Consider the following 72,089-nt stretch of genomic DNA (forward strand, 5'->3'; position numbering starts at 1 on the left):
CAATGATCAGTAAGTTATAAATACAGTCTTATCTTATCTTGTATATTCTTTCTTCTGTCTTCTTCTCTCTTCTTTCCCCAAACTCTTCTTCCCAAAATCTAATATTAATGTTCTAGTAACTGGCAACAAAGTTCATGAGTAAAGTGGCCATAAAGTTCATAGGCACTGTTCATTAATATAATGTCCAAATTAATCCTGGTACTTCCAGTGGTCTAGCCTTCTCAGGTCTTCTTATCTTCTAAAAAATCTTGAAAGGTCACTATAAACACCATCGGCAGAGTCATAAATCCAATAAGGTCTATAACTGTCTCTGTTAGTGTCTCTGTCTCTGTCTCAGCTTCTGTTATTTATAGTAACACTAGGACCCAGGAGCTTCAGCAGAGCGCAGCCGCAGATAAACTGCTCAGAACTGCAACTCTGCTCTTTAGATTGATCCAAGATATCCCGGAAATAATGAAATTACAAAGCAAAACAAAACCCCTTCAACAAGATAAAAGTAAACCAAGAACAGACGTCAGGAAAAATTAAAAGAAATGAAGAGGGGGGGGGGGGATCAGCCGCTTAAATTCCAGACGCCCAGACGCTTTCACAGCTCCTACGCTCCGCTTGCAAAAGGAAAAAAGGGCTTCAAATCACGTCCGCCATTACTAGAAGGCTCCGCTCCGAACCACGCCAGTTTCTAACCCCCCCGAAGCAGTTCGACAGCTGCCAAAGACCTCAGGGGCACAATAAAAAGTATCTCTTACCCCTTCACTCCCCCTCTTCAAAGCAAACCGTCCCGGCTCTGCACTTCGAATATTTCCTGGCTCTCACAAACACGAACGCCTTTCCACCGCTTCTAGTCGCTTCCAGCCGCTTCTCCCTCCATGGATCTACCCGAGCCGCGCCAGAGATCACTCCAAACAGACTGCTCGCCCGCACATCACAGCAACAGCATTCTTCTTCAGCAATTCCAGACGTAAGGACGCCACCAAGGTAAGACGTTTCAGGGTCTACTTAAGAGGAGATTACAGTGCCTCTCCAGGCTCCCTTTCCGGCGGCACAGTTAGGCACCAAAGGTGTTGGGAAGGTAGCGGCCAGGAGGAAAACTGGGTCTGAACGGGGAACCTACGTTCCCCGCCCACGCCCAGAAAGCCCCCCAGGCTTCGGAGCATCCCCTGACAGCTCCTTAAGAGGTGTCCCCCAGCCGGGAAACCCCCTCAGTTACCTCCCAAACAGGGTTCCCTCCTAAGACAAGGAAAGGAGCCCCGCGTCACTCCGCCATATTTCCGGAAGTCCTTTAACTCCATATTTAATTGGCACACCTCCTTTTTTACTTCTGCAATTTCAGCTCTAATTTTCTCATTAGATTCTAACACTAAGTTTTGAAATTGCGTCATTTGCTCAGATAACCCTTTCACTGTAGTCGCCATTTTAAGCAATCAGTCACGGCTAGAGTCGACTTATCTTGAAAGTTCAATAAAAGTTTTCTTACCAAACGCAGCCATTGAGTTTTCGAGTCAGACTATTCTCTACTTCCTTAGACACTCTCCTATTTATTTCTCACACTGTAGTGTGAATGTCAGACTATTCTCTACTTCCTTAGACACTCTCCTATTTATTTCTCACACTGTAGTGGGGATGTTTACATTCTTTTTAGGTCGTAATTCTTTTTCCTTCTCGGAGGGGGAAGGCGTAGGCTTCTTACTCCTTAGAGCATGCGCACACCTCTCGACCATATAGGGCTTTAAAGGTCAATAGCAACGGACACGGAACACATAAGAACATAAGAGAAGCCATGTTGGATCAGGCCAACGGCCCATCCAGTCCAACACTCTGTGTCACACAGTGGCAAAAAATTTTTATATATACACACACACTGTGGCTAATAGCCACTGATGGACCTCTGCTCCATATTTTTATCTAAACCCCTCTTGAAGGTGGCTATACTTGTGGCCGCCACCACCTCCTGTGGCAGTGAATTCCACATGTTAATCACCCTTTGGGTGAAGAAGTACTTCCTTTTATCCGTTTTAACCTGTCTGCTCAGCAATTTCATCGAATGCCCACGAGTTCTTGTATTGTGAGAAAGGGAGAAAAGTACTTCTTTCTCTACTTTCTCCATCCCATGCATTATCTTGTAAACCTCTATCATGTCACCCCGCAGTCGACGTTTCTCCAAGCTAAAGAGCCCCAAGCGTTTCAACCTTTCTTCATAGGGAAAGTGGACTTTCTCCAATGCTGTAATATCCTTTTTGAGGTGCGGCGACCAGAACTGCACACAGTACTCCAAATGAGACCGCACCATCGATTTATACAGGGGCATTATGATACTGGCTGATTTGTTTTCAATTCCCTTCCTAATAATTCCCAGCATGGCATTGGCCTTTTTTATTGCAAACGCACACTGTCTTGACATTTTCAGTGAGTTATCTACCACAACCCCAAGATCTCTCTCTTGGTCAGTCTCTGCCAGTTCACACCCCATCAACCTGTATTTGTAGCTGGGATTCTTGGCCCCAATGTGCATTACTTTGCACTTGGCCACATTGAACTGCATCTGCCACGTTGACGCCCACTCACCCAGCCTCAACAGATCCCTTTGGAGTTCCTCACAATCCTCTCTGGTTCTCACCACCCTGAACAATTTAGTGTCATCCGCAAACTTGGCCACTTCACTGCTCACTCCCAACTCTAAATCATTTATGAACAAGTTAAAGAGCATGGGACCCAGTACCGAGCCCTGCGGCACCCCACTGCTTACCGTCCTCAACTGCGAAGACTGCCCATTTATACTCACTCTCTGCTTACAATAGGTAGCCAGTGCAGCTCTTTCAGCGCCGGTTGAATGTGCTCCTATCGAGGGAGCCCCGTTAACAGCTGTGTTGCAAGGTTCTGCACTAGCTGTGGTTTCTGAGTTAGGGTCAAGGGTAGTCCCATGTACAGAGCATTACAGTGATAAATAACCTGTCATCCCTAACCTGGGACCGTTACAATTCATTTAATTAAGCTTCACCTTTCCTTATGGTTCAAAGTGCTTATAATAACGGTTGGAACCGTTTTCATTTAAGGAAAAAGGAAAGGAAAGGTCCTCCCTGCAAGCACCAGTCGCTTTCAACTCTGAGGTGACGTTGCTTTCACAATGTTTTCATGGCAGACTTTTTACGGGGTGCTTTGCCATGGCCTTCTCCAGTCTGGGGACTCATTTGACTGACCTCGTAAGGATGGAATGCTGAGTCAACCTTGGGCCAGCTACCTGAATCCAGTTTCCACCGGAATCGAACTCAGTCATGAGCAGAGAGTTCAGACCACAGTACTGAAGTACTGTTGCTTCACCACTCTGTGCCACCGGGCCTCTCATTTAAAAATACTTTTAAAAATCCCTAGTCCTCCCTCCATTAAAAGAGATGCCTGCCAATTCAAACCCTCTGAAAAGAGTTCAGTTCCCACTAAAGAAAATGGCTGCCTTGGAAGGCGGATTCTGCGTAGGGTTGCCAATTCCGACTCAAGAAATATCTGGGGACTTTGGGGGTGGAGCGAGGTGTGGCAAGCACGATTGAACTCCCAAGGGAGTTTTGGCAATCACATTTAAAGGGACTTCGTGCCTTTTAAATGAATATTAAGAACATAAGAGAAGCCATGCTGGATCAGGCCAAAAAAGCCAGGTGCCATCTGGAGGTCCATCAGTGCTGCCAGGACACTAGAAGCCCTCCCACTGTGCCCCCTCCCAAGCCCCAAGACTACAGAGCATCACTTGCCCCAGACATAAGAACATAAGAGAAGCCATGTTGGATCAGGCCAATGGCCCATCCAGTCCAAGACTTTGTGTCACACAGTGGCCAGAAAAACTAGGTGCCGACAGGAGGTCTATCAGTGAGGCCAGGACACTAGAAGCCCTCCCACTGTGCCCCCAAGCACCAAGAATACAGAGCATCACTTGCCCCAGAGAGTTCCATCTATACCCTGTGGCTAACAGGGCTCCTAGTGTCCTGGCCCCACTGATGGTGCCTGGGTTTTTTTGGCCTGATCCAACATGGCTTCTCTTATCTTCTCAACATTCAAGAGTCCAATTGGGATTCCTCTGTCAGGACCTCCTGGCTGTGACGTATGGGACACTAGAAGCCTTAACGACTAACAAGATTTCCGGCAGGGTGTGAGCTTTTGTGAGTCACTGCTCATCTCCTCGGATGCCAGTCATTAGTAGGAGGAAAATTTTTAAAAGGGGGGGGGGACTCAAAACAAAACAGAAGAAAAAGTTTCCTATTATGGAAAACCCATTTATCAAATGACATAAAAGACCCTGGGAACTTCTACATGCCAAGCAATTTCTGTAGGCCAGTGTTTCCCATTTGCAGGGTCATGACCCAGTACCGGGCCACGGAAGCCTCACTACTGGGTCACAAGAAAAGCCAAAGCTAGCCCCGCCCCCAGCAAAGCCTGACCTGTGCTCTGCTTCCTTTCTTCCCCCGTCTCTCTGTTGTGCAGAGAAAAGCTAGCCTTGAAGACTGACACAGGCTGCAGAGCCTGAGCTCCATTTGGCTTCCTTCCTTTCCCCGTCTCTCTGTTGTGCAGAGAAAAGCTAGCCTTGGAGACTGACACAGGCTGCAAAGCCTGAGCTCCATTTGGCTTCCTTCCCTCATCTCTGTGTTGTGCAGAGAGGAGCAAGCCTTGAAGACTGACACAAACTGCAAAGTGTGAGCTCCATTTGGATTCCTTCCTCCCCCCATCTCTGTGTTGTGCAGAGAGGAGCTAGCTTTGAAGACTGACACAGGCTGCAAAGCCTGACGTTTATTTGGCTTCCTTCCTTCCCTAGTTTTTTGTCCTCCCCCCCCCCTTCTTTCTTTCTTTCCTTGTAAGTGGTGCTCTGTCTTTATTCTTGGAGCTGGGGGTGGGGGGTGGGGCGGGAAACACAGACATGGGAAACACAACCAGTAAAAAGCTGCAAGCCCCTCATAAATATCCTTTTTGGGATAACTGCAGAAAAGCTTGTATGAACTTTATAGAACTTAAAATTAATTCATTAATTGCAGTACAATTCTCTGCTACCTTTCATAGCAATTTCCCAGTGTTTTAGCCAAGTATGAAAAATAGCTGTCAAAAGATTTTCTTGAAACCAAGCAAGCTTGCTTGTAGCTTGAGGCAGGGTTCCAGTAGTAGCAGCTGAAGGAAAGGCCTACTAAATGTGTCAGATATTTTGAGGTAGAGCAGCTGCCAGGGCCCAGTGTGGGTGGTACATAGTGTTGGCATTCCTGATGGCAATGGCAACAGCACTCCCAACTGCATACACCGGCCAGTGCTGTTGAGGAAGGGGTGTGTAGGTGGTGCAGGCAACTGAACATGGGCATGAGGAAGGCGGAGAAGAACACACACATAGGTGCGTGCAGGTGTGGAGGTGCAAAGAGGGGACTCTGGGAAGGTATGAAAAAGTTGCAGACTGCCCACTTTCCACTCCCATTTTGGCTCAGCATGAGTTTCAGAGAGATTTTTCTGAAAACAGTTACTTCAGAAGGAGCAGGTTTGGGGGAATGACCTGGAATTGACATCACGGGAAAAGGTGTTTTGCTTCAGTGTGCCCCAGAAGTGACATCACTTGGCCCTTGACCTGGAAGTGACACCACAGGAAATGACATAATTCCTGTCTTCACCCCCGAAGTCTCCTGGCTCCACTCCCACAGTTTAGTAGGCCACAAAGAAGTGTAAAAATAACCAGGCCGCGGCAAAGAAAAGTTTGGGAAACCCTGCTGTAGGCGGTTTCAGACATTTCAAAAAACGCTGTTTCTATCCACTTTAGTGACCATTTGAAAGTGGATTTTGGCCTTTCGCACAGTAAACTCCAGTTGCAAAGTGCATTGAAAGTGCATTTTTCAGTGTGCGTGAAACAGCCCCACACCACTGAGCCATGGTCCTTTGGCTCCATTTCAGCCTTTGATACGCAATGTTCCAATTCAGATGACCAGATAGCTATGTGTAAGTAGTTCATAGTATAATCCTCCGTGGACTTGGAGCTTCTCTTCCCGCCCAATCCTGGCTCTGCACGTCAAAGGTTGCAGGGGCGTCTTGCCTCGAGTTGGCAAGGAGTGGTTTGTTGGATAAACAAGAATTAAAACCCTCCCCCCTTCAAAGGTCATCTCTCCAGTTTCCGGTTCGGCTCTGGGATGGAAGACACACTGATTAACAAAACTGTTCCACACTTCAGCTTTGAAAAAACCTGACAAAGTTTATTAAGAAAAAGTCGAAAAAGTAACAAATCACTGTCTGATGATGGAGAAAAAAGAATACCAATGCCAGCAAAGTTTCAGTCAGTCAAAAATTTATTGTGCATAGCCATTGGACATTACAAAACAGAACATAAATGCCAACGTTCACAGAAAACATCTTAAACGTTCCCCAGAAGGGCTGCCCTCAAGAAGTTGTTGTTGATGGATGATATTGGATTTATACCCCACCCTTCACTCTGAATCTCAGAGCAGCTTATAATCTCCTTTTCCTTCCCCTCCCGACAACAGACACACTGTGACGTAGGTGGGGCTGAGAGAGCTCTGACAGCAGCTGCCCTTTCAAGGAGAGCTCCTAAGAGAGAGATGGCTGACCCAAGGCCATTCCAGCAGCTGCAAGTGGAGGAGTGGGGAATCAAACCTGGTTCTCTCAGATACGAGTCTGAGCACTTAACCACTACACCAAACTGTCAATCAGTTATATTTGATATCACTTTTGCTCTTATCAGCTGCAAAGGCAAGCAAAGAGACTCTATAACATACATGAGCATCATTGTCAGATAACAGAGACAGAAAGTTTCAAACTCTCAAACCCAGGTAACCAGGAGGGGAAGAGGCAAATCCCCCTAAAGGAAGGCCTCCAGCAGCATTAAAGAGCCTGCCAGCCCATCAAGGCCGAATGATTAAGTATCATTTGCAGGTGTAGGATGCTTAGGGAGAACACACCAAAGCCCCAGCTGGAATACTTCACAGAGGGTTAGAACAACACTCCTTTGGTAGCTGGAGCCGAAGCAACTTACAATTTGTGTTGCAGGTCAAATATCTGAAAGGGAACGAACTTCAATAACAAATGATACTTGTGTACACCCCAGCCCCCACAATTAGATGGAAAAAATACAGTTTAAAATAATACAGTATTTTACAATAATCTCATAGCAATATTCATCAACTTATTAAAACTAATTTCAAAGGACTAGATAGCTATGTATAAGGAGTATAAGTCTGATATACCTGATACACATAATAATCTCTTAAACAACCTATGAACATTCCTTAGTTCAGCTTCGTTTTCTCAGATTAATAAACAATCTAGGGTTGCCAACTGCCTGGCAGAAGAGTCTGCTGTCCTTCTAAGATCATATGGGGTAGTGGGATGTATTTGAAGGCTTCAAACACGGCTAAAGTTTCTTCCATATTGAGAGCATTTTTAAATATTTCTTCCTGGTTACAATAACATTTCTGTGTAGATTCAAGCTTTCTTCAATAGTTTATATAGTGCCAGTTCTTTATACGGATTGTGGCTCTTTTTTAGTTAAAAAATAAGATAAAAGCTACTTTAACAGGCTAAGCAATTACATGGTTTCTATTCTTTGGTTTCTTTGGTGCTGCTGAAGAGTGTCACTTCGACTAAATCTCTTTCCATGCTCAGCATTGGAAAGGTCTCTCCGTTGGGTGGATTTTCTGATGATTAGGAAGAATGTCACTCCCACTGAATCTCTTTCCGCACTCTGAGCATTCAAAAGGTCTCTCCCCTGTGTGGGTTCTCTGAAAGCTTTGAAGATGGCCACTGTGACTGAATCTCTTTCCACAGTTTGATCATTCAAAAGGTCTCTGCCCGGTGCGGGTTCTCTGATGGCGTTGAAGATTGCCACTCTGACTGAATCTCTTTCCACACTCTGAGCATTCAAAATGTCTCTCCCTTGTGGGTTCTTTGATGACTTTGAAGACTGCAACTGTGACTGAATCTCTTTCCACACTCTGAGCATTCAAAAGGTTTCTCCCCTGTGTGGGTTCTCTGATGACTTTGAAGATTGCCACTCTGACTGAATCTCTTTCCACACTCTGAGCATTCAAAAGGTCTCTCCCCTGTGTGGGTTCTCTGATGACTTTGAAGACTGCTACTGACAGTGAATCTCTTTCCACACTCTGAGCATTCAAAAGGTCTCTCCCCTGTGTGGATTCTCTGATGCCTGTGAAGACTGCTACTGTCTGACAGTGAATCTCTTTCCACAGTCTGAGCATTCAAAAGGTCTCTCCCCTGTGTGGGTTCTCTGATGACTTTGAAAATTGCTACTGTCATTGAATCTCTTTCCACACTCTGAGCATTCAAAAGGTCTCTCCCCTGTGTGGGTTCTCTGATGACTTTGAAAACTGCAACTGTGACTGAATCTCTTTCCACACTCTGAGTATTCAAAAGGTTTCTCCCCTGTGTGGGTTCTCTGATGACTTTGAAGACTGCTACTGACAGTGAATCTCTTTCCACACTCTCAGCATTCAAAAGGTTTCTCCCCTGTGTGGGTTCTCTGATGCCTGTGAAGACTGCTACTGACAGTGAATCTCTTTCCACACTCTGAGCATTCAAAAGGTCTCTCCCCTGTGTGGGTTCTCTGATGACTTTGAAGATTGCTACTGTCAATGAATCTCTTTCCACACTCTGAGCATTCAAAAGGTCTCTCCCCTGTGTGGGTTCTCTGATGACTTTGAAGATGGCCACTCTGACTGAAGCTCTTCCCACACTCTGAGCATTCAAAAGGTCTCTCCCCTGTGTGGGTTCTCTGATGACTTTGAAGACTGCTACTCCGACTGAATCTCTTTCCACACTCTGAGCATTCAAAAGGTCTCTCCCGTGTGTGGATTCTCTGATGACTTTGAAGATTGCAACTGTGACTGAATCTCTTTCCACATTCTGAGCATTCAAAAGGTCTCTCCCGTGTGTGGATTCTCTGATGACTTTGAAGATGGCTACTGACAGTGAATCTCTTTCCACACTTTGAGCATTCAAAAGGTTTCTCCCCTGTGTGGGTTCTCTGATGCCTTTGAAGACTGCTACTGACAGTGAATCTCTTTCCACACTCTGAGCATTCAAAAGGTCTCTCCCCTGTGTGGGTTCTCTGATGATTTTGAAAACTGCTACTCCGACTGAATCTCTTTCCACACTCTGAGCATTCAAAAGGTCTCTCCCCTGTGTGGGTTCTCTGATGCCTGTGAAGACTGCTACTGTCATTGAATCTCTTTCCACACTCTGAGCATTCAAAAGGTCTCTCCCTTGTGTGGGTTCTATGATGACTTTGAAGATTGCCACTCCAACTGAATCTCTTTCCACACTCTGAACATTCAAATGGTCTCTCCCCTGTGTGGGTTCTCTGATGACTTTGAAGACTGCTACTCCGACTGAATCTCTTTCCACACTCTGAGCATTCAAAAGGTCTCTCCCCTGTGTGGGTTCTCTGATGACTTTGAAGACTGCTACTCCGTCTGAATCTCTTTCCACACTCTGAGCATTCAAAAAGTCTCTCCCCTGTGTGGGTTCTCTGATGACTTTGAAGATGGGCACTCTGACTGAATCTCTTTTCACTCTCTAAACAGTCCAAAGGTCTGTCTCCTTTGTGGATTCTCTGACGCTTGTGAAGATTTCCTTTCTCACTGAATCTCCTTCCACTCTCTGTGCATTCAAATGATTTCTGCCCTCTTCGTTGTCTTTGGTGCAGAGGGAGCTGTGATCTGGTTTTGAAGTTCTTTACACACCGAACAGATGTACTTGACCTCATTATCCTCTGCTTTTGAAAACGTGCATTATGTCGTCTTCCATCTCTCTTCTCAGCTGTATGGCTGCCTTTCTTTCTCTTAGGTCTGCCTGGATTCCTGATGTTTTCTTTCAAGTCCACATTTTTTACTCGATCTGGCAACTTCTGATCCAGTTCCTCACCCTCCTCATTGCTCTGATCATCCTGGGCTGGAATAAGAAGAGAGATCCCATTAATACCTGGAGAGCAGGTAAGTTCTAAAGGCATCGATGTGATTGCAGGAGGAAAGGACTGAGGGCCCTTCGGCCTCCTTCGGCTTGCCTGATCTTAACCTCTCTCCCACCCTCCCAAGATATCTAGTCTTTCAGGATACCTCATCCCTATGAGAGCCACACCTGAGCTCTTGCTCAGAGGAAGCTCCTGACCCTACAAGTCCCAGTCCCCAGAAGGCCTCCTGTCCCTGCAGTGGGCTGTCTGATTGTACCAATCAAATGTTGCTCCGAACTCAATCCAAAATCCCCCATGGCTATTCCTTGCCTCTTCCAGAGCCAGTTTGGTGTAGTGGTGAAGTGTGCGGACTCTTATCTGGGAGAACGGGGTTTGATTCCCCACTCTTCCACTTGTAGCTGCTGGAATGGTATTGGATTAGCCATAGCTCTCGCAGAGCTGTCCTTGAAAAGGCAGCTTCTGAGGAGAGCTCTCTCAGCCCCACCCACCTCACAGGGTGTCTGTTGCGGTGCGAGGGGGAAGGTAAAGGAGATTGTGTCCACTCTGAGACTCTTTAGATTCAGATTATAGGGCGAGATATAAATCCAATATCTTCTTCTTGACATCTTCAGAAGGACTCCTCCCCCCGTAGTGGGCTGTATGATTGTACCAACCTGCACTGGAGACGCTGCACAGGTTGTCTGTGGTGTTCCGAGCCCAGTTCAAAGTGCTGGTTTTGACCTTTAAAGCCCTATATGGCTTGGGACCTGTCTACTTTCTGGACCGCCTTTCCCCACACGAGCCCCACAGAGCACTACGATCAAGCTCGTTAAATCTGTTCAAGATCCCCGGGCTAAAGGAGGCCCGTTTGACCACTACAAGGGCAAGAGCCTTTTCCGTGGCTGCGCCTGCCCTCTGGAAGGCCCTTCCTGAGGAGACCAGGGCCCTGCGGGATTTATCACAATTCCACAAAGCCTGTAAGACATACCTGCTCAGGCAGGCTTTTAATAACTAAGTGGAGGCACTTTTAACATCTATGGGGTGTGTACTATCTACCCCACAAGAGCATCACACATTAATTCAAAACAGACAGAGCGCGCCATCTGAACTGTATTTAAACTGTTTTAATATTTTAATGTTTTAATAACGTTTTATTGTTATAATGTGAATCTATCATAGAATTGTGATCGTTAGCCGCCCAGAGTCCATTTGGGGAGGACGGGATACAAGTGCAAGAAATAAAAATAAAATAAATAACTAAATGTTGCTCCGAAGTCAATCCAAACTCCCCCATGGCTATGCCTTGCCTCTTTCTTTTTTTTTTTTTTTTAAGAACTCCGAATATATTTTATTGGCAAAACAAAACAAGACAAACAAAATATTACAAAAACATCATGAAGACAGAAATTGATAACAGATAAAGGAACTAAGAATCAAGTCCATTATATGTATCATATCCAAGTTTCTTTACATTTTTCTAAATTACCTGCTCTCAATGTTGTCGTTAAAAGGTCCATTTCTGCGGCCTCGTACAGCTTTTGCAGAAATTCCTCTCGCTGGTATCTGTTGGGTTTTCCAATATCTAGCGTACACTATTCTGGCTACTGTCGCTATAGGTAATAAAAGCTTTTGAACTGTTTTGGGTATAGGGTTCTTACACATATTCAATAGATATAATTCAGGTACATGCTGGATCTTGATTTTTAATATTTTCTGGATCCATACATATATTTGTCCCCAGTATTTCCTTGCTTTATCGCATTGCCACCAAATATGGTAAAATGTTCCTTTCGCCTTTTTGCATTTCCAACATTTGTTGGATATGTTAGGATATATTTTGGATAACTTTTCAGGCGTAAAATACCAGCGGTATACCATTTTATAGAGATTTTCTTTAAATACTGATGACTTTGTTAACTTTTTCTCCCCAAATTTTCTACCATTCCAACAATTCTATGTTATAACCAATATCTTGCATCCACCTTATCCAGCTTCCCTTAACAATTTCATCTTGCATTTTAGCCTCTAGCAGCCAATTATAAATTTTTGAGATCAATTTCTGTTCAGTACCTAGTATTATGGAATCAGATTCATTCAACTTTTTCACAAAACCCATTTCTTTGTCACATTTGTATCTTGATTTGATTTGTAATTTAGTCCACCAACCTAGTTGGACATATTCATCCAATTTTAAATTGTCTCTTTCGTCCAATAAAGCCTCATAAGCATAACTATTTTTTTTTTAGTTATGATTATGAGGCTTTATTTTTTTAGAATTTTAACGCCGCTTATAATGTATGGATTCAGCACTATATAATGGTTTTAAAAATTTGTAATTGTAATATGTTTTCAAACTGGAAAATGTAAATTATGGTTTTATATATTTTATTGGTTTAATTGTGTAGATGATACTGTGAGCCGCCCTGAGTCCGCTTGCGGAGAGGGCGGGATATAAGTCAAATGTAATAAATAAATAAATAAATAAATAAAACTATATTCCCACCGAAATAAATTTGGGTGTAATGAGGCTTCTACTGGTGATAATCATCTAAATCATCATCTAAATTTGATATTTTATTCCCATTCAGGTTCTATATGCTGATTTTCTTATTTCATGTCTAAAAAAATACTGTTTTGGGGGGGGGCTTGATACCATATATAAGAGTGCTAACCCCTTGTTAGATCTGCTCCTTCCAGTACCAATAGTCTTTTATTTTTTAGTAATAACCAATCCTTAGCCCACATCAAAGCACACGCCTTATAGTATGTATGCCAGTCTGGCAATGCTAAACCACCTCTTTGTTTACTATCTTGTAAACTCTTTGGTTTTATCCTGGGTCTTTTATTTTGCCATACAAAATTTGTTATTATCTTGTTTAATTGTTGAAAGAAGGCTCTCGGTAATATGATAGGAATCATTTGAAATTAAAATAAGATTCTAGGTAGGACATTCATTTTGACTGACGCAATTCTTCCTAAAATAGAGATTTGTAAATCATTCCATCTTTTTAGGTCTAATTTTATCTCTTTTAGAATCTTATCAAAGTTATCATTTTTAGGGTTTTCAATTCCGTTGTTAAATGGATACCCAGATATTTTATCTTTTTTTCATAGCCAAATCCAGATTTCCCCTCTAATTCAATAATTTGTTCTTTTCTCATACTTTTTGCTAGAAATTTAGTTTTTTGATAATTTACTTTAAAACCTGCTACTTCACCATATTGTTTCAATCTTTCTTTTAATTTCCCAATTGAATTTGTGGGTTCTTCCAATATAAACAACAAGTCATCAGCAAAAGCTTGAATTTTGAAACTTTCACCCTTAATCTTTGTACCTCTAATCGACTGATCTTCTCTTATCGAGTTTATCAAAAATTCTAGCGTCAAGACAAAGAGTAAGGACGAGAGCGGGCATCCTTGTCTAGTACCTTGCACAATAGTTATGAAATCAGAAAGATACCCATTTATATTTATTCTAGCTTTTTGGCTGGAGTAAATGGCTTTCACTAAATTTCCACTAAATTTCTCTGGTTTCTCTTCAGATCGCATAAATCTTTCGCATTGCCTCTTTCTTGGCCTAACTGAATGATACTTACTGTCAGATAGCTCATTTGGGGAAGAAATATGCTCTTCAGATCCTCTTGAGAAACTCCCCAGCTTTTCTTTGGATGCAAGGCAATTGTCTTTCTCCACCAAAGTCTCTCTTATACTTCTGGCTTCATTTGCAGAGAGAGAGAAAGAAAAAGTAATCCTTCTTCTATCGGGAAGGAAATAAATTCAAGAGTAAAGATTCTTCTGGAATCATGGTCAGGATCTTAGACGCAATCCCAACCAGTGTAAGCGGGACAGATCTGTGAGGCAAGACACCCTAGTTCCCATCAAGGGTTAATGTGAGTATTAAATGGTCTGTCTGACTTGCAGGTATTGCTGATTTAACCCCCTCCACCCCCCCCCCAGCTTATCTTTCTCAAGGCTGGCTTTGGTGAATCCTGAGAACCTGTATCCAGTTGTGTAAGCAGGAGTTAGGGGGGACTGGGTGGGTGCTGACAGCTTCTGGAAGATTCCATCAGAGAGGACCCTCGATAGGGTCATTCAGACTACCTGACACTACAGAGGTAGAAGTATAACACCAGGGGGACCCAGGCTTGGGTTCTTGACAGGATCTTTTCCAGGTCACAGTCAAAGGGGATGTTTGTAATCCCATTCAGGGGGCAGGGGGTGTTGTAAATGTAAGCAGCAGAGAAATGAGGATCCAGATTCTTTCTCAGGATCTCTTTCATCACCTTTGCCTCCGGCCGAGACACCTTCTTAGTAACACCAACAAAATGGGATCACACTTCACATTACACACAACAAGAGAAACAAACCCTGTGATGTCCTGGCTAACAATGTTTAGTAAAACCTTTTTAGAAAAACCATACTTTTTTTATACATTACAACAGCAAAAGAAAGGTCCATTCTCACATTACAATATAACAAGAAAGGTCCAATGTGCACCCAGAAACTTACCATTCAATCCTTTTGGAGCTTGCTTTCTGCCCTCAAAAGGAAGGGCTTGCTCCTAATAAAAATATTGTAGAGAGCAATTTGCCAGCAAGCTCCAGAAGGCTTTTGCATCTGGTTAAAGAAGTGGTTCAGGACTGGTTTCAGCTCCAAGTAAATATATATACATACACTTAAGTGGGACTGAGTGGCAAGTTTTTAACAAGAATTAACAATATCTTAAAATTTAAAAATTATCTATTTCCATTCAGTTTTGTGGCGTGTCCTGTTGTTATCGCCCTGGTTTACCCCAGGATGAGAGAACTTGAAAAAAGCAGATGTTGCAGAAGAGCATTTACATTCAATTGTTACAAGAGGCTGACAATCCTGAAAGAAATAAGGACTACTCTTGAGGAATAAGTTCATTGACAAAATGAGCCTATATCTCATCTAAATCTGAGAGGCTCACTGGACCTCTCTCCAGACCCGTAGCCAGAAAATTTCTTGGGGAGGGGCCCCAGAGGAAAAAAAAATTGGTGGGGGGCTGCTGAGCAGCAGTGGGGAATTCAGGCGGGGGCCGCAAGAGCGGTGATGAGAGTGGGGGCCACCAGAGAAGGGGTGGGGAGATCGAACGGGGGCAGCCAGGCAAGCAGTGCGGAGATCGGGCGAGGACCGCAATAGCAGCGCTGGGGGGATCGGGGGCCACAAGAGCGGCGGGGAAAGGAGGGGCCATACATGTTGAGGGGGGGTTGGGTAGAGGGGCCGTGCCCCCCTGGGGCCACCCTTAAATACGGGCTTGCCTCTCTCGTAATATTGTAATGTGAGAATGGACCTTTCTTGTGCTGTTGTAATGTATAAAAAGATTATATGGTTTTTCGAAAAAGGTTTTATCAAACATTATTATCTGGGACACCTTTTCATGCTTCGGTGATGGCCACAACACTGGTCTCTGTTGCACCTCATCAATTAGGTGGAAAAGCCTCAATATGATGTATTGCTGTTCTACACTTTGATTCCCGCATCATCCCAGGGGCACCAACTCACACCTTTGACCTTTGTGAAAAATCCGTACCCAGAGAGATGACGCTCCTGTAGTTCTCCTGCATGACTTCCCTGTAGAGAGTTCTCTGGCCCGGATCCAGCAGGGCCCACTCTGCTGGGGTGAAGCAGACAAACACCTCCTCAAAGGAAACGGGGCACTGAAAGAAAAAGCAGATTCCCTCATCAGAGATTACAAAATCCTAGAGTTGGAAGGGACCTCCATGGTCCTCTAGTCCAATCCCTTGCAAAATACAGGAAACTCACAAATACCTACCCCAAATTCATAGGATCTGCCTTGCTGTCAGGTGGCCATCTAGCCATCTGCCTTATTTTCTTACTTTTTAATGGTTTTAACTGTTTAATTTTAACTGTTTCATTGTGTGATTTAATTATTTTATTATGTTGTAATCCGCCCTGAATCCGACTTGGGAAGGCGGACTAGAATCCGCAAAATAACTAAATAAAATAAATAAACCTCCAAGGAAGGAGAGCCCGCAGACAAACATTGCATATTGGAAGAGAGGAGTCTGGGGCAGAACAGGATATACGGTTTGGCATGGGGAAAGGGAGCTGCATTTAGATCCTCTTTCATCCGGACCCTTGTAGAAACTGTGGGAGCAGAAGCACCCCCTCCCCGAGAAAGAAGGGGGACCCAGGCTGCCCCCCGCTCATCTGCCCTACCTGGACTGGAGGAAAAGCAGCCGTTTCCACACCTCCAGAAAGACAGCGGCTCAACAGCGTCTCTCCACTGCCTGTTCATAACAGAAAGGAAGAAGGGAGGAGGTTTAACTTCTTATTCCATTTGCTTTGTCACTCCCTGCTTCACACACGCCCTTCCCAGGCGTCTGAGACCAGACCTGTGTACACTCAACACATTCCTTCACACTTTGTACTAAATCCTAGGAGAGGCAGACGTACCCATGAGCCTCAGGGTGAAAATCTCTGCCAACATATTTCAGACTTCAAACGTGCCCTGGGAACTCTGGAGTTCCTAAAGTTACAGCATCCCTGCTGGATCAGAGCAAAACCCAGGAATCCCATTTTTCTGCCGGCTGGGCCCTTTAGTCTGGGCTGGGGGGGGATATAGACAGGGGTGGAAATGACATTGCATGAAATGTCACCATCACATTCAGCCCAAATCCCAGATGTCACCAGAGCATTTCTGGGGAATCCAGGGCAGGGGTGTCAAACACTCGGCCCGCGTGCCAGAAGCGGCCCGCCCAGGGCTTTGATCAGGCCCACGGAGCTCTTTTCTGCCAAAGAGGGTGATTCTTAGCGACGCAAGAATGAAGGTTGTACACAGTAGCTGTAAAACCACTATATACATTTATTTACACACCAATCACTCTTCTCTCCGACAGTATGCTCTGCTGCAACACCAACTCCATTAACCACACACACCATAGTTACTCTGTACATTTATACATTGGACAGCCAATCAGCAACTTGCTGTGTCATGCTGACTGTGCTGGCTGATGCAATACCTCTGGCACCCAGCCACCTGCTGTCATCTAGATCATCTAGCCTCCAGATCTACTTTCACTTCTACAGCACATGCTATAAGCTGTCACTTCTCATATATAGAAGAGACACCCCTCCTCAGATTATAGGCTTGTGCTGTAATCCATATATTACAATATTCCATATTCATATTGTTCATATTACCATTAATACATTCAGTTACATTTCTTTCCATATATACATTAGTTACAGTTCAGCATTTTATTCCCTGAACTCTTGTGTTAACACACACACATTTTGCTCCGCTTGCTAATTACCCAGCAAGCACATTCTTACTTCCCTGCAAGCACATTCTTACTGGCTTACTTCCCAGACTGACCATATCTTATCAGTTGGCTCTCTTCCCAGACTGAGCTCTCCCTTTATCTCTTTGCTGGCTCGGTCTGTTAGAAACGATACCGTACCTTGTCTGGTATAAAGGCATATTCTTTTCCCAGCACACATATTTGCTTACACATTTTCACAGCTTTCAGTTTTGTACATTTAGTTTAAGAGTTACAGTTTGGAATTGTTACATTTCAGTTTCAGCTTTACAATCACAGTTTAGTTGCAGCTTATTATACATTTTGAAGCAGCATGTTTGTTTAATGTTACAGCATTTCTTTTACATTCCAGCATTTATTCATTTGCACATTGGACATTTGCACATTTTAAGTAGTTACTGCTTAAAGCCTCTCTTTCCAGGCTTTTGCTTATGTGTCTCCCTGTTCTTTAGAAGACTTGCCATATAACAGTTCCAGCACACTAGGATACGTTTTAGGGTTATCATCATATACATATGTATAACCTCCTTCCTCCTTAGTGAAAGAAGTATCCACCTTTAACTCTGGTGTACTTACACAGCTCCTGGGCTTTCCATCAGGCAAACTATCTCCATTGCCCAGAACCCCACGAACACAAGTTTCCTGGCTTTAGCACCTCCCTTCCTCCTCTTATCTAGAGGAATGTTCACCCATGCCTTAGACCCGAAAATTCTACGGTGATCCAGGGTTGGCTTTCTCCCATACAAGACCCTGTAGGGTATGTCATTTATAGCCTCCGTCCACAAACGGTTAGAGATGTAACAGGACGTTTTCAAGGCTTCACCCCAGTATGCCAGCTTTAAACCACTGTCTTCTAGCAAAGCATGGCAGATACCCTGGAGTACCCCGCTCTCCATTCAACGACCCCGTTTTCCCATGGAGAGGAAACATTGGCAACTCTGTGTTTTATGCCCTCTTGCCTCAGATAGTTGGCAAAGTCTTTGCTTTGGAATTCGCCCCCTTGATCTGTTTGAAGTGAGGCTATTCTGGCATTTAACTGCTTCTGCACCCTTCTAGCCCAGTACTTGAAAGTTGCACATACATCGCTTTTATGCTTAATAGCGTACACCCATGCAAATCTGCTGTGGTCATCGACCAGAACCAAAGCAAACCTATTTTTAGAAACACTAGGTGCATACGGCCCTATCAGGTCTGCATGTATTAATTGGAGCAGTCTCTCAGACACACGTTCACTCCTTTTAGAAGACGGAAATGACTTTGACTTGGCTTCCTTACAGACATTACAATCTAGGAATGCATTACATTTATCCACTTTCACTCCCTGCAATATCTCCAGGGTTTTATTAATTGTGTTATAGCTGGCGTGGCCCAGTCTTCTATGCCAGCGGTGAATGCACCTGCTGTGTGGCTGTCTATTCCACACAGTTTGTGCCTTTCCCACTGTTTGCACAAGCTCATACACATTCGCTTTTAGCGTTCCCTTAGCCAGCCGTTTACCCTGCTTTAAGATTTCACAGCCCTTGTTATCAAACAGTACTGTGAACCCAGCTGTTGCCAGCTGTTGCCACTCAACAAATTAGTCTCTAACTCTGGCACACATAACACATTATCAAAAGTATGATTAAGTCCGGGAAAACAGACAGTGCCTTGGCAAAGCACGTCTGCTTGTCTCCCGTCAGCCAAGCTTACAGTTTTCTGCACAGCTGGTCTGCAGTCCTGCAGCTGTTCCTTCTGGCAGCAAAAAATCTGCGTAGCCCCGGAGTCGACAACCCAGGGCACACTCTGCAGTCCCGGACCAGTTCTTACCAGAGTTGCCTGAGTTCTTGAAGACTGCTGCCGGCTCTTTCTCTGTTGCTGCTGAGGACAAGACCTTCGCAAATGTCCGAGCTGGTTGCACAGATAACAACGTCTCCTCCGCACTTGCAAGGCTCTTTCCTCCTCTTCTTTGGCTTGCCAGCTGGAACCAGCCCCCACAGACCTCTGCTTATCTTCTTATTTACGGTGAGTCTGCTCTTTCCTGCTCTCCAGCTGCCTTTGCTCTTCTGCCAGGAGTTTGCCGGTCACGTAAGGCAAAGTTAGCTTGTCGGCATCTTGCCCTTCAAATGCTATCACCAGCATATCATATCTCTCGTCCAGAGAGCTCAATATTATGTGGACTTTATCTTCCTCAGCCACCACTTTACCCCTTGCTTCTAGCTCTTGGAAACAGATAGACATACAGTCGAGGTGGTCCCTCATCAACTCCCCGACCAGCATACGTTTCCTGTAGAGCCTCCTTGTCAGGGATATCAGCGAACCTGCTGACTTCTGCACATACACCGCCTTGAGAGCATCCCAAGCCTCCTTCGCTGTCTGGTGCCCACGGACATGCACCAGCTGGTCGTCTGAAACGCTTAGTATGATAGTGGCTAGAGCCTTTTGGTCCTGAACGGCCTCTGCCGGCGTGGGATCAGCGGGAGGAGCTGACACACAGTCCCAAAGCCCCTCTCTCTTCAGGAAATGCTCTAACCTGAGCGACCAGATGTTGTAGTTGGTAGTGGTGAGCTTCTCGACCAGCACGGTAGCTGTTGCTGTAGCCATCCTGCTCAGACTCCTTTCAGCCACTGCTGGTCTCACCTCCTAGGCAGCCTCTGGAGCAACTCAGTGTCCTTTCTTTACCACTTCTCTCAGGTCGGCTTCCGGTTTGAGCTGACGGCAGAGCTGCAGCCCTCTGAATAAGGGGGATTTTTTCCCCTTTGTTTAGGGCAGAAAGACCCTTTCAGGGGCCCTGCCCACTAATCTCAGCTAGAGATTAGACAAAGATGACGCCTAAATACCTTTAGTTGTTGATAAATTAGGTGGCTGAAGCCGCCTTTTTTGAGCCTTGAGATCCGACGTTGGGGGAGCGTCTTCCATCATCTACAAAGGATTAAAAAGCCATTAAATTGTCTTAAGCCTGTCGGAACTCAGGCACTTCAAGGACTGATTTATAACTGCAAGATAACTAAGAAGCCGAAGTGAAAGAGCATAAGCTGATAAGGTACCGTAATTCAATGTTTCTGCTCCTGGGACTCTTTTAAGCCAATCTGAATAGCCTTGCAAATTAAAAAACAAATAGAAGTGAAGCGAAATAGAAGGAGATAACTGCCTGCTAAATTTGGACTTTTGGAAACTAAAGACTTAAATAGAATTTGTAAAAGAAGGAAGTTGTTTAACATTCCTGAGGTTTATGACGCAGGCTTTTTGTTCATCACTCCACGTTCTTATCTGCAAGTTTCAAAAGCTGCGATATTTGACGGACGGGAACTGAGCAACCTGAACTGGGAAGTAAAACCTACTGGCTAATGAGGTGAAGCCTATAAGGATTACAAAAGCTGTTACATTTGAACCAGGAAGGAATTAAAACCAAGATCAAAGAAGGACCTCTCTAAGACTGTGTGTAACCATAGAGAAAGAACGATTGCCATTTTAAAAGGGGGGAAAACAGCCAAATTTGTTGAAAATCAATATCTCAGCCCAGGAAGATGGGAGGAAGATGAAATTAGCTTTATTTTAAACAGCATACTCTAAGCTATTGGACTTGGTGTTGAATTTCAATTTGGAGACCTTTTTAGTTTTGGTGAGTTTTTTATATGTCAGAAGAGAGAGTAACCCGATCAAGGGCTTATTCTTTTGACAAGATGCAAAGCCAATTTGATGCATTAGAAACCAAGATGATGAAAGGAATGGATAAAATGTTATTGGCCCTTAAAAAAGAATTGAAAAAAGATATTGGTGATCTTAGAAAGGATATTGAGGGCTTTAAAGATGAACTGGGAAATAGAGTCAAACAAGTTGAAGAGAAAGTGGATACACAAGCTTCTACTTTGTTAAAACTTCAAGAAAGGGTTACAATCCATGACTGCAGATTGATGGAAACACAAGTGCGTCTGAGAGGACTACCTGAAAGAGAGGAAACAGATTTAATGGACTACATGGTAAAAATCATTGCTGAATACTTAGAAGATCCTGAAAAATTTAGAAGTATGCTGGATAGTGTCTATAGAGTCAACTCATCATATGCAAAAAACAAAGGCTTACCCAAAGATATCGTTGTAAAACTAAGGTCCAAGGACATAGCAGGAAAAATCATAAATAAAGGCTTTCAAAAAGCTTGGATAATAGAAGGGACCAGAGTTAAAATAATGAAAGAACTACCAAGACAAGTGATTAATGACAGGAAGAAATATAAGAGACTAACAGAGAAACTGCGGGCAGAGGGTACAAGATACAGATGGATACTACCTGAAGGTCTTGGCTTTGAACAGCATGGAAGAAGGATTACAATAAAGAATGAACAAGAGATGTATAGCTTTTTCGAGGAGAATAAAGATTCTGCACCATAATGGAGTACAAATTACTATCTTGGAATATAAATGGACTAAATTCACCACAAAAAAGAAAAGCAACATTTCATTGGATTAAAAAACAAAAATGTAATATAATTTGTCTACAGGAAGTTCATATACAACAAAAAGACTGTAAATTTTTGAAGAACAGAAATTTGGGATTGGAATTTTTTTCATTGGCAGAACAAAAGAAAAGAGGGGTAGTCTTTTATATTAAAGAACAATTAGAGCCAAAACTGATACTCAAAGATAAAGAAGTAAGACATATTGCAGTAGAAGTGACAATGGAGACAAAAAAAACATTGTTATTAGGATTGTATGAGCCTAATGGAGCAAAAGACAAGTTCTTTAAAAACATCAATCGACAGTTGGATGAAATGTCGTACGACCAGATTTTGATGATGGGAGATTTTAATGGGACAATACAAAATAATATTGATAGATCAAGCCAAAAAAAGAAAGACAAAGAAGGAAAATTACCAAATTCTTTTTTTGAGTTCGTTAAACAAGAACATTTAGAAGATATTTGGAGAAAATGTAATCCTGAAGTAAGAGACTATACCTTCTTTTCAGCAAGACATAATTCTTTTTCTAGAATAGATATGTTATGGGGTTCCAAAAACTTGGGCCTCATGACTAAAAAAGTAGAGATTCTACCAAAGGTTTTTGCAAATCACAATCCAATATGTTGGACTACAAAATTGCAAAGAAAAACAAGAAGATGGAGAATTAATGAGGACCTACTACAAGATAAAGACATTGTGGCATTTTTAGAGAAGGAAACTGCAGCGTTCTTCCAAATAAATGAAACTGATGATGTAGAATTTCAAACAGTTTGGGACACTTACAAAGCAGTAATGAGAGGAATACTAATTACATTGAATAATAAAGATAAGAAGGCCGAAGAAGAACGGTTGCTAGCTTTACAAAATGAAATAAATAAAAAAGAGGGGGAATTGAAAAAAAGACCAGGAAAAAAGAAGTTAATAAAAGAAATTACAATATTACAATCTCAAGTAAGACATTTGCTGAATAAAGAATTAGAATGGAATTTAAAAAGTTTACAACAGAAATCGTTTGAGGGTGCGAATAAACCTGGGAAGTACCTAGCCTGGCAGTTGGAAAAAAGAAAGAAAATAAAACCATCAATAAAATTATGGTGAATGGAAAAGAAATAGTAGACCAAGATGGAATCAAAAGAGAATTTTTCAAATATTATGCAAAATTATTCAAAGGCGTGACAAATAGAAAAGAAAAAATGGAAGAGTATTTACGAAATATTCAAATAGTGCCCCTGACTGAGTATATGAAAAAGATTTTAAATGATCCAATTGAAAAGATCGAAATTGAAGCAGCAATAAAAGCAATGAAAGAAGGTAAGGCTCCTGGGCCAGATGGATTTACATCTAAATTTTATAAAACCCTTAAAGATGAGATAACACCCAAACTGCAGAAATGGATCAATATAATAAGAGAAAAAGGGATAATTCCAAATACATGGAAAGAAGCTGTAATTTCATTGATCCCCAAAGAAGATAAAGATGTCACAAATGTAAAGAATTATAGACCAATTTCATTATTAAATAACAACTACAAGATCTACACAAGAATTTTGGCAGAATGACTGAAGCAATATCTGATAAACTTTATAAAGAAAGATCAAGCTGGATTTCTTCCTAAAAGGCAAATAAGAGACAATGTAAGAGCTGTCATTAACGTTGTGGAATATTATAAAAAGCATCCAGAAAAAGAAGCGGCTTTATTTTTTGTAGATGCGGAAAAAGCCTTTGACAATTTGAACTGGGACTTTATGTTTGCAGTAATGGAAAAAATTAATTTAGGGGAACATTTTATAAGAATGACGAAAGCAATATATATGGAACAGCAAGCAAAATTGTGTGTAAATGCAGATCTTACAAGAGAATTGATGGTAAGCAAAGGTACAAGACAAGGATGTCCGTTATCACCACTGTTGTTTATAATGACTCTTGAAATTTTATTACAAGTACAAAATGACAAAGAAATAGAAGGATTAAAAATTAAAGGATTCTCTTATAAATATAAAGCTTTTGCAGATGACATTGTGTTTATTATAGAGAATCCGATTCAAGTAACACCGTTACTTTTAATCAAGATAAAAGAATATGGAGAGATTGCAGGACTATATATAAATACAGAGAAGTCGACGTTTTTAATGTAAAAATATGCAACCAAATAGACAGAATGAATTGCAGGCATTGACGGGGTGTAAAGTTACTTCTAAAGTTAAATATCTTGGCGTAGAAATAACTATGAAGAATATTGATTTATTTAAAAATAATTATGAAAAGCTTTGGTGCAAGATGGACAAAGATTTGATAAAATGGAACAGACTTAATTTGTCTTTGTTGGGCAGGATTGCTGCAGTTAAGATGAATATTTTGCCAAGAATAATGTATCTGTTTCAAACTATCCCGATTGTGAAAGATAGCAAACAATTCAATAAGTGGCAAAGGAAGATCTCTGACTTAGTATGGGCCGGGAAGAAACCAAGAATTAAGACGAAAATTTTAACAGATGCAAAAGAGAGAGGAGGCTTTCAGCTCCCGGACTTAAGACTGTATCATGATGTCGTTTGCTTGACGTGGATTAAGGATTGGATAATGCTGTTGGATAAAAAACCTTTAAGGTTGGAAGCTCATGGGAATAAATTCGGCTGGCACGCGTATTTGTATTATGGGAAACACAAGATGGATGGGTTTTTTTCTCATCACTATATTAGAAACACTTTGTTAAATACTTGGATAAAATAGAAGAAATATGGTGATGAGAGGAAGCCGCTTTGGATAGTGCCAGCAGAAGTAATAAAAATAACAGCTGAATCTGTTAAAGATTCAAGGTGGGAAAGTTGAATTAAAGTCTGCAGAAGAGCTAAATAATAAATATGACTGGTTTCAAATGCAACAAATAAAAAGTCTGATGGAAAATGATATGAAATCTGATGGAATTAGACGTGAGCAAACAGAATTGGAAAAGGTTCTGCTTGGAGACAATGAAAAATTAATATCAAAAGTATATAAATTATTATTGAAATGGTCTACAGAAGAGGAAGTAGTAAAATCTCAAATGGTTAAATGGGCAATCAATATAAACAGAGAAATTCAAATGGATACTTAGGAGTACCTTTGGAGGAACTCGATGAAGATATCAACATGTCAGAATATCAAGGAGAACTGTTTTAAAATGATGTATAGGTGGTATATGACTCCGAAGAAACTGGCAAAGAAGAGTAAAAAGATGTCAGACAGATGTTGGAAATGTAAGCACCATGAGGGTTCTTTTTTTCATATGTGGTGAAAAAGCAAAAAACTTTTGGTGGATGATACAGCAAGAAATGTCTAAAATTTTGGGTTATGACTTCAAGAAAGTTGCAGAGACTTTTCTGCTAGGATTACAAATAGAAAAATTTCCAAAAGAAGATAGGACTTTAATTTGGTATCTGCTCTCAGCTGCTAGGACATTGTATGTGCAGCTGTGGAAACAAGAAAAAATACCAGAGAAATGGGATTGGATTGTGAAAGTTTTATCGTGGAGCGAGATGGATAAATTAACAAGAACTTTGAGAGACTATGATTTGGAAGTGTTTAAAAAGGAGTGGAAGAAATTTAAAAAAAATATAGAGTTAGAGTGGAACGTAAAAAGACATTGGACAATTTTTTAATATGAATGAGAAGAAAAAGACATTGTATTTTGATGGGTCAGGGTTACCTTTATATTTGGATTTAAATATATAACTTCGGGGTAAGTCTTATAATGGAGGGAGGGGGGATTGAAAATATCGTATGGTTTAGGGATAGAAAAGATATAACTAAACATTGTAACCGTATGTTATTAATAAATTGTTAAAACACCACCTCTCTCAGGTCTTCTAGGCACAGCAGAAGCGTGCTGGGCCCATAACCCTGTCGATGCGCTTAGAGTCCAAGAGGGTGATTCTTAGCGACACAAGAATGAAGGTTGTACACAGTAGCTGTAAAACCACTATATACATTTATTTACACACCAATCACTCTTCTCTCCGACAGTATGCTCCGCTGCAACACCAACTCCATTAACCCACACACACCATAGTTACTCTGTACATTTATACATTGGACAGCCAATCAGCAACTTGCTGTGTCATGCTGACTGTGCTGGCTGATGCAATACCTCTGGCACCCAGCCACCTGCTTTCATCTAGATCATCTAGCCTCCAGATCTACTTTCACTTCTACAGCACATGCTATAAGCTGTCACTTCTCATATATACAAGCGACACTCTTGTCCTTACCCTTTGAACCTCGAAGACTACCTCCCTTTCAGTTCTCAGCCTCTTTGAACCTCTGAGGCAGAAACTCCTTCGGTTGGGAGCTTCAAAAGCTCTTTGAAGCCCCCCTTGAAGCTCCAAGGCAGAGTCTCAGTTCCTGGCTCTTCCTGCCTTTCTTTGCTGGCTGCTGCAAGGAAAACGTGGGGTGGATTTTAAGGTCTGTTCCATGTTTTCCTTGCAGCTTTGTCTTTGCTCTGCAATGGTTTCAAATGGAGTGGAGAGGGTTACATTTTCAGAGTTCCTAAAGGCAGCTCAAACTTCCGCTTCCTGGAGCTGTGTCCTTGCAAACAAAAGGTTGATGCTTTCAGCCAGCTTATCTGTTGAATGGCCCCAATCTAGTGAGTACTCTAATGTGGGGACCCACAGACAAAGGGGGATATTATACTGGACAGCCATTGCCAACCTGAGTAGACTTCGGCGTGGGGGAAAAGCTTACAAGGGCAACTAGAATGATTACAGGTTTGGAACACATTCCCTATGAAGAAAGGTTAAAACGCTTGGGGCTCTTTAGCTTGGAGAAACGTCGACTGTGGGGTGACATGATAAAGGCATGGGATGGAGAAGGTAGAGAAAGAAGTACTTTTCTCCCTTTCTCACAATACAAGCACTCATCGGCATTCAATGAAATTGCTGAGCAGTCGGGTTAAAACGGATAAAAGGAAGTCCTTCTTCACCCAAAGGGTGATTAACATGTGGAATTCACTGCCACAAGAGGTGGTGGCGGCTACAGGCATAGCCAGCTTCAAGAGGGGGTTAGATAAAAATATGGAGCAGAGGTCCATCAGTGGCTATTAGCCACAGTATGTATATATATGTGTGTGTATGTATATATGTGTGTGTATGTATATATATGTGTGTGTGTGTGTGTGTGTATATATATATATATATATAAAATTATCGGCCACTGGGTGATACAGAGTATTGGACTGGATGGGCCGTTGGCCTGATCCAACATGGCTTCTCTTATGTTCTTATTGTTTCCACAGAGTCAGACCCTTTGTGCTTTTTCTTGATGTTTTATTTTAAAAATTGCACTGCCAAATTAAACTGTCCCCCCATCTTTCCAACTTAAAAAAAATTGGAAGTTTTAAGCATGTTCGTATTTTAAGTTTAAAAATATCTTTTAACTGTGTTTGTCTGTGTCCGTTATAAAGTTTATATCTCCACCAATGTTCCCCCTAAGCTGAGTTAGTGTGAGCCATCTCACAGCTTTTTAGCCTCCAGCTCACATATTTTTGTCTTAGCTCAGGAAAAATGGCCCCAGAGCAAGTTAATTTATGCAGTAGCTCATAACTTTCATGCCAACAGCTCACAAAGTAGATTTTTTGCTCACAAGACCCCACAGCCTAGAGGGAACATTGATCTCCTCTACCTGGTGACAGCATTGGGCACTTTAAGGGGAAAAGTGCTGATGCACTGTTATGTAACTCCTACTATACCTGCTAATGAAATGCATGTGAGAATCATGTGCAGCTAGTTAAGAATTGGGTAACATGATTGGCTAGCTGCACTATATCAACAGAGAGCCTAACTCTCATTCTCTGTGGGTTGATGAATACGGAGGACGTGCAGAGGTGTGGAGAGCTATTTTGATCAGAGGCTGTTACTCTGTCGGACTGATTGATGATGATGATGACTTGGTATGTGTAGACTACTCTCTTGGACTGTGACTGTGTACTGCTAACTTGGATGGACTGAACTTACTGTGTATTGACTATCTGGACTGACTATTACTACTCTATTTGCCTTACCCCAAATACAACTGTTTCAACTGGCTTGTTGGAGTTTTTGTCTTCATAGAACTTTTACTGGTGGCTGCATTTATCAGGGCACTCATACCTGCAGAACTTCCATGCACACTGACATCGGTTGTGGGCCCAGCGTGGTCTACGGGGGAGTAGGCTCTGTCTGCTGCAGCATTTTCCAGCGTTCTACTCGTGAGTAAGACGAACAGTTTTTGGGCGTGGCACTCTGTATGTGTATAAGGCAGTTCCATGGAGTCCAGCGTACATGTCTCTGGCTTCCTAATTACGAGGCTTAATGGAGACAACTACGTCACATGGTCAGAGAAAGTCACCATGCTGTTAAAGTTCCAAGGGTTGTGGGAGTATGTGGCAACTCCGCCAGACTTAACTGTGTTACATGCTGCTGATGATGCAGATGTAATAGCCAAGCATCGGAGTAATGATGATAAGGCATTCTCGTTAATTGGCTTAACCTTGGAAGATTCACAGCTCATCCATGTTAAAGGGTCTAATAATGCCAAGTCGTGTTGGGATGCACTAAAGGCTCTATATGTGAGAGAGAGCGTCGGGTCCCACATTTTCCTAATGAAGAAGCTCTTAAGTGCACGTTTGGAGACAGGTGGAGGCATGATGACTCACCTGGAATACATGAAGCGCACTTTACTCCAACTGCAGGAAAAGGAGGTAACTTTTTCTTCCCTGCAGCAAGTCTACATAATCCTCTGTTCCCTGGACCAGAGCTATGATCAATTTGTGGCTAACCTTGATGTTGTTCCACAAGCTGAGCTCACTGTGTCCAGCATTTCCCACTGACTGCTGAATGAGGCGATGAGGAGGAGAGACGCAGCTCAATTCCATGCGGCTCCAGCCCATTCAACAAATGTTCCTGCCCGGGAGGTTCTTAAAGGGGCACAATGCAAAGCAGCTGCAGCTGAAGCATATGCTGTACGTAAGTGCTACTTGTGTGGAAGTCTCAAGCACCTACGATGCCAGTGCGGCTTGAACAAAAGGAAACATTCTCCTGCTGTTACAAAAGGAGGTGGGTGTAATGTTATCATTAATGATTCCTCCTGCAGTAGCCAGCAATTTATGATTGACAGTGGTGCGACGGAGCACATTGCCAAGGATAGAAGGCTTTTTGAGACATTCACTCCTACACAAGGTCAGTGTGTGAAGCTCGCAAACGGGCTGTCTGCCAATGTAGCAGGGAGTGGTCTTATCAACATCCCGAGCCTTGGGAGAAAGTTACACATGCTTAATGTTCCAAGCCTGAACTATAATTTGCTTTCAGTATCAGCCTTGACTGAACAGCACTTTAAAGTTTGTTTTACAGCTACAGACTGCAACATATGTGCAGATGGCATATCTGCTAAAGCCAAAAGGAAAGGCGACTTATATTTCCTTGAGAAGGAGCGTTCAGTGCAGCATGTGAGTACAAATAAACCACCACATGATGATTGCATACATCTCTGGCATCGCAGACTGGGGCATATCAACTTCCAGGCGGTGAAGAAGACTCTTCAAGCGGCTGGAGTTACCCCCAAACCATGTGGATGTTTCATAGAATGTGAAGTATGCAAGGCTGTCAAGTCCAAAGCAGCAGCAACTATGTCTCCTAGCAATTTTCAGACTAATGAGATACTTGATTTAGTGTTCCTCGACCTGATTGGCCCGTTCCCTACGAGGATTTTGGGCGGGGCAAGGTTTTGTTTATGCATAGAAGACCATTTTTCCCGGTATGGTTTCTGCTTCCTTCTTAGGTCTAAGGCGGAAACATTCCAGGCATTCTACAACTGGCTTCGCTTTGTGCAACGGAAGACAAGCAAAGTTCCTAAGTCTATTCTCAGAGATAATGGGTCTGAATTCTGCAATGAGAGAATGATTTCTTTGTGCAGGAGATATGGCATTGAACGTAAATGTACAGCTCCTTATAGACCCCAGCATAATGCCTTCTGCGAAAGAAGGAACCAATCCCTGTACAACATGTGTATGGCTATGTTAAAAGACAGTGATTTACCCTTGAGTTTCTGGGGGGAGAGCATGATGTGTGCTTCTCATGTACTAAATTTGTCTTGGTCATCTGCTATAGGAATGATTCCTGCAGAAGCCTGGTATGGCAAGAAGCCCTCCATAGAGCATGTAAAAATCTTTGGGATTCCTGCATACGTCCACATCCCAAAGGAGCTCAGAAGGAAGGGAAAAGACAAAGCTGAAAAGTTGTTGTTTGTTGGTTATTCTAACAATCATCGAGCTTACAGGTTCTGCCATGCTGGAGAGAAGAAGATAACGACCAGCGCATCGGCAAATTTCCTTGAGAGATCTGTTGGCTGGCAGCGAACATCGTCAACTCTAATCCTGCCGACAGCAGCGAAACAAGAGACACCACCCGTTCCTAGGAAGGGGAGGAGGAGCCCGTCGCTCAGCAACGGACGAGTCAAGGAGGAGCCGTTAACCCCTGCATCTCCAGGTGTTTCCCAGCAGCAGATGGCAGCACAACAGACAGTGTCTGATGAATCTGAAGAACCGGTGCTCAGGAGGTCTGCTCGTGAGACGAGGCCACCGGATCACTACAGTCCAGGACAGGCATGTACTGTGATTGCAGAGCCCTCTAACTTTGAGAGCATACAGCATTTATCACAGGAGGAACAGTCTGGATGGCACGCTGCAATGAGCTCTGAGCTTGAGTCCCTGCGTAACCTGCACGTCTATGAAGAAACCACTCTACCGCCCGGTCAGAGACTCATAGGTTGCAGATGGGTGTATAAACTCAAGGCTGGCACAAATGGTACTACCCAGTACAAGGCCAGACTTGTAGCCCAGGGATTCTTGCAAGGGGGGCAAGATTACGACGAAACTTTTGCTCCAACCCTTAAAGCCACTTCACTTTATTGTGCTCTAACAATCGCAGCAAAACAGCACTGTATGATTAGGCATCTTGATGTGAAAACAGCCTATTTGCATGCCCCATTGAGACACTGTGTGTATATGAAGAAACCACCAGGTGCCTCTGGTGACAATGATAATACTTGTTGGTTGCTTAAGAAATCCTTGTATGGATTAAAGCAGGCTGGATTCGAATGGAATCAGCATTTAGTAGATAACCTTAAAATGTTAGGTTATAAGCAAGGAGTTGCAGATCCCTGTGTGTTTACTAAGCAGAAGGGAGAGCAACAATGCACCATCCTAATCTTTGTGGATGATTTGGCCATAATATGTAAATCTGCCAAAGTAATGAATGATACTATTGATGCTCTAAGGTCCAAATTTACTGTGAGAGATCTAGGAGAGATCAAGCAATATGTTGGCCTAGAGATTGAAAAAGTAGGTGGTGGATACAGAGTATCACAAAGGGCAAAAATATCCCATTTGCTAAAACAGTTTAAAATGGACCAGTGCAAAGGGGTGCAAAGTCCTATGTTCCCATGTAATGAGTCAGACAGCGAACAGAGTCCACTGTTCGATCAGGAGATATATCAATCCCTGATCGGAAGCTTATCATATCTAGCTAATTGGTCCAGACCGGACATAGCCATGGCCACTAATGTATTGGCAAGAGCAGTGAAAGAGCCAAGGCAAAAACATTGGCTAGCAGCTAAGCATATCTTAAGATATTTAAAGCAGACCATGGATTTAAGTTTATTTATAACTCCTACTGGAGAACTTACCATGCATGCTTATGCAGATGCTAGTTTCGCCAACGATCCTGATACTAGGCAATCTACTACAGGAATGGCTATCTTTCTGGGTGGCACCCTGGTTGGGTGGCGGTCACTGAAGCAAAAACACGTGGCTCTGTCTACTTGCGAGGCAGAATACGCGGCCTTGAGCGCTATTTGTACTGAACTCATATGGTTCAAGCAATTGTTGTTAGACTTTCGAATACGTCATGTCAATCCCATAATTGTGAGGGAAGACAATCAGGCTGCTATACAGTTAGCAACAACTCTTGGTGTCAAGAGTAGATCCAAACATACTGATGTACGTTTCCATAACGTTAAGCAATGCTTGGAAGATAGACTAATTGTGCTTGAATACTGTGAAACTAATGACAATGTTGCAGACTTGTTTACAAAGGTTCAAACACATGTGAAGCATAAAGAAAGCTGTCTATCTTTAGGTCTTAAAAAATGTGAAAAGCAGTAATGTCATGCTGTGGAAGTGTTTTAACTATGAATGTTAAAGTTACATGCAATGTATAGCCCATGTCGTTACATAGGGGGAGGATGACAGCATTGGGCACTTTAAGGGGAAAAGTGCTGATGCACTGTTATGTAACTCCTACTATACCTGTTAATGAAATGCATGTGAGAATCATGTGCAGCTAGTTAAGAATTGGGTAACATGATTGGCTAGCTGCACTATATCAACAGAGAGCCTAACTCTCATTCTCTGTGGGTTGATGAATACGGAGGACGTGCAGAGGTGTGGAGAGCTATTTTGATCAGAGGCTGTTACTCTGTCGGACTGATTGATGATGATGATGACTTGGTATGTGTAGACTACTCTCTTGGACTGTGACTGTGTACTGCTAACTTGGATGGACTGAACTTACTGTGTATTGACTATCTGGACTGACTATTACTACTCTATTTGCCTTACCCCAAATACAACTGTTTCAACTGGCTTGTTGGAGTTTTTGTCTTCATAGAACTTTTACTGGTAGCTGCATTTATCAAGGCACTCATACCTGCAGAACTTCCACGCACACTGACACCTGGTATTATATTTTATGAGACACACGGCCGGGCCCCACAAAGTCCCATTTGTGTCACTCCAGGCCTCCTAACTAAGGAGTTTGACACCCCTGATCTAGGGTACTATCCATGCCAAGCTTCACACCAAGGCCTCCCCAAATCTCCTGGGGTTCCGGCCAAACCCTGTCATCCCAATTGCACAATCCTGTTTCCCACAGTGGCCCCTCAGATGCCCCTATAAGCACAGGCACAGAAGCCACATCTCACCCTTGATTATTGGCCTCGAAAAACTGGTTTCCAGCGCTGTGACCTTAATGCTCTCCCCATCACATTCACGGGGTGCCCCAATCGCCTCCAGACACAAAGAGTCCTTACCAGAGGAGAAGGCATCTTGGGCACCCTCCTGGGCCTGCGCCCTCTGCCCTTGCTCCAAGGAAGCTCCGTCTGCCCCAGAGAATGCAGCTTCTGCCTTCACCGATGGTCCCCACATCTGAAAGGGATAAAAGATGGCATGGAAAAGAGACCATGCACTGTATCCTGCCCCACTCCCAGACTCTGCACCCTTCCATCAGTAGACCGGTTTCCAGTTATCTGGAGGGAGCAGAAATTCTCTAGAAGAAGCTGCAGAAATTCTCTAGAAGAAGATGGATGATTTCCGACGACATCTGGATCGAGGCCGCCTGGTCGGGGAGGGCAGGATATAAATAAAATGTGAATGTGAAATGAATGAATGAGGCGGTGTGGCGGTATTGCTGTTGCTAGACCTATCGGCGGCGTTCGATGTGATCAATCACCAGCTGCTGTCCCGCCGCCTCGCCGACGCAGGGATTCAGGGGTTAGCCTTACAGTGGCTTTCCTCTTTCCTTGAAGGTCGGGGACAAAGGGTGGCGATTGGGGGAGAGCGGTCTCAGAGGCATCCACTTAATTGTGGAGTGCCTCAGGGAGCGGTTCTCTCTCCAATACTATTTAACAGCTTTATGCGCCCCTTTGCCCAGATTGCCCGGGGATATGGGCTGGGTTTTCACCAGTATGCTGATGACACCCAGCTCTACCTATTGATGGGAGGCCAAGCTGCTGATGCCCCTATAGATCTGGACCGGGCATTGCAAGCCGTTGCTGATTGGATCAAGCTGTGCGGGTTGAAACTGAATCCAGCGAAGACAGAGGTCCTTTGCCTAGGCTGCGGCGCCCCGGAAGGGGGGATTCCCCTCCCAGCTTTTGACAGGACACCACTGGTACCAGTGCGGGAAGTCAGGAGCTTGGGAGTGCTACTGAAGTCCTCCTTGACAATGGAGGCCCAGATAGCGGCCACTGCCAAATCCGCCTTTTTTCATCTTAGACAGGCGAGGCAGTTGGCCCCCTTCTTGGAGCGAGGCCACCTGGCTACAGTGATCCATGCGATGGTCACCTCGAGATTGGACTACTGTAATGCCCTCTACATGGGGCTGCCCCTGTACCGAACGCGGAAACTGCAGCTAGTGCAGAACGCAGCAGCCAGGCTACTAGTGGGACTACCTCGGTGGGAATACGTGTGGCCTAGGCTGCGGGAACTGCACTGGCTGCCAATTGTATACTGGGTTTGTTACAAGGTGCTGGTTATCACCTATAAAACCCTATATGGCCAAGGACCTGCCTACCTCAGGGACCGCCTCTCTCCATATGTTCCCCAGAGAGCACTGCGCTCCAGTTCACAAAATCTCTTGGAAATCCCTGGGCCTAAGGAGGCCAAACTTAAAACAACCAGGGAGCTGGCCTTCTCCATAAAAGCACCCCAATGGTGGAATCAGCTGCCGGAGGAGGTGCGGGCCCTGCAGGACCTCAATCAGTTCTGCAGGGCCTGCAAAACTGCCCTCTTCCAAGAAGCCTTTAAGATGTAACCAGAATAAATATTATGCTGCCGGATAAATAGAGACTGTAGCACCACTGTATTGTTTTAACTTTTTAAAATTAATTTATATTTGTACTTATATTGCTATTGATTTTAGCTGTCATTTTGACATCATGATTTCGTATCATGCTCTGTAAGCCGCCCTGAGCCTGCCTCGGCAGGGAGGGCGGGGTATAAATAAAAATTTACTTACTTACAGAAGGAAGCTGAGAAATCTCCCATTTGGAGGATTAACACTTGGACAAATATCCTTCAGGGGAAACTTAGATAAGATCAGATGTGGAATTCGACGCAGCTGGAGGAAACCCCCTCACCTGGTGCTCTGGCTGCCTCTTCTCCTCTGCCTGACTCAGGAGGAAACCTTCGGCCAAGGCCACCGCCTGGGAACTACTCTCCGGCCAACATCCTCTGACCCAGCACTGCATTTCCTGGGGCAGGAGGGACAGGAACCGCTCCAGAACCACCACGTCCAGGACCTGCTTCTTGGTGCGCCTCTCCGGCTCCAGCCAGTGGTTGCAAAGGCGATGGACCTGGCTGCAAACCTCTCGGGGCCCATCAGCCTCATGGTAGCGGAGCTGCCGGAAGCGTTGGAAATGTGCGTCTGAGGTCAAGGTGTCCTTAGGCAGGTTCTCTGGCACAGGGCTTTCCCAGAATTCAGCGTTGCTCCCAGCTTGGGTGGGATGGGGGCCTTTGTGTGCCGTCTTCCCAGCTCCAGGTCCTTCTGGGTCCTGCTCTTCCATCACCTTCCCCTTCTCTTGGGCCACCTCCGACTGTGTCAATGTTCCTTTAGTGACTTGACTATAAAGAGAGGCTTCTTTCTGCGGTGGGGGAAAGAGAGACAGAGACAGTTACGTGTCACGAGGAAAGCAAATGAGAATCACCCCTGTGGATCAGAAGAAAAGTGCTTCTTGTGGTTTGTAGATTAGGTTTAGTTTCATTTTGCTATGTTATGTAATGCATGTAACGTTCCAAGCTATTTTAGATATGCCTCCTTGGTTCTTTGGGAAAGTTCACTGTCTCTACTTGGCTCTTGAAGGATGTTATGAGCTTAGTCTCTCATTACACTGGTCCAGTCTGTCTGATGGGGCTCATTCTTAAGGCAAACTGGGGCCCCAAAAGGACCAGGCGGACTGGTGACCCCTTCATCCTTTTTTCTCTCCTTTCAATAGATGTGAAGTACTAGGAAGAGCACCTCTTCCAAGCACCAAAGAGGGGGCCCCCCTTTGATCTGTGGGGCTCACTTGGTCAGATCCTGGTCAGGTCTGCAGGAAAGAGGAGATCTTTGGGGGCAGGCTGAAAACCAGCTCCTCAGGGCTCTCCTCTCAACTAGAAGGAAACTCTCAGTGCACTTGCAGGGCTGAAGAGCATTTGAACAGTTAATGACTCTCGGCATTCCACAATGAAAAACTGTACATTTGCACATCAGTCTCCAATCTCCATATATTTATTTGCTTCCCTATGTTTCCCCCCAGAATTGGATCCAAACAAATGCAGTTTCTACAATGGTCCGGTTGAGAAAGGCTCTGAGCTCCTCTCCCTTTACCCGTGCCAAGCTATACATCCTGTACCGTCCCATCCTGTACCATACGGGGACCATATAAACTCAGCTTGTTATCCCTGTTGTGTCCTCACATCTCTTACACATCTTCACTGTGTTGTGTGCTAATCTGCTGCTCACCCTCTTCCTATAGATATGGACTGCTAGCCTCCATTTTGGTGTATCTGAAGAAGTGTCGATCATGACCTTCTATAACCGGCATCTCCTGCCACCAACCGATACAAAATTGTGCTCGATGTGTAAAAGGAGCCCCTAAAACCAGTGCTTCTTGTTTAAGGTGCCTGTATTCAAATGAGCCTGCTTCAGCGGGGAGGACTGGATACAAATAAAATAAGTAAGTAAATATAAAGCTTCACTGCTTCCCACCAATTTCCCTCTCAGGGCTTAGCAGAACTCCCAGCAACAGGTGCCGTTTCTCAGTACCCACAAATCTCTCTCTCTTGGCTTGACTTCACGAAGATTTAAGAAAGGTGCAGTAGTCCACGTCTGCTGCAGGCTCGCTGGTGGCTGACAAGCCCAATGCGGGACAGGCAGGTCCGGCCACAGTGGCTGCAAGGAAAAGTCTGATTTGAGGTTGGAGCTGTAGCAGTGCGATTCTTCCTCAATCTCCTTTTGTCCTCAAGACCAGCTATGCGAGCGTTCTCAAAGGAAGAGACAGCCTGGTGGATGGTGTGCCTCCATGCTTTGTGATCTGAGGCTAGGTCAGACCACTGCTGATGGTTGATGCGACAGGTGCCAAGGGATTTCTTCAGGGAGTCCTTGTACCTCTTCATTGGTGCCCCTCTTTTTCGATGGCCAGTGGAAAGTTCGCCATACAGGGCAATCTTGGGAAGGCGGTGGTTTTCCATCCTGGAGATATGCCCTGCCCAGCGCAGCTGCGTCTTCAACAACAATGCCTAGAAGCTTGTAACCTCTGCCCGCTTGAGGACTTAAGTGTTGGTCACAAAGTCACTCCAATGGATGTTGAGAATGGTGTGAAGGCAGCGCTGATGAAAGCGCTCAAGGAGTCGCAGGTGATGACGGTATAAAACCCACGATTCGGAGCCATAGATGAGGGTTGTCATCACAACCGCTTTGTAAACATTGATCTTTGTGCCTTTTTTCAGATGCTTGTTGCTCCACACTCTTTTGTGCAGTCGGCCAAATGCACGGTTAGCCTTTGCCAGCCTGTTGTCAATCTCCTTGTCGATCTTGGCGTCTGAGGAGATGATGCACCCCAGGTAGCTAAACTGCTGGACTGTCTTCAAAACTGATTCACCCACAGTGATGCAGGGAGGGTGATAATCTTCCTGGGGTGCAGGCTGGTGGAGAACTTCTGTCTTCTTCAGGCCGAATAGCTTGGCAGCCTCTGCAAAGCAAGACGTCATATGCTGCAGAGCTGATACCGAGTGGGAGATGAGTGCAGCATCATCAGCAAAAAGTAGCTCTCAGATAAGTTTTTCCATTGTCTTAGAGTGGGCCTTTAGTCGCCTCAGGTTGAACAGGCTGCCATCGGTGCGATAGCGGATGTAGACACCATCGTCATCATCTAAATCTACTGCGGCTCTTTGAAGCATCATGCTAAAGGAGATCGTAAAGAGAGTTGGCGCGACAACACAGCCTTGCTTTACACCTGTGCCTATTGGGAAGGGCTCCGAGAGGTCGTTGCAGTGTCTAACTTGGCCTCACTGGTCTTCATGTAGCTGGATGATCATGCTGAGGAACCTTGGGGGACATCCTAAACGTTCCAAGATTTGCCACAGGCCTTTCCTGCTAACGGTATCGAAAGCTTTGGTAAGATCGACAAAAGTCACATACAGACCCTTGTTCTGTTCCCTGCATTTCTCTTGGAGCTGCCTGAGAACAAATACCATGTTGGTGGTGCTCCTGTTAGCTCTGAAGCCGCACTGGCTCTCTGGGAGGAGTTCTTCTGCAATGGTGGGCACCAGTCTGTTCAGGAATATTCTGGCAAGGATTTTGCCTGCGATGGAGAGCAGGGTTATCCCCCGGTAGTTGGAGCAGTCTGACTTTTCCCCTTTGTTCTTCTGTAGAGTGATGATGATTGCATCGGGAAAGTCCTGAGGTAGTTTGCCTTGTTCCCAGCAGATGAAAAATACTTTGTGAAGTGTGCTATGTAGTACTGTGCCCCCATGCTTCCAGATCTCTGGTGGGATTCCATCAACTCCCGCTGCCTTGCCACTTTTCAGTTGCTTGATGGCTTTAACAGTCTCTTCTAGGGTGGGAATCTTGTCCAACTCTATTTTCACTGGCTGAAGTGGGGTGAGGTGAATTGCTGAATCTTGAACTACGCGGTTAGCACTGAAGAGAACCTGAAAATATTCCAACCACCGGTTCAGTATAGATGCCTTGTCTGTGAGGAGCACTTAGCCGTCTGCACTACGCAAGGGACTGAGCCTGATATGATGGGCCATATACTGCCTTCAGGGCTTCGTAGAACCCTCTTAGATCTCCAGTGTCTGCACACAGCTGAGTTCTCTCTGCAAGCTAAATCCACTACTCCTTCTGAATGTCTCGAAGCTTGCGCTGGAGGTTGCAACATGCAGTGCGAAAGGTTGCTTTTTTCCCGGGACAGGAGGGCTGAGCAAGATGTGCTTGGTAGGCAGATCTCTTTTTCGCCAGTAATTCTTGGATCTCTTGATTGTTCTCGTCAAACCAGTCCTTGTTCTTCCTAGTGGAGAACCCGAGGACTTCTTTAGAGATCAACAGGATGGTAGTTTTTAGGTGTTCCCAGAGTGCTTCTGGAAAAGGGCCTATGGGGCAACTGGGGTCCTCAATTCTTGTCTGGTGTTTTGCCTGGAAAGCAGCTTTAACTTCGGCTGACTGAAGGCTGCCAACCTGAAACTTCCTCCGAGGGATACCTCCTCTCCTGGGTGTGGGTTTAAAGTGAAGACGGAGATTGCAGCGTACAAGACGATGATCCGTATGACATTCCGCACTGGGCATTACTCGGGTGTGTAAGACATCTCGAAGGTCTCTCTGGCGCACCAGAATGTAGTCGATAAGGTGACCGTATGAACCCCAGAGAGCACTGAGGTCAACGGGGAAAAACCTAATGACTATCCCTGGGCCGAAGGAAATTAAATACCAGAGTACCAGAGCACGGGCCTTTTCGATCGCGGCCCCTACCCTTTGGAACCGACTCCCCGAGGAGGTGCGGGCCCTGCGGAACCTTGAACAGTTCCGCAGGGCCTGCAAGACCACCCTTGGTATGTTGTGGGTTGTGGGTGTGGATATGCCCTTCAGGCCTGCGCATAGGAATTTTTAGGTGAAGTGCAGTGTGCGCAATACTGGCTCCACCCTTTCACCTTGGGGTCATCTGCCATGGCCTAGTAAGCCGGGACGCCAGCAGCAAGTCCTCCAGATGGTAGGTGTTACATTAACGAGCTCTGTCTGCCCGAGTTTGATGTTAGAGTTTCCTTCTCTTGGCTGGCGAGGTTGGTGAGCCCAGCCTGCCCATCCGGTTATACCGTCGGATATTCGGTCGCACCATGATGTGGCAAACTTTGTGAAAAACAGGGGGGACCAGCGAGAAGGTGTTGCCACGGACGCAGTAATGTAGGAGAGGCCATTGCAGTAACCATCTGCCAGGCATAGCCAGACAGTGACCACACGGCGTTCACTACACCGGGAAAGGAGAGGCGATGTATTGCGCATACACTTTCCCTGGGGGGGGCAGGACACCAGAAGGGGGCCCACCCCTCCCACCCACAAATACTGCCACAAAAAAGGAGGAGTGGGCTGAGCCCTAAAACTGCTTGCAAGTACAAACAATGAGGATGACCCCACACACGCATGAAAATAGTCATTGTAATATCACTTTGAAAGCCCCTGAAAACAGAGAATCGTAGAGTTGGAAGTGACCTCCAGGGTCATATAGTACAATCCCGTGCACAATGCAAGGAACTCACAAACACCTCCCCCTCAATCCACAGGATCCTCATTGCTGTCAGAGGCCCATGCAGCCTCTGTTGAAGAACCTCCCAGAAAGGAGAGCACAGTTAAAGCATAGAATCCTAGAGTTGGAAGGGACCTCTAGGGTCATCTAGTCCAACCCCCTGCAGAATGCAGGGAACTCACAAGCCCCTCCACCTCAATCCACGGGACCCTTATTGCTATCCAGCCTCTGTTGAAAAACCACCAAGGAAGGAGAGCCCAGTTAAAGCACAGAATCCTAGAGCTGGAAGGGACTTCGAGTGTCATCTATGATATCCAGGAAGACACCCCTGTACTTATTCCCAAGCCATGCACCCCTGGAATGTGATATTGCAATGTAACCCTAGAATATTAATTGGATACAGCAATGCCCATTTGAATTGGAATGGTCTTTCTTGCATATAAGGGAGATAAATCCAGTTCCTTCTTGACCCAACACAGGTCTGTAATGTGATTCTCGTTCACAAGCCAGAACAACATGTGGCCAGCTGAAAGGTTGAGAAGCATCCACCTTTCTGCATCTGGGAAGGGAAAGTTCCAGACTCAGAAAGGCGACAAATGTGGGCAGTGCCATAAAAATTCCTTCACTCTTTTGGCAACCTTTAAAAGTCCTGTTATCAAAGGCTCGTATGGATATGTCACCCCAAACCCGTTTAGGAGGAGAGCGTATTTTGGCTCGCCCGCGGAGCCTGATGGACCCGGAACGGTTCCTGACGGCCCTGCGGGATACCTGGCCCACTGGCGACTCCCTGGATGATCTGGTAGAGTCCTGGAACCATGGACTCTCCAGGGCCATCGAGGAGATCGCACCTAGGCGTCCTCTGCGCCCCCGCCTTAAGCCGTCTCCCTGGTTTAACCAGGAATTGCGGCAATTGAAGCGGGACCTCAGACGACTAGAGAGGCAATGGCGGCGTACTCGAGACGAAGTGACCTGAACATCTTATAGAGAGAGCTTGAAGACCTATGAGATGGCAATCAAATCCGCAAAGAAAACATACTTTGCGGCTAAGATTGTGTCCGCAACTTCGCGCCCGGCACAATTGTTTCATATAATTCGGGATCTCACTACCCTGCCCCAAGGCAGACTAAATTCTTTTGAATTGGAGATAGGCTGTGAGGCTTTTGCGAATTATTTTGCGGACAAGATCACATCACTCCGCCTCGACCTCCCCTTCAACTTAGAGACAGTTAATGCAACCGAGGCCCCGAGCATGTCTTCGGATTATACTCTGGACGGTTTCAGCCCCCTCAGCCTGGAGGAAGTTGACAGGATCCTCTTATCTGCCCGCCCAACAACTTGTAAATTGGACCCATGCCCTTCCTGGCTCATTAAATCTTGCCAGGGGGATCTTAGATATCCTATACGGGATATCATAAACAGATCCCTGATGGAAGGGATTTTTCCAGAGCCACTTAAAGAGGCTGTGGTCCGTCCCCTCCTAAAAAAACCATCACTAGACCCGGCCCAATTGGCAAACTATAGGCCGGTCTCAAATTTGCCCTTCCTGGGCAAACTTATTGAGAGGGCAGTGGCGAGGCAGCTACAGACTTTCCTGGAGGACGTTTCCGTCCTTGACCCACTCCAGTCCGGCTTCCGCCCAGGTCACGGGACGGAGACGGTGTTGGTTGCCCTGGTAGATGACCTTCAACGGCATCTGGATCGGGGTGGCTCGGCAGTGCTGATGCTGTTGGACCTATCGGCGGCGTTCGATACGGTCGACCATCGGTTACTGACTTGCCGCCTCGCCGACGCGGGGATTCAGGGGCTCGCCTTGCAGTGGCTTTCCTCTTTCCTTGAAGGTCGGGGACAAAGGGTCGCGATCGGGGGGGAGCTATCCCGGAGGCACACACTTAATTGTGGAGTGTCCCAGGGAGCGGTTCTCTCCCCGATGTTATTTAACATCTATATGCGACCTCTTGCCCAGATTGCCCGAAGGTATGGGCTGGGGTGTCACCAGTATGCTGATGACACCCAGCTCTATCTACTCATGGACGGCCAACCGGTCTGCCCCCCAGAAAATCTAGATCGGGCACTACAGGCCGTGGCTGAGTGGCTCAGACTGAGTGGACTGAGACTGAATCCTGCGAAGACAGAGGTCCTTTGTTTGGGCCGTCATGGCCCGGGGGGGGGAAATCCTCCTGCCGGCTTTTGACGGTGCGCCACTGACGGCGGCGGACAGGGTCAAGAGCCTGGGGGTGCTACTGGAGCCGTCCCTAAAGATGGAGGCTCAGATAGCAACCACTGCCAAGTCCGCGTTTTTTCATCTTAGGCGGGCAAGACAGTTGGCCCCCTTCCTGGACCGCGACGACCTAGCAACAATGATCCGTGCTACGGTCACCTCGAGGTTGGACTACTGCAATGCCCTCTACATGGGGCTGCCCCTGTGCCAGACCCGGAAATTGCAGCTGGTGCAGAATGCCGCGGCTCCCAAGGTGGGGCCTCCCAAGGTGGGGCCACATTCGGCCGGGTCTTTGGTCTCTGCATTGGCTTCCAATAATATACCGAGTCCGGTACAAGGTGCTGGTCATCACCTTTAAAGCCCTATATGGCCTGGGACCTGCCTACCTGAAGGACCGTCTCTCCCCACACGTTCCCGAGAGAGTACTGAGGTCTGGGACTCAAAACCTTCTCACCATCCCCGGGCCTAAGGAAGTCCATCTCAAGACAACCAGAGACAGGGCCTTTTCTACAATGGCCCCCCCATGGTGGAACCAACTGCCGGAAGAGGTGAGGGCCCTGCGGGATCTCACTCAGTTCCGCAGGGCCTGTAAGACAACCCTCTTCCGGTTAGCCTATGCCTGACTAGATAAATGTAGCTTCACTTCAGTGAAATACTGTATAGTTTTAATATTAAGATTTTAAGGTTTTTAGGTCTTTTTAAATGTTTTGACTTTTAAATGTAATAAGTTTGCGTCTTGTTTATTGTTTTATCATTGCTGTGAGCCGCCCTGAGCCACTTTGTGGGAAGGGCAGGATATAAGTTGTAGAATAAATAAATAAGGAAATAAGAATGACCCAGGAAACCTCCAATACAAATAAATGGCTTGTCTGTTATTCCTCAGAGCAAGGCAGCAGAAACACGAAGGTTAGAGGCTAAGTACTCCTCTTGTTGTGAATGTGTGGTATAACCTGTAAACTGATCTCATAATTTTGACTTTTAATAAAGTTTCTATTTTTCTTTAATTAATTGCTAAGGCCATCAAAGTCAACCAGACCCCTGACCACTTGAGGGATGCCCATCCATGTTTGACACTAAGAGAGAAATCTATCACTTTTGGGGAGCTTCAAAGGAACCAGTTTTGGGGAAAACAAGGCCATAAAGTCATTTGGCCAGTGTAATTAAAATTCCTATGGTGGGGTATGGATCTATGATACGAATGGTCTCTGATTGGATGCTACACATATGACACCCCGATCTTCCATTGGTGTGACACTCTGCCCCCTCATTGGGTAGGTTAATTGAGTGATGTGACGTAATTTACCCTAGAAAACAGACAACCCAACCTGTCAGGTTAGAGCAGGGATCCTGAGAGCAGAAGAAGAAAAAAAGAAGGAAAAAGGGAATCCCTTCATCCTCTCCTTCCTCCACCCCCTTCCTACCCTCACCCCCCTTCCTCTCCAGAGAAATCTCCCTCCAGACGCCTTGCATTTCCTCTGACTGTCTACCCTGCAAGATATAGGTATTGTATCACCTTCCCCCATCCTGCTTATTCAGCTAAACTCTTGTATTCCTCTTGTATGCCTGAAATTGTTTGATTGGGATGTAACTATTTGAAACCCTATGCTATAATAAAATCCATTATTAATCAAAGGGTTTTCAGTGGTCTATCTCCGTAGACACAGACATAGATCCTATACACCTCACCTCTCGTAAGCCTACCATTTTGAGCTAAGAAATATTAAGATTCCCCAATAAAAAGTTGTTTGAGGTGTAACATCTAGTCCAACCCCCTGCATAATGCAGGGAACTCACAAACCCCGCCCCTTCAATCCATAGGATCCTCATTGATGTTAGAAGGCCACCCAGCCTGTGTAGGAAAATCTCCCAGGAAGGAGAGCCCAGTTAAAGCATAGAATCCTAGAGTTGGAAGGGACCTCCAGGGTCATCTAGTCCAACCCCCTGCACAATGCAGGGAACTGACAAACCCCTCCCCCTCAATCCACAGGATCCTCATTGCTGTCAGAGGGCAATCCAGCCTCTGTTTAGAAACCTCCCAGGAAAGAGAGCCCAGTTAAAGAATGGAATCCTACTGTTGGAAGGGACCTCCAGGGTCATCTAGTCCACCACCTGCACAATGCAGGGAACTCACAAACCCCTCCCCCTCAGTCCACAGGATCCTCATTGCTGTCAGAGGGCCATTCAGCCTCTGTTTAGAAAGCTCCCAGGAAGGAGAGCCCAGTTAAAGCATAGAATCCTAGAGTTGGAAGGGACTTCCAGGGTCATCTAGTCCAACCCTCTGCACAAGGCAGGGAACTCACAAACCCCGCCGGTTCAATCCATAGGATCCTAATTGCTGTTAGAGGGCCACCCAGCCTCTGTTGAAAAATCTCCCAGGAAGGAGAGCCCAGTTAAAGCATAGAAGCCTAGAGTTTGAAGGGACCTCCAGGGTCATCTAGTCCAACCCCCTGCACAATGCAGGGAACTCACAAGCCCTTCCCCCTCAATCCACAGGACCCTCATTGCTGTCAGTGGGCCACCCAGCCTCTGTTGAAAAACCTCCCAGGAAGGAGAGCCCAGTTAAAGCATAGAATCCTAGAGTTGGAAGGGACATCCAGGGTCATCTAGTCCACCCCTTGCACAATGCAGGAAACTCACAAACCCCTCCCCCTCATATGAACATATGAAGCTGCCTTATACTGAATCAGACCTTTGGTCCATCAAAGTCAGTATTGTCTTCTCAGACTGGCAGCGGCTCTCCAGGGTCTCAAGCTGAGGCTTTTCACACCTATTTGCCTGGACCCTTTTTTGGAGATGCCAGGGATTGAACCTGGGACCTTCTGCTTCCCAAGCAGATGCTCTACCACTGAGCCACCGTCCCTCCAATCCACAGGATCCTCATTGCTGTCAGAGGGCCATCCAGCCTCTGTTTAGAAACCTCCCAGGAAGGAGTGCCCAGTTAAAGAATAGAATCCTAGAGTTCGAAGGAACCTCCAGGGTCATCTAGTCCAACCCCCATACAATGCAGGGAACTCACAAGCCCCTCCCCCTCAATGCACAGGACAATCATTGCTGTCAGAGGGCCATGCAGGCTCTGTTGAAAAACCTCCCAGGAAGGAGAGCCCAGTTAAAGCATAGAATCCTAGAGTTGGAAGGGACCTCCAGGGTCCTCTAGTCCAAACCCCTGCACAATGAAGGAAACTCAGAAATACGTCCCCCTAAATTCACAGGATTTTCATTGCTGTCAGATGGCCATCGAGCCATCTGCCTTATTTTCTTTCATTTTAATGGTTTTAACTGTTTAATTTTAAGTCTTATTGGGTGATTTAATTATTTTATGATGTTGTAATCCGCCCTGAATCCAACTTGGGAAAGGGCGGACTAGAAATCCGCAAAATAACTAAATAAAATAAATAAACCTCCAAGGAAGGAGAGCCGACCACCTCCCAAGGAAGCCTGTTCCATACCGCACAGACATCGCACACTGGAAGGGAGGAATCTGGGGCGGAACAGGATATGCGGCTTGGCATGGGGAAAGGGAGCTGCATTTAGATCCTCTCTCATCCGGACCATTGTCGAAACCGGGAGCAAAAGCCCCCGCTCCCCGAGAAAGGGGGACCCAGGCTGTCTCCCGCTCATCTTCCCTACCTGGACTGGAGGTAAAGCAGCCGTTTCCACACCTCCAGAAAGACAGCAGCTCAACATCATCTCTCCACTGCCTGTTAGTGAGAGAAACGAGGAAGGAAGGGTGTTTGACTTCTTACTCCATTTGCTTTGTTGCTCCCTGCTTCACACCCCCTTCCCAGGTGTCCGAGACGTTGCCCTGCGTACACTCAATACATTCTTTCACACTTTTTACTAAATCCTGGGAGAAGCAGAAGAGAAGTACCCATGAGCCTCAAGGTGAAAATCTCTGCCAACATATTTCAGGCTACAAACGTGCCCTGGGAACTCTGGAACTCCTGGGCATTCAATGAAATTGATGAGCAGTCGGGTTAAAACGGATAAAAGGAAGTACTTCTTCACCCAAAGGGTGATTAACATGTGGAACTCACTGCCACAGGAGGTGGTGATGGCTAAAGCATAGCCAACTTCAAGAGGGAGTTAGATAAAAATATGGAGCAGAGGTCCATCAGTGGCTATTAGCCACTGTGTGTGTGGCCACTGTGTGACACAGAGTGTTGGACTGGATGGGCCATTGGCCTGATCCAACATGGCTTCTCTTATGTTCTTAGGTAAGGAAGGTGAAATATGAATAATGAGTGAGAGGACTTGCCCTCCACGAATCGGTCTGATCCCCTTGGAGAAGACTGACGGTTAGTGGATATTGAGTGCTGTGTGTTCTGTGGAGACCTATTTAATTCTTTTCCTGACCTTAATGCTCTCCCCATCACATTTACGGGGTGCCCCAATCGCCTCCAGGCACAAAGAGTCCTTACCAGAGGAGAGGGCATCTTGGGCACCCTCCTGGGCCTGCGCCCTCTGCCCTTGCTCCAAGGAAGCTCCGTCTGCCCCAGAGAATGCAGCTTCTGCCTTCACCGATGGTCCCCACATCTGAAATGGATAAGAGATAGGATGGAAGAGACCATGCACTGGATCCTGCCCCACTCCCAGACTCTGCACCCTTCCATTAGCAGACCTGGTCAGTTATCTGGAGGGAGCAGAAATTATCTAGACGAAGCTTCTGAAGGAGGCTGAGAAATCTCCCATTTGGAGGATTAACACTTGGACAAATATCTCTCAGGGAAACCTTAGATAAGGTCAGATATTGAATTGGACGTAGCCGGAGGAAACCCCCTCACCTGCTGCTCTGCCTGCCTCTTCTCTGCCTGACTCAGGAGGAAACCTTCGGCCAAATCCACCGCCTGGAAACTGGCCTCTGGCCCACATCCTCTGACCCAGCACTGCATTTCCTGGGGCAGGAGGCCCAAGAACCGCTCCAAAACCACCACGTCCAGGACCTGCTTCTTGGTGCGCCTCTCCGGCTTCAGCCAGTGGTTGCAAAGGCGATGGAGCTGGCTGCAAACCTCTCGGGGCCCATCAGCCTCATGGTAGCAGAACTGCTGGAAGTGTTGGAAATGTGTGTATGAGGTTACGGCATCCTTAGGCAGGTTCTCTGGCACAGGGCTTTCCCAGAATTCAACGTTGCTCCCAGCTAGGGTGGGACGGGGGCCTCTGCTTGCCATCTTCGAAGCTCCACTTCCTTCTGGGTCCTGCTGTTCTATCTCCTTCCCTTTCTCTTGGGCCACCTCCGACTGTGTCAATGTCCCTTTAGTGACTTGGCTATGAAGAGAGGCCTTTTTCTGGGGAGGGGGAGGGAGAGACAGAGAGAATTACATGTCACAAGGAAAGCAAATGAGAATCGCCCCGGTGGATCAGAAGAAAAGTGCTTCTTGTGGTTTGTAGATCAGGTTTTGTTTCATTTTGCTATGTAATTAAATCCAAGCAGTAAGCCATGTTGGACTGAAGTAGCAGAACAAAATAGGAGTCAAGTGGCACCTTTAAGACCAATTTAGTTTTATTCGGAATGTAAGCTTTCGTGTGCTCTCTAAGCACACTTGATCAGACAAGGAATTCGGTACAGGGAGCAAAGCCACACATAGCTGGTAGTCAGTGGCTCAGAATGAAAACTGGTACAAATTTAAGATCCAATCACAGTATAGTAAAATTGTCTGGTAGGGAGTGGTTTAGAATGGAAATTTAAGATTCAATGACAGAATACTAAGATTAACAGATGGAGCAAACCTTTGATCTGAGAAGCATGAGTATGCAAAAGCAATAAAATAGCAATATGTCAAAATATGAGAATGTCTGTTAATGACTATATTGTATTAATCTGAGATATAAATACCTTCCTTTTGACCCTGGCTTAATACCACATAGTTGTTGACATCCTCACATTTTGACATATTACTGTTTTATTGCTTTTGCGTGCTCATGCTACTCAGATCAAAGGTTTGCTCAATTTGTTAATTTTACTATCACTCAAAAGCCTTTATTGGCATATATCAGATTATAAACTAACAGAGCACCTCTTCCAAGCACCAACGAGCCCCCCCCCCTTTGATCTGTGGGGCTCACTTGGTCAGATCCTGGTCACGTCTCCAGCAAAGAGGAGATCTTTGGGGGAGGCTGAAAACCAGCTCCTCCTGGCTCTCCTCTCAACTAGAAGGAAACTCTCAGTGCAGTTGCAGGGCTGAAGAGCATGAAAACAGTTAATGACTCTCAGCATTCCACAAGTAAAAAGGGTACATTTGCACATCAGTCTCCAATTTCCATTTACTGATTTGATTCCCGATGTTTCCCCCCAGAATTAGATCCAAACACATGCAGTCTCTACAATGGCCTGGGTGAGAAAGGCTCTGAACTCCACTCCCTTTACCCGTGCCAAGCCAGACATCCTGTACCATCCCATCCTGTACCGTACAGGGACCATATAAACTCAGCTTGTTATCCCTGTTGGGTCCTCACATCTCTTACACATCTTCACTGTGTTGTGTGCTAATCCGCTGCTCACCCTCTTCCTACAGATATGGACTGCTAGCCTCCATTTCGGTGTATCTGAAGAAGTGTGCTCAGCTCAAACGTGACCCTCTATAACCGGCATCTCCTGCCACAAAATTGTGCTCGATACCTAAAAGGAGCCCCTAAAAACAGTGCTGCTTGTTGTTTAATGTGCCTGTATTCAAATAGAAAGCTTCACTACTTTCCAATTCCACTCTCAGGACTTGGCAGAACTCCCACCAACAGGTGTCCTTTCTCAGTACCCAGAAATATTGCCACAAAAAAAGGGGGGGCAAGAGCCCTCAAACTGCTTGCAAGTCCAAACAATGAGGTAAGGAGGATGACCCCCCCACACACATGAAAATAGTCATTGTAATATCATCCAAGCCCCTGAAAGTAGAGCATCCCAGAGTTGGAAGGGACCTCCAGGGTCATCTACTCCAACCCCCTGCACATTGCAGGATACTCACAAGCCCCTCCCCCTCAATCCACAGGACCCTCATGGCTGTCAGAGGGTCATGCAGCCGCTGTTGAAAGCCCTCCCAGGAAGGAGAGCCCAGTTAAAGCATAGGGGCCTCCAGGGTCATCTAGTCCAACCCCTGCACAATGCAGGGACCTCACAAGCCCCTCCCCCTCAATGTACAGGACCCTCATTGCTGTCAGAGGGCCATCCAGCCTCTCTTGAAACCCCTCCCAGGAAGGAGAGCCCAATTAAAGCATAGAATCCTAGAGATGGAAGGGATCTCCAGGGTCATCTAGTCCAATCCCTGCACAATGCAGGAAACTCACAAGCCCCTCCCCTGAATGCACAGGACCCTCATTGCTGTCAGGGGGCCCCGCAGCCTCTCTTGAAACCCCTCCCAGGAAGGAGAGCCCAGTTAAAGCATAGAATCCTAGAGTTGGAAGGGACCTCCAGGGTCCTCTAGTCCAACCCCCTACACAATGAAGGAAACTCACAAATATGTCCCCCTAAATTCACAGGATCTTCATTGCTGGCAGATGGCCATCTAGCCTCTGTTTAAAACCTCCCAGGAAGGAGAGCCCAGTTAAAGCATAGAATACTAGAGCTGGAAGGGAACTCCAGGGTCATCTAGTCCAACCCCTGCACAATGCAGGGAACTCACAAGCCCCTCCCCCTCCATCCACAGGACCCTCATTGCTGTCAGAGGGCCATCCAGCCTCTGTTGGAAAACCTCCCAGGAAGGAGAGCCCAGTTAAAGCATAGAATCCTAGAGTTGGAAGGGACCTCCAGGGACATCTAGTCCAACCCTTGCACAATGCACGAACTCACAAGCCCCTCCCCCTCCATCCACAGGACCCTCATTGCTGTCAGAGGGCCATCCAGCCTCTGTCGGAAAACCTCCCAGGAAGGAGAGCCCAGTTAAAGCATAGAATCCTAGAGTTGGAAAGGACCTCCAGAGACATCTAGCCCTCTTCCTACAGATATGGACTGCTAGCCTCCATTTCGGTGTATCTGAAGAAGTGTGCTCAGCTCAAACGTGACCCTCTATAACCGGCATCTCCTGCCACAAAATTGTGCTCGATACCTAAAAGGAGCCCCTAAAAACAGTGCTGCTTGTTGTTTAATGTGCCTGTATTCAAATAGAAAGCTTCACTACTTTCCAATTCCACTCTCAGGACTTGGCAGAACTCCCACCAACAGGTGTCCTTTCTCAGTACCCAGAAATATTGCCACAAAAAAGGGGGGGCAAGAGCCCTCAAACTGCTTGCAAGTCCAAACAATGAGGTAAGGAGGATGACCCACCCACACACATGAAAATAGTCATTGTAATATCATCCAAGCCCCTGAAAGTAGAGAATCCCAGAGTTGGAAGGGACCTCCAGGGTCATCTACTCCAACCCCCCGCACATTGCAGGATACTCACAAGCCCCTCCCCCTCAATCCACAGGACCCTCATTGCTGTCAGAGGGTCATGCAGCCGCTGTTGAAAGCCCTCCCAGGAAGGAGAGCCCAGTTAAAGCATAGGGGCCTCCAGGGTCATCTAGTCCAACCCCTGCACAATGCAGGGACCTCACAAGCCCCTCCCCCTCAATCCCTCATTGCTGTCAGGGGGCCACCAAGCCTCTGTTGAAACACCTCCCAGGAAGGAGAGCCCAGTTAAAGCATAGAATCCTAGAGCTGGAAGGGACCTCCAGGGTCATCTAGTCCAACCCCTGCACAATGCAGGGACCTCACAAGCCCCTCCCCCTCAATGTACAGGACCCTCATTGCTGTCAGAGGGCCATCCAGCCTCTCTTGAAACCCCTCCCAGGAAGGAGAGCCCAGTTAAAGCATAGAATCCTAGAGCTGGAAGGGACCTCCAGGGTCATCTAGTCCAACCCCTGCACAATGCAGGGACCTCACAAGCCCCTCCCCCTCAATCCCTCATTGCTGTCAGGGGGCCACCCAGCCTCTGTTGAAACACCTCCCAGGAAGGAGAGCCCAGTTAAAGCATAGAATCCTAGAGATGGAAGGGATCTCCAGGGTCATCTAGTCCAACCCCTGCACAATGCAGGAAACTCACAAGCCCCTCCCCTGAATGCACAGGACCCTCATTGCTGTCAGGGGGCCCCGCAGCCTCTCTTGAAACCCCTCCCAGGAAGGAGAGCCCAGTTAAAGCATAGAATCCTAGAGTTGGAAGGGACCTCCAGGGTCCTCTAGTCCAACCCCCTACACAATGAAGGAAACTCACAAATATGTCCCCCTAAATTCACAGGATCTTCATTGCTGGCAGATGGCCATCTAGCCTGTTTAAAACCTCCCAGGAAGGAGAGCCCAGTTAAAGCATAGAATCCTAGAACAGGAAGGGACCTCCAGGGTCATCTAGCCCAACCCCTGCACAATGCAGGAAACTTCGAAGCCCCTCCCCCTCAATCCTCATTGCTGTCAGAGGGCCATGCAGTCTCTCTTGAAACACCTCCAAGGAAGGAGAGCCCCAGTTACATAGAATCCTAGAGTTGGAAGGCACCTCCAGGGTCCTCTAGTCCAACCCCGTGCACAATGCAGGGAACTCACAAGCCCCTCCCCTCAATGCACAGGACCCTCATTGCTGTCAGGGGGCCCCGCAGCCTCTGTTGAAACCCCTCCCAGGAAGGAGAGCCCAGTTAAAGCACAGAATCCTAGAGCTGGAAGGGACCTCCAGAGTCATCTAGTCCAACCCCCACACAATGCAGGGAACTCACAAGCCCCTCCCCCTCAATCCACAGGACCCTCCTTGCTGTCAGGGGCCCCCGCAGCCTCTCTTGAAACCCCTCCCAGGAAGGAGAGCCCAGTTAAAGCAGAGAATCCTAGAGCTGGAAGGGACCTCCAGAGTCATCTAGTCCAACCCCCACACAATGCAGGGAACTCACAAGCCCCTCCCCCTCAATGCACAGGACCCTCACTGCTGTCAGGGGCCCCGCAGCCTCTCTTGAAGCCCCTCCCAGGAAGGAGATCCCAGTTAAAGAACAGAATCCTAGAGCTGGAAGGGATCTCCAGAGTCATCTAGTCCAACCCCCACACAATGCAGGGAACTCACAAGCCCCTCCCCCTCAATCCACAGGACCCTCCTTGCTGTCAGGGGCCCCGCAGCCTCTCTTGAAGCCCCTCCCAGGAAGGAGATCCCAGTTAAAGAACAGAATCCTAGAGCTGGAAGGGACCTCCAGAGTCATCTAGTCCAACCCCCACACAATGCAGGGAACTCACAAGCCCCTCCCCCTCAATCCACAGGACCCTCCTTGCTGTCAGGGGGCCCAGCAGCCTCTCTTGAAACCCCTCCCAGGAAGGAGAGCCCAGTTAAAGCAGAGAATCCTAGAGCTGGAAGGGACCTCCAGAGTCATCTAGTCCAACCCCCACACAATGCAGGGAACTCACAAGCCCCTCCCCCTCAATGCACAGGACCCTCACTGCTGTCAGGGGGCCCAGCAGCCTCTCTTGAAACCCCTCCAGGAAGGAGAGGCGGGTCCTTCCCTGCAGGCTCCCGGAGCCCTCCCTGCTTGCCAAGCCCTCCCGCCTCCTTTCGCGGGGCTCCGTGCATTGAGCGAGCGGGGCTGCCTTCGGGGAGCCAGAGCCGGCGTGCAACAGCAGCAGGAGGGGGCTGCAAGACTCACCCGTCCGCCGGCTCCGTTCCCCCAGGGCCTCCGGGTGCAGCAGCCACAGCACGCCGGCCTCGCCGGGAAACCCTCCCCGGCCCCTGGGTTCCGCGCCCCAACAGTTCCGGCCTCATCCAAGAGTTCTCGCCCGGCGGCACCGGCCTCCCTCCCTCCCGGGGACTCCCTTCCTCCTCCCTCCTCTCTTCCTTCCTGCCTGTCAGTCCGTTGCTCCACAGCACGCCGGGAAACCCTCCCCGGCCCCTGGGTTCCGCGCCCCAAGAGATCCGGCCTCCTCCAAGAGTTCTGGCCTCCCGGGGACTCCCTTCCTTCCTTCCTTCCTTCCCTCCTTGCAGGGGGGGGGGGGGGGCGGGGTCCTTTCCATTCGCCGTCTTTTAGCCCCGGCCGGAAAACGCAACGGGACCTTCTCCTGCTCCCGTTTCCTTGCAGAGATCCCGCGCTTGGCCTTGCATCCCGCGTTTCTGCCTTGCATCAGGGCAGGCAGAAACTCAGCGGGTGAAGTTCGGCGCCTGGCATTAGGGTTGCCAAGTGGTGGAGCCAGGAGACTTTGGGGGTGGAGCCAGGAGACTTTGGGGGTGGAGCCAGGAGCAAGGCTGTGACAAGCACGATTGAATTCCAAAGTGACTGCACACCTTTTAAATCTCTTCCCTCCTTTGGAAACAATGCAGGATAGGGGCACCTTCTTCGGGGGCTCATAGAATTGGACCTCCTGGTCCAATCTTTTTGAAACTTGGAGGGTGTTTTGAAGAGAGGCACCAGACACTATGCTGCAAATTTGGTGCCTCCATCTCAAAAAACAGCCGCCCTCCCCCCTAAGCCCCAGAAAACCACAAGATCGATTCTCCTTTCTACCCTATGGCAGGGGTGGCCAACGGTAGCTCTACAGAAGTTGTTTGCCTACAACTCCTGTGACGGAACCGGCCCAATTCTGCCTTAAGACCCGGTCCCTTTTTAGGTGCCAACTCCTGAAGGGAGCTTATCTTCTCCCCCCCCCCCCAACTAGGGCTGAAGCAGTTGAATAAAGCAGGAGTCAAGGGGCACTTTTAAGACCAACCAAGTTTTATTGAGAACGTAGCAAGTCACGACTGGTTCAGGTAGGGTTGCCAAGTCCAATTCAAGAAACATCTAGGAACTTCGGGGGTGGAGCCGGGAGACTTTGGGGGTGGAGACAGGAGCAAGGTTGTGACAAGCACGATTGAACTCCAAAGGGAGTTCTGGCTATCACATTTAAAGGGACTGCACACTTTTTAAAATGCCTTCCCTCCTTTGGAAACAATGAAGAATAGGGGCACCTTCTTTGAGGGCTCACAGAATTGGACCCCCTGGTCCAATCTTTTTGAAACTTGGAGGGTGTTTTGGAAAGAGGCACCAGACACTATGCTGCAAATTTGGTGCCTCTATCTCAAAAAACAGCCACTCCCCCCCGAACCCCAGATACCCACAAGATCGATTCTCCTTTATACCCTATGGAAATCGGTCTCCATAGGGAATAATGGCACGCTCAAAGGCATTTCCCCCCCCCCCTCGCGTTCTGATGACCCTGAAGCGGGGGGAGGGCCTCCAAACTGGGGGATCCCCTGCCCCCACCTGGGGATTGGAGCAACCCAAAAAGAGTAGCGTGGAAAATGGAGCAGGTAGAAAGCACTAAAGCATCCATGATAAACCAGCCTCAAGAATAAACAATTTCTATTCAAATACAAAACATAGAAACCTTGTGCAATAATTATTACAAAGGTGCAATGATATCACATCAGAGTCCCATAAGTTCACGAAGAGAGTTCTTGTTTTTGTAGAAAAAGGTCCAGAATGCGATAAGACAAGCCATGAAAACAGAGTCTAAAGCTCCAGTTCTCTAGATGTAACCGGTGTAGATCATGTCGACAGCAAGGACCATTGATGCAACAGGGATGCACATATGGCCATGTGGCTTCTACAAGCTTCAGTATCTTTTATAACATTATACATGGCAATAGCTCAATCCTTTCTGCAGAGTAACAACGGTGAAACTTGGAGGGTGTTTTGGAGAGAGGCACCGGATACTATGCTGCAAATTTGGTGCCTCTCTCTCAAAAAACAGCCACACCCGCCCCCCCAGCCCCAGATACCCACAAGATCGATTCTCCTTTCTACCCTATGGCAGGGGTGGACAACAGTAGCTCTCCAGATGTTTTTTCTACAACTCCTGTGACGGAACCGGCCCGATTCTGCCTTCAGACCCGGTCCCTTTTTAGTTGCCAACTCCTGAAGGGAGCTTATCTTCTTCCCCCCACTAGGGCACGCTGCCACCACCTGCTCAGTTTAGGGGTTCCTGACTCAGAGGAACAGACTCCCAATTCCCCCTTCCTGCCAGTTCTGTGGCCTCAAGCTCCTCAGCCAACCCAGCACCTGGTTAACCCAGAGACCAAAGTCCTCCTCTGGGAGACCCCTGGAGGATTGGCACCCTTGCCAACTGTATGCCTTCCCCCTTCCCTGGACTCCCCACTTGTTAACCGGTTTTGGGGCCACAGCCCTTTAAACCCCAAGAATTTACCAGGCAGAGACTTCTTGCTCAAAAATCCAAAGGTTTATTTGTAAAAAGAAATCACATTGCAATGTGGAGAGAGATCTCAGGCTGGAGCTGTCTCTCTCCCGTTTTAGCATAAGCTGCTGTTTTTTAAAGCATTCCCGACGCAACCCCCCCTTTCTCTCTCCCCCTGTGACCAGACAGGCCAGAGACGCAGGATTCACAATCTGACTCCTCCCGAGCGCAAAACAGCACTTCCCAAATCATTACCTCATTTCTCCCAAGTGAGTAAAATTCCACACTAATTGGTGAGGCTGACTTTACAATCTGTCTACTAACTAGATACGCATGCCCAAAAGCGTCTTGTCTCAGCAAACCTCCCCCTCCCTTACATAGTTACACTTTTAACCTTAACGGTTTCCAAGGCAACTCCACTCCCGTCTTTGGCTTAAAAGAATACCTACAGATAAGCAATAAGCAATTAACATACATAGGAGCAATTCTGAGTAACATACACAGCGCCCTTGCATTTAGGCTTTCTTCTGCGTGAGCCAGACTCTTGGTTTAATTATTTTTCAACACTCTTTCAGTGGCGTGTAGGGTTGCCAAGTCCAATTCAAGAAACATCTGGAGACTTTGGGAGTGGAGCCAGGAGACTTTGGGGGTGGAGCCAGGAGACATTGGAGGCGGAGCCAGGAGCAAGGGTGTGACAAGCACAATTGAACTCCAAAGGGAGTCCTGGCCATCATTTTTAAAGGGACAGCACCTTTTTAAATGCCTTCCTTCCAAAGGAAATAATGAAGGATAGGGGCACCTTCTTTTGGGGCTCATAGAATTGGACCCCCTGGTCCAATCGTTTTGAAACTTGGGAGGTATTTTGGGAAGAGGCACTAGATGCTATACTGAAAATTTGGTGCCTCTATCTCAAAAAACAGCCCCCCCAGAGCCCCCGATACCTCCAGATCAATTCCCCATTGCACTCTATGACAGGCCTCTCTGGAGCCTGTAGGCCTAGGATCATGACACCACGTCTGGAGAGTCGTGGAAAGCTGAGAGAGTAGAGCTGCCAAGTCCTCCCAGGCCACTGGCTGGGGGGGGCATGGGGTTGCCAACTCCAGGCCATGAAACTCCTGGAGATTTAGGGAGGGAACCTGGGCAGGACAGCAACCTCCAGGCAGGGTTCAAGGTCTTCAGAACTTCCAGTTTCTTCAGGGGGACTGACAGATATACTGGCAGAGCTGAGAAGGGGTGGGAGCCAGAGGGACGCCACATCGAAGGTTCAGAGGGAGCATTCCTGCACCCCAAGATCCCTTAGCCCAAACCCATCTGTCTTTCTCTCCCGAGTTAGACAAACCTGGGCAGAGCTATTCAACCTGGTGAATACAAGGAGCTTCCACCTTCTTGGGCAGCAGAGTGCTGAACCAGTGCTTAAGGTTCAGCTTCTGTGCCCATGCTTATAGGGGCATCTGGAGGGTTCTTGTGGGAAATAGGATAGCAGAGTAGGGAAGGCTCACTGTGGCCTGGCACCCCCTGCTTGCTTTGGGGAAGGTTTGGGGTCAGATGTGATGTCATCTCCACACTGCATCTGGGTGAAAACCTGGTTGGGAGGACAAGAGATGCTCCGAAAACTCACTGACATCACCCTAGAACAGGGGTGTCAAACTCATTGGTTACAGGGCTGGATCTGACATAAATGAGACCTTGTCGGGCTGGGCCAGGTATGTCATAAAATGTAATGCCGGGGAGCAGAGATAGAAACTTTATAAGGATACAAACACAATTTAAACATTTTTTTAAATTAAATAAAACATGCTTAACTGTATTAGAACTCTTGCAATATTGTGGTCAGTATAAAAGCAAGCTCTCCCTCTCCTCCCATTTCCCCAAGAGAGGAGCCTCAGGCGATGGGGAAAATAGAGGCTTTCCTCTGTAGCTTTTGGGCAGTTGAGAAATCCTGGCAAAGCGACTTGTGATGCAGAAAACAAGCAAAGAAAGGGAGAAAGTAGTGGAAGCTGAAGAAGAAGGATACCTTTAAGAGGTGCAAAGCTAGTCCAAGTGAGGTAATTAAAAGGGAACACAGGCTGTGGCAAATCAAATGTAAGTCTGTGATCAGGCAGGCAGAAAGGGACTATGAGGAGTTTACAAAAAAAACATAAAGACCAACAATAAAAATTTCTTCAAATACATTAGAAGCAGGAAACCAGCCAGGGAGGCAGTGGGGCCCTTGGATGACCAAGGGATAAAAGGATTACTGAAGGATAGGGAAATGGCTGAGAAACTGAATGCATTTTTTGCCTCCGTCTTCACTATGGAAGAAGAGAAGTGTTTGCCCACTCAAAAACCTCTGATTTCAGGAGGGGTGTTGAAAGACCTGAGTCAGATTGAGGTGACTAGACAGGAGGTCCTACAACTGATGGACAAATTAGAAACTGATAAGTCACCAGGCCTTGATGGCATACATCCAAGAATTCTGAAAGAATTAAAATGTGAGATTTTGGCTCTCCTGGCAAAAATATGTAATCTTTCTTTAAAATCTGCCTCCGTTCCTGAGGACTGGAAGGTAGCTAACATCACCCCCATCTTTAAAAAGGGTTCCAGAGGAGATCTGGGAAATTACAGGCCAGTCAGTCTGACTTCAATGCCAGGAAAGTTAGTGGAGATTGCTATTAAAGAGAGAACCAGTAGGCACATTGATGAACGAAGATTACTGAGGAAGACTCAACATGGGTTCTGTAAGGGAAGATCTTGTCTCACTAACCTGTTAGAGTTCTTTGAGGGGGTGAACAAACATGTGGACAAAGGGGACCCAATAGATGCTATTTACTTTGACTTCCAGAAAGCTTTTGAGAAAATTCTTCATCAAAGGCTCTTAAGTAAGCTCAAGAATTTAGTAAAATGTTTGAAAGAATGTGTTGAGTGTATACAGGGCAAGGTTTCGAACTTCTATTTACTGGGAAGGGGGCGTGTGAAGCAGGGAACAACAAAGCAAGTGGAATAGGAAGTCAACACAAACGCCCATCCGTCCTCCTATCTGATGGGGATTTTCTGTTTGAAACTCAATTCTCTGTATCTCAAACAGTTCGATGGATCGCTGGATCAAATCATCTTTGAGAGGCATTTAACATGAAAGCAAAAATGTATTTATTACTACAAGGGGATTGGGTACTGGGAGGTAAAAGAACAAAGCACTAAGTGCTACATCCTAACAGATTGAAGAACACATGCTTAATGGAGGATACTTCCCCCTTCTCCTTGACCTCTCTGCCTGAACAAAGGAAGTCTAACTGGCCAACTAACTGGCCAAACAAACCTACAAGCTTTCCCGCTTTATCTCTTGATTGACAGTAACCAGGATCCTCTTCCTAGGTCATGCAAACAAAAGGGAATCAGGTACAGTATTAACCCTTTGACGACTGGGACTTTAGAACATTGCAAAAGACAAGCAGAACAGATACATAATTCCAACACTATGTCCAGCAGCACCTTCAAGACTCAAAGTTGGTGGCAGGGCATGAACTTTTGCAAGTCTGTATAAATCGATGGTGCCGTCTCATTTGGAGTACTGCGATGGGCCCTGTTGGATCAGGCCAGTTTCCCCTCCAGTCCAACACTCTGTGTCTCATAAGAACATAAGAGAAGCCATGTTGGATCAGGCCAGTGGCCCATCCAGTCCAACACTCTGTGTCACATAAGAACATAAGAGAAGCCATGTTGGATCAGGCCAATGGCCCATCCAGTCCAACACTCTGTGTCACATAAGAACATAAGAGAAGCCATGTTGGATCAGGCCAATGGCCCATCCAGTCCAACACTCTGTGTCACAGAAGAACATAAGAGAAGCCATGTTGGATCAGGCCAATGGCCCATCCAGTCCAACACTCTGTGTCACACAAAGGATGAAAAAAACAGGCGCCATCAGGGGATCCATCAGTGGGGCCAGGACTAGAAGCCCTCCTACTGTGCTCTTCCAAGCACCAAGAATACAGAGCATCACTGCCCCAGGCATAAGAACATAAGAGAAGCCATGTTGGATCAGGCCAATGGCCCATCCAGTCCAACACTCTGTGTCACACAGTGGCAAAAAAATTTTATACATACACACTCACTGTGGCTAATAGCCACTGATGGACCTCTGCTCCATATTTTTATCTAAACCCCTCTTGAAGGTGGCCATGCTTGTGGCCACCACCACCTCCTGTGGCAGTGAATTCCACATGTTAATCACCCTTTGGGTGAAGAAGTACTTCCTTTTATCCGTTTTAACCTGACTGCTCAGCAATTTCATTGAATGCCCACGAGTTCTCGTATTAATAATAATAATAATAATAACAACAACAACAACAACTTTTTATTTCTATCCCGCCCTCCCCGCCGGGGCGGCTCAGGGCGGCTCACAACATAAAATACATTATACATCCATTTACTTATAAAATCACAGTTAAAACAATTTACAAATTATTAAAATTAACAATAACAACAGTAACAATATTGTGAGAAAGGGATAAAAGTCCTTCTTTCTCTACTTTCTCCATCCCATGCATAATGTTGTAAACCTCTATCATGTCACCCCGCAGTCGACGTTTCTCCAAGCTAAAGAGCCCCAAGTGTTTTAACCTTTCTTCATAGGGAAAATGTTCCAAACCTTTAATCATTCTAGTTGCCCTATTCTGGACTTTTTCCAATGCTATATTATCCTCTCAGTGAGGTCCGTTTCCCAGAGGAAGGTAGTCTTCAAGAACACGGTGCTGGCTATACCCTCTCCTGGTCAGGTAAGTCAAAGGCTGAGAGCCGCCTTTCTGGTGTTGGCTTCATGGTCAGGAACTCCATTGCCTCCAAACTCGAAAACCTGCCAAGAGGTCACTCAGATCGCATCATGTCCATGCGCCTCCCACTTCAAAACAAGCAGCATGCAACACTCTTCAGTGTGTATGCCCCAACCCTTCAAGCAGATCCTGCAGAAAAGAACAAGTTCTATGCGGATCTACGCAACCTCGTACGGAAGACCCCTACAGAGGACAAGGTGATCATCCTTGGCGACTTCAATGCCAGAGTAGGTAAAGACTCGGAAGCCTGGAAAGGAGTACTTGGCAAACACGGCATTGGCAACAGCAATGACAACGGGCGCCTCCTGCTAGAATTCTGCATGGAGCACCAGCTCACCATCACCAACACTATCTTCCAGCAGAAGAACAGTCTGAAGACAACCTGGATGCAACCACGGTCCAAGCACTGGCACCTTATCGACTACATTCTGGTGCGCCAGAGAGACCTTCGAGATGTCTTAAACACCCGAGTAATGCCCAGTGCAGAATGTCATTCGGATCATCGTCTTGTACGCTGCAATCCCCGTCTTCACTTTAAACCCACACACAGGAGAGGAGGTATCCCTCGGAGGAAGTTTCAGGTTGGCAGCCTCCAGTCAGCCGAAGTTAAAGCTACCTTCCAGGCAAAACTCCAGTCAAGAATTGAGGACCCCAGTTGCCCCACAGACCCCTCTCCAGAAACACTCTGGGAACACCTAAAAACTACCGTCCTGCAGATCTCTGAAGAAGTCCTCGGGTTCTCCACAAGGAAAAACAAGGACTGGCTTGATGAGAACAATCAAGAGATCCAAGAATTACTGGCGAAAAAGAGATCTGCCTACCAAGCACATCTTGCTCAGCCCTCCTGTCCTGGGAAAAAAGCAACCTTTCGCGCTGCATGTAGCAACCTCCAGCGCAAGCTTCGAGACATTCAGAACGAGTGGTGGACCAAGCTTGCAGAGAGAACCCAGCTGTGTGCAGACACTGGTGATTTAAGAGGGTTCTACGAAGCCCTGAAGGCAGTATATGGTCCATCATATCAGGCTCAGAGTCCCTTGCGTAGTGCAGACGGCCAAGTGCTCCTCACAGACAAGGCATCCAGACTGAACCGGTGGTCGGAGTATTTTCAGGTTCTCTTCAGTGCCAACCGCGTAGTTCAAGATTCAGCAATCCACCTCACCCCACTTCAACCAGTGAAAACAGAGTTGGATGAGATCCCACCCTAGAAGAGACTGTTAAAGCCATCAAGCAACTGAAAAGTGGCAAGGCAGCGGGAGTTGATGGAATTCCACCAGAGATCTGGAAGCATGGGGGCACAGTACTACATAGCTCACTTCACAAAGTACTTGTCACCTGCTGGGAACAAGGCAAATTACCACAGGACTTTCGCGATGCAATCATCATCATCACCCTATACAAGAACAAAGGGGAAAAGTCAGACTGCTCCAACTACCGGGGGATAACCCTGCTCTCCATCGCAGGCAAAATCCTTGCCAGAATACTCCTGAACAGACTGGTGCCCACCATTGCAGAAGAACTCCTCCCAGAGAGCCAGTGCGGCTTCAGAGCTAACAGGAGCACCACCGACATGGTATTTGTTCTCAGGCAGCTGCAAGAGAAATGCAGGAAACAGAACAAGGCTCTGTAGGTGACTTTTGTCGACCTTACCAAAGCTTTCGATACCGTTAGCAGGAAAGGCGTGTGGCAAATCTTGGAACGTTTAGGATGTCCCCCAAGGTTCCTCAGCATGATCATCCAGCTACACGAAGACCAGCGAGGCCAAGTCAGACACTGCAACGACCTCTCGGAGCCCTTCCCAATAGGCACAGGTGTAAAGCAAGGCTGCGTTCTCGCGCCAACTCTCTTTACGATCTTCTTTAGCATGATGCTTCAAAGAGCCGCAGTAGATCTAGATGATGACGATGGTGTCTACATCCGCTATCGCACCGATGGCAGCCTGTTCAACCTGAGGCGACTAAAGGCCCACTCCAAGACAATGGAAAAAATCATCCGAGAGCTACTGTTTGCTGATGATGCTGCACTCGTCTCCCACTCGGTATCAGCTCTGCAGCATATGACGTCCTGCTTTGCAGAGGCTGCCAAACTATTCGGCCTAGAAGTTAGTCTGAAGAAGACAGAAGTTCTCCACCAGCCTGCACCCCAGGAAGATTATCACCCTCCCTGCTTCACTGTGGGTGAATTAGTTCTTAAGACAGTCCAGCAGTTCAGCTACCTGGGGTGCATCATCTCCTCAGATGCCAAGATAGACAAGGAGATTGACAACAGGCTGGCAAAGGCAAACCGTGCCTTTGGCCGACTGCACAAAAGAGTGTGGAGCAACAAGCATCTGAAAAAAGGCACAAAGATCAATGTTTACAAAGCGGTTGTTATGACAACCCTCATCTACGGCTCCGAATCGTGGGTTTTATACCGTCATCACCTGCGACTCCTCGAGCGCTTTTATCAGCGCTGCCTTCGCACCATCCTCAACATCCACTGGAGTGACTTTGTGACCAACACTGAAGTCCTCAAGCGGGCGGCGGTTACCAGTATCGAGGCACTGCTGCTGAAGACGCAGCTGCGCTGGGCAGGGCATATTTCTAGGATGGAAAACCACCGCCTTCCCAAGATTGCCCTGTATGGCGAACTCTCCACCGGCCATCGAAATAGAGGGGCACCAAAGAAGAGGTACAAGGACTCCTTGAAGAAATCCCTGTCGCATCAACCATCACCAGTGGTCTGACCTAGCCTCAGATCGCAAAGCATGGAGACACACCATCCACCAGGCTGTCTCTTCCTTTGAGAACGCACGCATAGCTGGTCTTGAGGACAAAAGGAGATTGAGGAAGAATCGCACTGCTACAGCACCAACCCTAAATCAGACTTTTCCCTGCAGCCACTGTGGCCGGACCTGCCTGTCCCGCATTGGTCTTGTCAGCACCAGCGAGCCTGCAGCAGACGTGGACTATTGCACCCTTCTTAAATCTTCGTTCGCGAAGCCAAGCCGAGAGAGAGAATATCCTGTTTGAGGTGTGGTGACCAGAACTGCACACAGTACTCCATACCAAACCTTTAATGGCATAATAGATTCAGATAAAAATACACAGAATATAAAAATTTAAACATTGGAGATAAAATCAAAATAAAACCGAGCTTACAGATACATTCAAACATGCTCAGAATTAAATTTAAGGATGTCAGCCAGAAATTTTGCCACAGCCTCACTAACCACCCCCTCAGTATCACTCAATAAATAATAACAGGGTGGCAGAATAGACAAATCTGGAGAAAAAGAAAGCTTGCCAAATAAATCTTTACGGAGGTTATGGTAAAAAGAACAATCAAGCAATATATGCTGGATTGAGTCAGGGGTATTTGCTCCACAGGAGCAAAGTCTGTCGGCTAAAGGGACTCGCTGATATCTCCCTTGTAAAACTTTGGAGGGAAACGCGTTTAGTCTGGCCAACATAAATGCCCTGCGATGACTTGGAGTGGTTAGGTCTGATAGATAATTGGGCATTTTGCCACAAAAAGCATAAAGACCTAAGGAAGCTGGAGAGCAAGTATAAGGGAGAGTTGGCCGTAATTTCGTTTCCTCCAATTCCCACAGTCTCAGTTTAATACATCTGAAGATATATGACTCTTCAGAGGTAGAAAAATCATCTACCTCTAACCCCAATTGATTGAGTTTAGACAGAAGCACTGCTGTCCAGGACGAAATATATGGGTCTCTTTTCATACAATCAAGAAGGCTGTTGGGATCTGTTCTAAAATGAATTTTGAGCCAGAATTTAAACACTGCAATCCAGGCTTTTGTCTCCACCAAAGACTGACCCACTTCAGAGCAGAGAGCAAAGTAGGACACACATTTTGGCAAACCAAGAATTTGTCTAAAGAATGAGGCTTGAATGCCCTCCACTTTCCTGGTAAAAGCTGAGATCCATATAGGGATACCATAGAGGATTTGGGCAAGCGTTTTGGCTTTGAATACTTTAATAGCTGCTGGAACTAATTGGTTGCCCCTTGCAAAGAAAAACTGTTTAATTTGAGCAGCTGAACACTTAGCCAAGTTGATGGTGTTGTTACGATGTGAAACCCAGCTTAACTTGTGGTTAAAAGTGATCCCCAAGTATTTAAAATTTTTTGTTTGCTCGATTGTTGAATTGCCAATAAACCATCTCTGTGGGCCCCAGCAATTTGAAAAGACAACTACTTTAGATTTGGTATAATTGATAGTAAGTGAATTACAATTACAGTAGTCATAAAAGGCGTTCAAATACCTTTGCAGGCCCACTCTTGTACAAGAGAGGATGGTAGTGTCATCGGCATAAAGTAATAAGGGGACCGCTCGGCCTGCAAGTTTAGGCGGATGACCATTGATAGGGGTCAAAAATTGTGCCAGGTCAGTTAAAAATAAATTAAAAAGATGTGGGGCCAGCACACAACCTTGTTTTACCCCCTTTAACACTGGGATTTTACTAGTCAAGTCACCGCTAGAAGAAAATTTCACTTGGCAAAAGGTATTAGAATGAAGTTTCCTCAAGAGAAACAGCAAACGAGGGTCCATTCCCAGGTAACCAAGCTTGATCCATAGTTGGGCTCTATCTATTGAATCAAAAGCACCCTTCAAATCGATGAAGGCAGCATATAATTTTTTTGACCCGGTATGCATATATTTTTCAGCAAGGAAGGCCAGAGTGCAGCAGTGATCCATAGCAGATTTGCCTTTGGAGAAGCCGATCTGTTCAGGACCTATGATGTTGCCTAGGCGCATCCAGTCAGTTAATCGGAGTTCTAAATGTTTTGCATACAATTTGCCCACTATAGATAATAAACTAATGGGGCGGAAGTTTTCTGGTAACTCCAACCCCCCCTTTTTGTATATTGGGATAATTATAGAGTCAAGCCAAGAGTCAGGGATGGAGCCATGCAGATCGATAAAAGAGAACAATTTTGCAAGGGGCAAGAGCCACCAATCGGCAAACTTTGTGAATACCTCAGCGGGAAGGCCATCAGGGCCAGGTGCTTTACCCGCTTTTAAATCCTTCAATAACTCACTGATTTCCTCTAGAGTTACTGGAGGCCAGACCGGCATATCAGTAACTGAGGGGTTTGCTAAGATAGGAGGGGATACACATGGGGCAGCAAAAATGTTAGAGAAGTAATCAACCCATGTTTGCTCAGAGATATTTGGGTCAGTAACAGAATTGTTTTTTAGATTACCTGAAATGATTCTCCAGAAGGCCTTATTATCGTTAGATTTTATCGAGTGGTAAAGTTGGACCCATTTATTCTGAAAGAAAGCTTTCTTTTTGGATGTAGTAAGCTCCAGGTAGGCTGTCTTGTAAGCAATGTAGGCCTTAATTTTTGATTGGTCTTTGGAGTGACAAGCCTCTTTAAAATGAGCTCTCAGTTCTTGTTTCCAAGCTAAACAATCTGTATCGAACCAGCTGGAGAAACTAGACCTAGACAAGATCACCGGTTTAGCTTTGGCACTACAATAATCAATTAATAATGAAAATCCTGAAAGGATTGAATCATCTGAATTGGAATTTATGATTGAATCCCTTAATCTGCATAGCGCTTCAGAGCCAAAGAGGGAAGAAAACTCCCTTTCTAGGGCCGGGGACCACTTGATTTTTTTTAGAACATTCTCAGGGGCCTTCATGGATTGGGAAGGTGATACCATATTAACCTCCAGATCCAATCGTAGGGATAGAGTTAGGGGCAGGTGGTCACTTTCTGTGCGCGGATCGATGTAAAAGTTATCGATAGATGACAGAAGGTTGGGTGAGCCCACACAAAAATCTATCACACTGCAACCCCTTGTGGAAAAAAAAGTAAAGTCATTTGCAGCTGGAAATTTGGAGAGACCATTAAGTATTATAACATTGTGCGCTATGCAGAATTCAATTAATCTAAGACCCGCCTTATTGGTTAAAGTATCTTTAGAACAACGGGGTAAACATAGTTGTAGTGGAGGGGATTCAACCGCTTCAAAGCCAAAATGAGAGATCCATTTCTGATTGTTACTGCCTATCCGAGCATTAAAATCACCAAAAATCATGAGCTGAGCAGTATGGAATTTCCTAGACAAAGACGTCACATAGTCAGAAAATTTCTCCCAGACAGCATCTAACTCCAGCTCACCATTAGAAGGGGCTAAATAAACATTAATCATGATTAGGGTCAGTGCTGGGGAGGACAGCAATAAAGCCTGGGCAATTGGCGGGCAAGGATCCAGGAGGATCACCTTAAATGGTAAGCTGGATTTCACCAAAGCAGCCATGCCTGCTTTACTGCGACCTTTAGAGTGAGATCTATAAGCGGGGAGATTAAAAACTTTAAAATCCGTCAGTCTAAAACTGTCTTCTGCCCATGTTTCCTGAAGGAAGACACAATCAAAGGATTTCAAAAAGTCCAAAAAATCTGAGTCATTCGCTTGTATTCTGTTCTTGTATTCTGTCCTTGATAATAGTTTCTACCAACTTTCCCGGTATTGAAGTCAGACTGACAGGCCTGTAATTTCCCGGATCTCCTCTGGAAACCTTTTTAAAGATGGGGGTGACATTTGCTACCTTCCAGTCCTCAGGAACGGAGGCAGATTTCAATAAAAGATTACAGATTTTTGTTAGAAGATCCACAAGTTAAATTTTGAGTTCTTTCAGAACTCTCGGATGTATGCCATCCGGACCCGGTGACTTATTAGTTTTTAATTTGTCTATCAGTTGTAGGACCTCCTCTTTTGTCACCTCAATCTGACTCAGGTCTTTCAACACCCCTTCCAAAATTAGTGGTTCTGGGGCGGGCAAAAAGTTCTCGTCTTCCACAGTGAAGACGGAGGCAAAAAATTCATTCAGCTTCTCAGCCATTTCCCTATCCTCCTTCAGTAAACCTTTTACCCCATGGTCATCCAAGGGCCCCACTGCCTCCCTGGCTGGTTTCCTACTTCTAATATATTTGAAGAAATTTTTATTGTTGGTCTTTATGTTTTTTGCAATATGCTCCTCATAGTCCCTTTTTGCCTGCCTGATCACAGTCTTGCATTTGATTTGCCACAGCCTGTGTTCCCTTTTACTAATCTCACTTGGACTGGATTTCCACCGCTTAAAGGAGTCCTTCTTACCTTTTACAGCTTCCATTACTTTGTTTGTTAACCATGCAGGCCTTTTCTTATGCCTGTTTGTGCCTTTCCTAACTTGTGGTATGTATTTTATCTGAGCTTCTAGGATTATAGTTTTAAATAGTCTCCAAGCTTCCCCAAGTGTTTTGACCGTATTTACCTTTCTTTTCAGTTTCCTCCTCACATGCCTCCTCATCTCAGTGTATTTACCCCTTTTAAAGTTAAACGTGGTTGTGGCGGTCTTTTTGGGCAACTCCCTGTTTATACAAATGGTGAAATCAATAACATTATGGTCACTGCTCCCAAGCGGCGCAATCACTTTTACATCTCTCATCAAGTCTTGGGCATTACTTAGGACTAAATCCAGGATCGCCCCACCCCTGGTAGGTTCTGAGACCATCTGCTCCATAGCACAGTCATTGAGAGCATCAAGAAACTCAGTCTCTTTCTCTCTACCAGAACACATATTGACCCAATCAATCTGTGGGTAGTTAAAATCACCTATCACGACACAGTTTTTACGTTTAGCCGCTATCTTTAAGCCTTCCATCATATTATAATCGTCCTCTCTCTTTTGATTTGGTGGGCGATAACAAACTCCCATAGTTAAATTTCCTTTTGGGCCCTCTATTTCAACCCAAAGCATTTCTAAAAGTGCATCTAATTCTCTGACCTCAGTCTTACTGGACCGTATATCCTCTCTGACATACAGAGCCACCCCACCTCCAACCCTTCCCTTCCTATCCTTCCGATATAACTTATATCCAGGAATCACCGTGTCCCACTGATTCTCCTCATTCCACCAAGTTTCTGAAATTCCCACAATGTCTATGTTTTCTCCCAACACTAAACATTCCAATTGACCAATTTTACTTCGGACACTTCTAGCATTTGCATACAAACATCTATAATTTCCCAGGCGAGCTAGGCCCGCCACCTTCCTCCTGCCGCCTCGAGACACTGGCAGACAGTCCATATTGTTTGTCACCTTCACAGTGGACAACTCTGGTCCGTTACCCGGTAGAAAAATAGCAGCCAACCCTTCATCTCTTTGAGACGAGTCCTCCCGAACCAGAGACATTTCATCTCCTGTCGGCTTTCCCCCAAGATTTAGTTTAAAAACTGCTCTGCCACCTTTTTGATTTTAAGCGCCAGCAGCCTGGTTCCATCCGGGGACAAGTGGAGACCGTCTCTTTTGTACAGTTCCCTCTTGTTCCAGAAAGCATCCCAGTGCCTAACAAACTTAAACCCTTCCTCCTTACACCATCGTCTGATCCACACATTGAGACTTCTAATTTGCGCCTGTCTCTCCTGCCCTGCACGTGGAACAGGTAGCACTTCCGAGAAGGCTACCTTGGAGGTCCTGGCCTTAAGTCTCCCGCCTAGCAGCCTAAATTTTTCCTCCGGAACCTCACGACTGCATTTCCCCACATCATTGGTGCCAACATGCACCACGACCAAAGGCTCCTCCCCAGCACTGTCTATCAGCCTATCTACTACACGCTTAATGTCCGCTACCTTCGCACCAGGCAGGCAAGTCACCATATGGTCAGTATGCGGTTTGGCCACCCAGCTGTCTACTTGCCTAAGGATCGAATCACCAACTACCAAGACCCCCCTCTCCCCTTGCTCAGGGATGGTTCCTTGGCGCGAAAGGATTCCAGCTCACCAACCTAAGAAGAGGTCCCTTCTGAGGGCGCATTCCCCTTATCCTCAGCACGGTGCCCTGTTCCCTCTTGACCCTCTCGCTCTCTGGCAGCAATGGGGCCGCCACGTTCAGAGCGGGGCTCATCTAATACGCCCCTGAGAGTCTTCCCCAAGTGCCTAACTGACCATCTCTGCTTCCCCAGGGCAGTCACCTCGGTCTCAAGGGTACGAACCCGTTCCCTGAGGACCAGGAGTTCCTTGCATCGAGCACACACCCAAGACTTCTGTCCTTTGGGCAGATAGTCGTACATGTGACACTCAGTGCAAAACTCTGGAAAGCCCCCACCCCCCTGCTGGCATTCTATCTTCATATATATATATATATATATATATATATATATATATATATATATATATATATATATATATATATATATATATATATATATATATATAAAATATACAGTCCTCTTTACATGCTGTTTGTTTAAGTGGCTGTTCCCAGAGTGCTTCTGGAGAAGGGTCATTACCCTTTTCCCTCCCCCCCAATCATAATTATAAACACTGGTAACATAAGGTAACAATTTTTATTTCTACATCCTTAATCATTTTTCACCACCATCCCCTATATTTCTTTCTAATTACCCTCCCCCCGTTACTTGGCTCCCGCTGATGATAATAATTCAAAATAATAATATTTAAAGGTACTCTATTCTAATCAAGAACCAATATTTATACTCTATCTTCTTCTAAAACTTAATCTTAATCATTATCAAAAATTGCTAATATTTAAAGATACACTTAACTCCTAAACCAAAAATTAATATTCTTCTTAGAAGGATTGTCCAATGTCCTTTTACTTTCCACTCTTTTTCTGCATATCTTCTAAATTTTTTCCACTCCATCTTAAAAACCTCCAAATCACAGTCTCTTAAAGTTCTTGTTAATTTGTCCATTTCACTCCATGTCATAACTTTAACTCTCCAATCCCATTTTTCTGGTATTTTTTCTTGCTTCCACAACTGCGCATATAATGTCCTAGCAGCTGAGAGCATATACAATATTATAGTTCTATCTTCTTTTGGAAACTTTTCCATTTGTAATAATAATAATAATAATAATAATAATAATAATAATAATAATAATAATAATAATAATAATAATAATAATAATAATAATAATAATAATAATAATAATAATAATAATAATATTTAATTTGTATCCCAGGTGCCATCAGGAATAGAAGAACATAAGAGAAGCCCTGTTGAATCAGGCCAATGGCCCATCCAACACTCTGTGTCACATAAGAACATAAGAGAGGCCATGTCGGATCAGGCCAATGGCCCATCCAGTCCAACACTCTGTGTCACGTAAGAACATAAGAGAGGTCCTGTTGGATCCGGCCAGTGGCCCCTCCAGTCCAACACTCTGTGTCACAAAAGAACATAAGAGAAGCTCTGTTGGATCAGGCCAATGGCCCATCCAGTCCAACACTCTGTGTCACATAAGAACATAAGAGAGGCCATGTTGGATCAGGCCACTGGCCCCTCCAGTCCAACACTCTGTGTCACATAAGAACATAAGAGAAGCCCTGTTGGATCCGGCCAGTGGCCCCTCCAGTCCAACACTCTGTGTCACATAAGAACATAAGAGAAGCCCTGTTGGATCAGGCCAATGGCCCATCCAGTCCAACACTCTGTGTCACACAAAGATGGAAAAAAACAGGCGCCATCTGGAGGTCCATCAGTGGGACCAGGACACTAGAAGCCCTCCCACTGTGCCCCCAAGCACCAAGAATACAAAGCATCACTTGCCCCAGACAGAGAGTTCCATCTGTACTCTGTGGCTATCAGGGCTCCCAGTGTCCTGGCCCCACTGATGGTGCCTGGGTTTTTTACATGAGCATCATTGTCAGATAACAGAGAAAGTTTCAAACTCTCAGACCCAGGTGACCAGGAGGGTAAAAGGCTAATCCCCCTAAAGGAAGGCCTCCAGCAGCATTAAAGAGCCTGTCAGCCAATCAAGGCCAAAAGATAAAGTATCATTTGCAGGTGTAGGATGCTTAGGTAGAGCACACTGAAGCCCCAGCTGGAATACTTCACAGAGGGTTAGAACAACACTCCTTTGGCAGCAGGAGCCGAAGCAATTTACGATTTGTGTTGCTGATCAAACATCTGAGAGGGAACGAACTTCAATAACAAATGATACTTCTGTTCACCCCAGTCCCCACAATTAGATGGGAAAAAAAAAACAATTTACAATAATAATTTAGCAATTTGCAATAATTTCATAGCAATATTCATCAACTTATTAAAACTAATTTCAAAGGACCAGATAGCTATGTATAAGGAGTATAAGTCTGATGTACCTGATACACATAATAATCTCTTAAACAACCTATGAACATTCCTTAGTTCAGCTTCGTTTTCTCAGATTAATAAACAATCTAGGGTTGCCAACTGCCTGGAAGAAAAGAGTCTGGTGTCCTCCTAAGATCATATGGGGTAGTGGGATGTATTTGAAGGCTTGAAACACGGCTAAAGCTTCTTCCATATTTAGAGCATTTTTAAATATTTCTTCCTGGTTACAGTAACATTTCTGTGCAGATTCAACCTTTCTACAATAGTTTATATAGTGCCAGTTCTTTATACGGATTGTGGCTCTTTTTTAGTTATAAAATAAGATAAAAGCTGCTTTAACAGGCTAAGCAATTACATGGTTTCTATTCTTTGGTGCCGCTGAAGAGTGTCACTCCGACTAAATCTCTTTCCACGCTCTAAGCATTGGAAAGGTCTCTCCATTGGGTGGGTTTTCTGATGATTAGGAAGAATGTCACTCCCACTGAATTTATTTCCGCACTCTGAGCATTCAAAGGGACTCTCTGAGGGCTTTGAAGATGGCCACTCTGACTGAATCTCTTTCCACACTTTGATCATTCAAAAGGTCTCTCCACAGTGTGGGTTTTCTGATGGCGTTGAAGATTCTGTCTATCACTGAACCTCTATCCACACTCTGAGCATTCAGAAGGTCTCTCCCCTGTGTGGGTTCTCTGATGACTCTGAAGATGGCCACTCTGACTGAATCTCTTTCCACACTTTGATCATTCAAAAGGTTTCTCCCCTGTGTGGGTTCTGTGATGCTTTTGAAGATGGCTACTGACAGTGAATCTCTTTCCACACTCGGAGCATTCAAAAGGTTTCTCCCCTGTGTGGGTCCTCTGATGCTTTTGAAGACTGCCACTGTCAATGAATCTCTTTTCACACTCTGAGCATTCAAAAGGCCTCTCCCCTGTGTGGGTTCTCTGATGACTTTGAAGATTGCTACTCTGTCTGAATCTCTTTCCACACTCTGAGCATTCAAAAGGTCTCTCCCCGGTGTGGGTTCTCTGATGACTTTGAAGAGCGCTACTGACAGTGAATCTCTTTCCACACTCTAAGCATTCAAAAGGCCTCTCCCCTGTGTGGGTTCTCTGATGACTTTGAAGACTGCTACTCTGTCTGA

At 45.9% G+C, this 72,089-nt stretch overlaps 2 pseudogenes; both read right to left on the minus strand.

Moving 5' to 3' along the window:
- Nucleotides 1-7,827: 7,827 nt before the first annotated feature.
- LOC132590545 (oocyte zinc finger protein XlCOF6-like) lies at nt 7,828-27,809 on the minus strand (annotated as a pseudogene).
- A 43,490-nt stretch (nt 27,810-71,299) lies between these two features.
- LOC132590552 (zinc finger protein 84-like) overlaps nt 71,300-72,089 on the minus strand; it is a 7,924-nt pseudogene continuing 7,134 nt past the window's right edge.

The sequence above is a fragment of the Heteronotia binoei genome, chromosome 2 (genome assembly GCF_032191835.1).
Source record: "Heteronotia binoei isolate CCM8104 ecotype False Entrance Well chromosome 2, APGP_CSIRO_Hbin_v1, whole genome shotgun sequence".
NCBI lineage: Eukaryota > Metazoa > Chordata > Lepidosauria > Squamata > Gekkonidae > Heteronotia > Heteronotia binoei.